Source organism: Scyliorhinus canicula, chromosome 13 (genome assembly GCF_902713615.1).
Source record: "Scyliorhinus canicula chromosome 13, sScyCan1.1, whole genome shotgun sequence".
Classification (NCBI taxonomy): Eukaryota; Metazoa; Chordata; class Chondrichthyes; order Carcharhiniformes; family Scyliorhinidae; genus Scyliorhinus; species Scyliorhinus canicula.
The window spans coordinates 70,497,956-70,570,044 of NC_052158.1; the positions used below are offsets into that span (position 1 = coordinate 70,497,956).

Genomic DNA, 72,089 nt, shown 5'->3' on the forward strand with positions numbered 1-72,089 from the left:
TGGCTTTCTAGGCAATTTCAGGGGGCATTTAAGAGTCAACCACATTGGGCAGGATAGAGAGGTATTGGAGTGGGAGTGTGCCAATTGGCACAGAGAGCCCAGGAAGTGGACACAACCCCTTTCACTGACCAGCCAGCTGGTAGGGTTATACCTGCCAGGCTGCACGTTGGTGCAGGCCTTTCCCATTGACATTGTTTTATCAGATCAGCGGCTGGTTGAGGCCCTTAATTGGGCATCTGATGCATCTCCCAGCCACCCATTGGGGGACAGATGTGGTTGGACCCTTGGCACAACACCCAGAAAATGGGTACTTTCAATGAAGGATCCCATGTTATAATAATCTCATGTTCAAAAATCTTCCTTCTTGCTGTTTCCAATGAGAACCCTTGGTTTTACTCCCTATTTCTTCACTCACTAATGAATAGAAATAACTCTTCGCTACTTTCCCAGAGTAGATTCTTCACGTTTCACTTTGCCCTTTAACTGGCTATTACTCTTTCAGTATTTCTCTCACTGACCACCTCGCTACTGCTCCTGGAGGTGCTGAAAATGTGGTTGTTAATTTGAAGTAATGTCCCATTGAGATGCATGGCAACCAAAGGCCTCAAGCTGGCTGATGCACTGAGTTTTAACCTGTGACATTAAATGTTGGGATTGTCTCCAGGAATGGCCTTTCTCATTCAACCTTCAAGAAAGTGGAGCAGAGGTAGAATATCAGCCTTAATGTTATGGAGTGACACAGCGGGCATGATGGGAATTAAGGCCAACTCCTGCTTCTATTTCTTGTGCACTTATGTATTTATGACCTCTTGCCTATCACATTAAGCATTGAGATTCCAAATGATGATGATCTTGTATATTTTATTTGGTGCATCACATTACATAAATAAAGATCTTAAAAATTAAGTAAATGAAATAGTTCCAAGGAATGTGCGGGAAGTAAGATAGGAACCACACTGTCAGTTTGAATTGCTTGAGATTATAATTCCAGTTGTACGTGGATCCTACCAGTTAATATGTGATTCCACTTGAATCTGATTATAACAACAGCCTGTACTTATATGAGGTCTTTATCATAGTAAAGCTTCCCAAGGTACATCTGATAATCTAGTTTCAGTCTGAAACCCTGAAATCTTGATCAGACCTGATTGACACTGATGTGCCACTAAATAATCGGCTCATTTTAATAGTGGACAAACTATGAAATTACGAGGTCAACCTCTCACACGCAAGTGTCAGTCGAAAGATTCCGAATCCGAACAGCCCCTCCTCCCCAACCCCCTCCCCATTCCAGTTGCCCGCACAAAGCTACACGAGGATGAAAGCAAAATGGATTCAAACACTATTTACAAATCTAAATTAGAATACCAGAAAAAAAAAGGAATGGAATGATCCACCCCCATCTGGCGGTCTACAGCTTGTGTGTGTCACAGTGTTGGCTACTGTACATGTACAGCACATACTAGCTAAAGAAAACATTTCATTTCTTTCTGATGGCGTACAGTTTTCAGGTGCCTTGATGACAGCTTTTATAAATGTACAGTGTATTTTCTTTTATCTATTCACGGAATTTAGGCATCGCTGGCTGGGCCAGCATTTATTGCCCATCCCTAACTGCCCTCCACCTCAGAGGGCATTTAAGAGTCACAATATCACAATTCCAGTGATATTAACACTACATCACCATCCACCCGCACAGCTTGTATCTGTCTGTCAGCCCCTATACATGTTCCGTATATAGCATGTTTCAAACAACAATTGGCTCCTAGGCGGTGCATGTCATGGATGTGCTAATAAGGAACGACTTGCCTTTAATACTTGGAAGTGTTTTGTGAAGTTAGCTGAATGTAGAGATATAAGCTGTTGCTATATAATGTTTTACAGTTGCAAACCAGGTATGATAAAATAAAACAAAACCTTATCAGAGAAAGTTAAAGTCTAAAATTATCTGAATAAATGACCTATACTGGTGTGGTCCTGTTCTTCCTGTCTGCTCATTTCTTGAAATTGACTTAGCCTATTTTTTAGTGATTGTGTGATCCAGTCTACAGTAGGTATGTCATGGAGTTGTGATACAGTCTACAGTAGGAATATCATAGAATTGTCATCCAGTCTATAGTAGCTGTATCATAGAGTTGTGATACAGTCTACAGTAGGGATATCATAGAGTTGTGATCCAGTCTATAGCAGGCATATCATAGAGTTGTGATACAGTCTACAGTAGGAATATCATAGAGTTGTGATTCAGTAAGTATATCATGAAGTTGTGATCCAGTCTATAGTAGCTGTATCATAGAGATGTTATCCCACACAGTAGGGATATCAGAGTTGTGATCCAGTTTAGAGTAGGTGCATCGTAGAGTTGTGATCCCATACAGTAGGCGTATCATAGAGTTGTGATCCAGTCTATAGTAGGTGTGGAGAAGGGCCTTTTGCCTGATCTGCATGTGGTCCACCCATAATGGCTTACGATGAGCATCCTTCATCGGTCACTAGTTTGGCAGTTTTGGACCAGGCGAGCTGCATGGCCCCAATTCTGTCAGCATCCTGGATGTGGTAAACCTGAAACTGGAGACAGTGGAAGAAAATGAACATTCGGGGTATGTTAAACTTTACCCTGTGGAAATTGCCACAAATGTAAGTGACATTTACAGTTGCAATTCAGGTGACATTAATCTATTAACTTACTGCATAAATGTCCTATTGCTACAATTTAGATTCTCACAGCACATGGAAAAATAAAAACTGAGACAAAGATGATTTTATGAGCGTGACTAAAAGTTAATCAAATCATTGAGGTTTAAGTTGGGCCTAAATAAAGGTGGCTGAAGGCAACAATGATTATTGGTGAGCTGAAGGGGGAGGCGACAGTGGACAAAATGCTGAATCAGAGCAGAGATTGGTCAGGGCTGCTGGAGGACTTTACAAAGAAAGTGTAAGAGTATGGACAAATGCAATACATAGATACACACATAGAAGATAGGAGCAGGAGGAGACCTTTTAGCCCATCGAGCCTGCTCTGCCATTCATCACAATCATGGCTGATCATCCAACTCAATAGCCTAATTCTGCTTGCTCCCATTCTCCCCAAGTGCTACATCCAGCCGCCCCTTGAATATATTCAAAGTTTTAGCATCAACTACTTCCTGTGGCAATGAATTCCACAGGCTCACAACTCTTTTGTGTTAAGAAATGCCTCCTTATCTCTGTCCGAAATGGTTTACCCTGAATCCTCAGACTGTGACCCCTGGTTCTGGACATACCCATCACTGGTAATATCTTCCCTGCATCTACCCTGTCTAGTCCTGTTAGAATTTTATAAGTCTCTATGAGATCCCCCCCTCATTCTTCTGAGCTCCAGTGAGAACAATCCCAACCTAGTCAATCTCTCCTCATATGACATTCCCGCCATCCATGGAATCAGTCTGGTAAACCTCTGCACTCCCTTGAGAGCAAGGACATCCTTCCTCAGAGAAGGAGACCAAAATTGTACACAATACTCCAAGTGCGGCCTCACCAAGGCCCAGTACAATTGCAGCAACACATCCCTGTTTCTATACTCGAAACCTCTTGCAATGAAGGCCACCATACCATTAGCCTTCTTTACCACCTGCTGCACCTGCATGCTTACCTTCGGTGAATGGTGCACAAGGACTCCCAGGTCCCGCTGCACATTCCCCTCTCCCAATTTACTACCATTCAGGTAGTAATCTGCCTTCCTGTTTTTGCTTCCAAAGTGAATAACCTCACACTTATCCAAATTATACTGCATCTGCCATTGATTTGCCCACACGCCCAACCTGTCCAGATCATGCTGTAGGATCCATGCAAGCATGAGAACTTTAATCCTGAGACGCTTACATACTGAAAACAAATGTATGTCAGAAGGATATGTGATGGGTGAGCAGAACACATTGCAACATACGGTGCAGGTAGCCAGAGATATTGATGAACTAAAATTTATGCAGATTGGAGGATGGGAGACCAGTCAGGAGAGAATTGTAATTATTATCTCCAGGGGTGGCAAAGGTATATATAAGGGGGGGTCAGCAGAAAATGTGAGGAAGCAGGTTGTTGCTGCAAAGGTGAAGTACAGTGGGCGGTCTTTGTGATTGGGGACTATATGGTCAGAAGTTAGAAGGTTCTCAGTTCAAGTCCCACTCTAGAAACTTGAGCACAAAATCTAGGGCTGACACTTCAGCGCTGCACTGTCAGGGCCGATGTCTTTCAGATAAACCAAAGCCCCTCTCAGCTGGAAGTAAAAGACCCTGAGGAACGATTCTGAAAACGATCGTGGCACTCCCCGTTCAATATTTATCCCTCAACCAACATCATAAAAGGGGAGGCAGTGCCTAGTGGTATTGTCACTGGAATGGTAATCCAGGGGAAACCCAGGGTTATGCTCCAGGGATATGGGTTTCAATCCCACTATGGCAGACGGTGAAGTTTGAACTCAATAAAAATTCAATTTGAATTCAATAAAATAAATCTACATTTAAGAGTCTAATGATGGCCATGAAACCATTGTCTACTGTTGTAACAACCCACCTGATTCACTAATGCCCTTTAGGGAAGGAAATCTGCATCATGTGACTTCAGATCCACAGCAATGTGGTTGACTCTTAAATGGCCTCTGAAATGGCCTAGCCGCTCAGTTCGAGGACAAATAGGGATGGGCAATAAATGTTGGCTGAACCAGTGACACCCGCATCCCATGGATGAATAAATAAATAAAAAAACGGATTGCTTAGTCATTTTCAATTCCTGTTGCCAGGTGCAAATTGGCTGCTGTGCTTCCAAGGTTATAACAGTGACACTACACTTCAAAAGCACTTTGTTGGTTATGAAGCACATTGGGGATCTCCGATGGTGACACATAGAAGAAGGTTACATGTAAGGTAGCTCTCACTAGAGTCTTTGATTCGTCCCATTTGAGAGCCATTTACAAGAGGATTTCAAAAACACAAGAAAGAATACTGGGATGAAAGGTGTGAGCGGTAGTCCTCCTGAGGAGCTGAGCAAGGTGCAGAGTCCGGTGGGATGTAAGATGGCAGAGGCAAGTTCGTCGGGTGGAGCTACACCTATTCCAGCGGTGATAGCATGTTTTCACAGCTATTGGATGAAGGAGAGGGTCCTGAAATGGGCCAAGGAGAATTGGGAGGTGTGGTGGGAAGGCCGCAGTATTTGTATACTCCAGGATGTCATGGCAGAATTGGCCAGGAAGCGTGCAGCCTTTAACAGGGCAAAGTCAGCGCTTTATAAGTGTGGCGTGCGTTTTGGAGTGGTGTACCCAGTGAGGCTGAGAGTTACGCATAATTCCTAATACCATTCCTTCGAGGGGGCGGAGCAATTGGAGGCTTTTTATTAAAGCTCAAGGACTTGGACTGAACTGAAAGGGTCTGAATGGGGGTTGGGGTGGGTTTTTATGGGAACATTGTCAAGTTGTATTTTTTCTTATTTCTCTTTCTTCCCCTTCCCTTTTTTTTATAGAGTTGCTGTCAATTGAAATTTATGTGATTTTTTTTTCTTTTTGGTTGTTCTTTTTAGTTGGAAGGGAACAAGTGACTTGGGGGAAGGGGACGGATGTTTGGTAGTTTTAAGGTTGAAGGAGGGGATAGGGGAGTTACGTCTCTGGGGAATGGTGATTTGGGTTTTAGTTTCTTTCTTTTGTTGTTTACTTATGTGAAATGGGCCCTGGCCGGGGGTCAGGGGGGGGGGGGGGGGGGTGGGGCTACCTCACTCACAGGTTAAAGTTGGCTAGTGAGCGGGAGTGAGGTGGGGAGGAGGGGTTGTGGCTTACTGGACCTTTTTAAGCAGGTTTTGATTAACCTAGGTGTGAATGGTTGGGGGAAAGGAATGGAGGAGAGATGTGTTGGTTCAAGAGGAGGTTGCTAGGGGATTTTTGGAATAGGGGAGGGGGGGATAGATTTCTGATAGCGATTGGGGGTTATTCTTTGAGGGACGGGGGGGTGAGAGACCCACTGATTCGATTGGTTCCTTGGAATGTGAAGAGTTTGAGGGGCCCAGTGAAGTGTGTGAGTTTTTTCTCATTTGAAGAGTTTGAAGGCTGATAGGTTGGTGGTTTTAGCATTCATGAAGAGGATGTTGGCTGACATACCAGACTTGGACACGCATCAGTTGAATTTGGGGGGAGATTTGAATTGTGTTCCGAATCCTAAATTGGTCGAAGCCAAAGTCGTTAGCCCCTTCAGCGATAGCAAAGGAACTGGCTGCGTTAATTAGGGAGATGGGTGAAGCGGGATCCATGGCGGCTTTTGCACCCTGGGTGGGGAGGGAATTCTCCCTATTTTCTCCAGTGCATAACGAGTTTTCACCTATCAAGTTTTTTGAGGTGGGGAGGTCCCCGCCAGAGGTGAGGAATGCAGAATATTCTGCACCTGGTAGATGGTCTTGGAGAAGGGGCTAGTTCAGCGGCCGGCATGGAGTTTGGATGTAGGGTTGTTGACGGATTTGGGATTCTGTAAGAAGATGGCAAGGGTGATTGATAAGCATCTGGGGGGTTTAACAAAAATCGGGAGGTTTTGCCCTTATTTCTGTGGGAGGACCTGAAAGACGGTGAGTGGGAAGATAATTTCGAATAAGGTGTAGGTGGATAGGGAGGCAAGCAAGGAACGCCAAAGGTTGGTGGTAGGGATTTTGGAGGTAGATGGTAGGTTTTCGAGTGATCCTACTCCAGAACTTCTGACTAATAGAAAGAAGTCACAGATGCAGTTTGACCTGTTATCTACTGATAAGGCAGGGCGCCAGTTGCGGTGCTCAAAGGGGGTAAGGTACAAATATGGGGAGAAGGGCAGTCATCGTTTGGTTGGTCAGCTGAGGTGGAAGGCTCCCAAGTGATTGTTCAGGTTTGGGATTCAGGTAGTGGACTAGTGTCTGCACCGGATAAAGTTAATGCAGCGTTGGAGGCATACTATAAGGGTCTTTATAGATCAGAGCCGTCTGGGGAGGAGTCGCATATTTCTGAGTTTCTGGAGGGGTTGGAATATCCTAATGTGGAGGAGGAGGATCGGGAAGAGTTGGAGGAGCCACTGGGGGTGGAAGAGGTCCGGGCAGCTACTGGAAGAAAGTGCTGATGGGTCAGGTGTCGGGGCCGGATGGGGTTCCGGGTGGAATTTCTTAAAAGTTTTCAGATTGCCTGGTACCATTATTGGTGGAGGTGTTGAGAATTCAGTAGCGTGGTAGTTTCTTCCGAAGACAATGATGTAAGCGTCCATCTCACTTCTGTTAAAAAAGGATAAGAACTCAGTGGAGGGTGGGTTGTATTATCCGATTTCCTTATTAAATATGGATGCTAAGATTTTGATCAAGGTGCGAGTGCTGAGGTTGGAGGAGTGTCTCCCTTAGGTTATTGGGGAGGATCAGACAGGGTTTGTGAAGGGTAGGCTTTGTCGTCTAATGTGTGACGGATTTTAATTGTGGTGTTGTCCTCGTCAGAAGGGAGGGAGGTTATTGTGGTGTTAATGCCGAGAAAGCTTTTGATAGGATAGAATGGGGATATTTGTTTGCAATGCCAGAGCGGTTTGGGCAAGGGCCTAAATTCATGTTGTGGGTTCAGTTGTTATACAAGGCACCTAAGGCTAGTCTCCCAGCAAATAATATGTATTTGGGATATTTTCAGCTGCACAGGGGAATGAGACAGGGGTGCCCTATATCCTCCCTCTTGTTGCGTTGGCAATAGAGCCTTCGGCCATTGTCTCTGATAAGTGGAGAGGGATAATGGGAAGGGGGGAAGAAACACAGGGGTCCTTATATGCTGATGATCTTCTTTTGTATTTGATGAACCCAGTCCCCACAATGGGTGATATTATGGCGCTGTTGAAGCGTGTTGGGGATTTTTATTGGTATAAATTGAATTGGGAGAAAAGTGAGTGTTTACTGGTCACTCTGCCGGGGAGTCATACATTTCATAGAATTTACAGTGTAGAAGGAGGCCATTCGGCCCATCGAGTCTACACCCTAGAAAGACCACCCTACCTAATCCGACACTTCCTCCCTATCCCCGTTACCCAGCAACCACATCTAACTTTTGGACACTACGGGACAATTTAGTGTAACCAATCCACCTAACCTGCACATCTTTGGACTGTGGGAGGAAACCGGAGCACCCGGAGGAAACCCACGCAGACAGGAAGAGAAAGTGCAGACTCCGCACAGACAGTGACCCAAGCCGGGAATCAAACCCGGGTCCCTGACGCTGTGCAGCAACATTGCTAACCACTGTGCTACCGTGCCGTCCGAGTCAATTTGGGGTGTTGTCGTTTTGTTTAAGGGGTTCTCGTTTTAGATATTTGGGGGTGCAGGCAGCTTGGGTTGGGCACGGCTTTGTAAATTGAACTTTACGAGCAAGGTGAATATGGTCAAGGCTGACTTGCAGAGGTGGGATAGTCTCCCTCTCTTTGGCGGGCAGAATTTAGTTGACGAATAATTCCTGGTTTTGTTCCAGTGTTTGCCAGTTTTTCTGCCAAAATCATTCTTTGGGGAGTTGAGAGATTGATTTCATTTATCTGGGCGGGTAAAGTGGTCATGATTAGGAATACGGTCCTTCAGAGGGACCAGCAGTCAGCATTGCCGAGCTTGATATATTATTACTGGGCGGCCAATGCGGAGAAGGTGATGGGATTGTGTGGGGATCCTGAGGCTGTGTGGGTGCGGATGGGATCATGTTTGTGTAGGGAGTCGGGGTTGAGGGCATTAGTGACAGCCTTGCTTCTATTTTCTCCTGGGGAAATATTCAGCGAGTCTGGTTCACTGAACTCAATTACTCACACGGAAGATATGGAGACAACTTTGGCAGCATTTAAAATTGGGCACGGGATCGAAGTTCCCGCCAATTTGTGTAAACCAATGTTTGAGCCAGCGATGTTAGAAACTAGGTTTAATGGATAGGAGCAGAAAGGGGTGGGAGGGATGCGGAATTTTTTTTTTGGAGGGCGTTTTGTAAGCAGGGAGGAGTTGTCGGAGAAATTTGGGCTTTCGCAGTTAGATGCATTTAGGTATCTATCTACAGATTTGCAATTTTGCAAAAAAGGTCTTTCCGACATTCCCAGTGGTGCCGCCATCCTCGATGCTGGAGAAGGTTTCATCACTTTCAGGGATAGTGGAGGGAAGCACTTCGGGGGTTTATGGAAGGATTATGGCAGAGGACGTAGTATCGATGGAGGGGATCAAGGTCAAGTGGGAGGAAGGTTGGAATTGGAGGATGGGATTTGGTGCGAGACGCTGCGGAGGGTGAATGCTGCACCTTAATGTACGAGACTAAGGTTGATACAGTTGAAGATAGTATATGGGGCTCACTTGATTAGGTCTAAGATGAGTAGGTTGTTTGTGCGAGTGGAGGATAAGTGTGAGCGTTGTGGGTGGGGTCCAGTTAACCACGTGCACATGTTCTGATTATGTCCTAAGCTCCTGAGGCTCTGGGTCTCCTTCTTTAGCGCCAAGTCGGTGATTCTGCAAATGGAACTGAAGCCCTGTCCTTTAGGGGCCATATTTGGGGTGTCATCTGCCGGGCTGATGAGGTTGATGTTCTGGCCTTTGCCTCGTTGATTATTCAAAGTGGGTTCTATTGGGGTGGAGATCAGCTTCTCCACCCAGAGCCTCAGTATAGCCGGGGGATCTTATGGAGCTTTTATATCTTGAGAAGCTCAAGTGCACCATGATGGGGACAATTGAGGGGGGTCAACCGAAAATGGCAGCTGTTTATATTGTACTTTAAAGAGCTGGTTGCCGTTAGTTGCTAGGGAGGTGGGAGGCAGGCAGAAGGAGGAGGGAGTTGGGAGGGGGGTGGTTTCATTGATGGGGGGCTGGGGGGGGGGGGGGGGCGTGGTTCCATTGCTTGTTATGGTTTTATTGCTATGTATAAAATTGAAAATGTTGAATAATTTCTTTTAAATGAAGCACTTTGGGGAACCCTGAGATTGCGTAAGTAGCTCAGTAAATGCAAATGTCTTTATTTCTTCTCTGATGGAATTAAAAGCAAGTGACTGAATAGAACACTGTAGATCCAAAAGGTCTGGTCCATGACTGGGGAGGGGGATGGAGTTAGCGAAAACATTTCTGCTCGTGCTGTGAGAGTGGGATGGGGGGAACATAGAACATAGAACAGTACAGCACAGAACAGGCCCTTTGGCCCTCAATGTTGTGCCGAGCAATGATCACCCTACTCAACCCCACGTATCCACCCTATACCCGTAACCCAACAACTCCCCCCCTCCCCCTTAACCTTTAGGACACTACGGGCAATTTAGCATGGCCAATCCACCTAACCCGCACATCTTTGGACTGTGGGAGGAAACCCACACACACACGGGGAGGACGTGCAGACTCCACACAGACAGTGACCCAGCCGGGAATCGAACCTGGGACCCTGGAGCTGTGAAGCATTTATGCTAACCACCATGCTACCGTGCCTTAGGGAAGGTGCTGTCTAAGTTTCGAGAGGGTGAAGATGGAGAGTACATACTGCGCAGAATTAACGGCCAGAATTACGGGGCGAGGGGGGGGCGCTTCGGAATGCATGCAACCTGGAAAAGGGCACAGTGAGCTCAATTACAGGGCCAGTCATATAAAATAAGGGAAGGTTGGTCACACTGGTGAACTTTAATCAGCTTGAATTTGTTGAAGTGCTCTGTGACTCTCTCCTTGACTATAAATTTGAATCTCCTCACAGATATTGTATGAGCAGGTTTATAATTTACTTTCACTTTTCTTAAATAATAAAGTTATGTTTCAATTGTTCCTATCTAAAGAGACAATTTCTGAATTGACAGAACTTTGGACGATTACAGCTGGAACACCTGCAATTTTCTCTCCTACTTTGTGGAGTGCATCAGATCCTGGAAGTTTAACAGGGTTCAGCAAGCTAAAGAATCCACAGAGAACCAGCATTTTAAGGAAGGTTTCAATGTCTGTGCTCTCATCTGGCTATTCAGTGAATAATCCTGCAGCACCTATTGCAAGATGAAGCTAGTTACTTGCCACCCATTTACTCTGGTAGGGGTGATTTCAATCATTTTTCGAAAGTGGCTGACCCTGGGCTAACCAGCGGCTTATGGAAGACAGAGATACTCCACCAACCACCACCAACCTCTGACTCTAGCCCACCCACCATAGTTTTCAATGACACAAAATGAAGGCTGGAGGTAACTTCAGCTGTCTCGGAAGTGCAATTAGCACAAATGTCTGCACTGACAGTGAGGTGACAACTTGTTTAATTTATTTATGGGGTGTGCGGATCGCAGGCTGGACATTTATTACCTATCCCTAATTGCCTTCAACTGAGTGGCCTGCTGGGCCACTTCAGAGGGCATTTTAAGAGTAAGCCACATGGCTGTGGATCTGGAGTCACATGTAGGCCAGACTAGGTAAGGACGGCAGATTTCCTTCCCTACAGGAAATTAGTGAACCAGATGGGTTTTTACAACAATCGACAATAGTTTCATCACTAGACTTTTAATTTCAGATTTTTATTGAATTCAGATTTCACCATCAGCTGTGTTGAGTTTCGAACCTGGGTCCCCAGAGCACTGCTCAGGGTCTCTGGATCACTAGTCCAGTGGCAATCACCATTATGCCACCGTTTCCCCTAAATAAGAAAAACGTTGTCCATCCCTAATTGCTATTTAACTGAGTGGCTTCTGAAGGCCATTTCAAAGGACATTTAAGAATCAGCCACATTGGTGTGGGTCTGGAGTCACATGTAGGCCAGACCAGGTAAGGATGGCAGATTTCCTTCCCTAAAGGACATGAGTGAACCAGATGGGTTTTTATGACAATCGACATGGTCATCATTTGACTTTTAATTCTAGGTTTTCATTGAATTCGATATTCAAATAGAACTGCCAGAGCAAATTTGGCATTCCCTCATTTAAGCAAGAGCTGTGGTACGATCTACCCTCCCCCCCCCCCCCTTAAGCCTCTCAGACATGGATTAGCTACTATTAGGCGGTTGGACATGTTCCACATGAGATTCATTCAGAAGATCATGAGTTTCAAATGGAAGTAATCAACACTGAGATACTTCAAAGAGCAGAAATGTCTGGAAATGAAGCATGCACCATCAGAGGCCTGCTCAGATGAAGTGGCAACGTGTTTCATATGACTGACCTTAAAATTCCTTAGGCAGTCATGTATTTGCAAGTTAAACTTGGACCCCGCCTAATTATCACCATCCCTTCAGGGAATGCATTCCGGATTGGAAAAAAATTGTTCTTTAAATGTTTTCCTTCATGTTGCCTCTGACTCTATTTGCCTAACTTACATCTACATCCTCTCATTGTACGTTCTAGAATCTCACTGTGTAACTGAACTCTTTTACCACTGGTACGATTCCCTTTTGCACCTTCTCCAAAGCTCGACCATAGTTTCTAAGGTGTGCTTCCCAGAATTGGCCTCTATACTCTGGCTAGGGTATAATCAGGGTTTTATTAAATGATTAGCATTACTTTCTTATTTTTGTACTCTCATGCTTCAAGTTATCAAAAGGTAGCCTTCACTTCTTACACTTTAACAGACTTCTCAATATGTCCTATCACATTTAAAGACTTCTCCATGTACACTTCCATGTCTTTTGTTTCACAGTCTTTACATGGGAACATAGGGCACAATCTTGCTCCCACACTCGCCGTCTGCCGGAACAGCAGTGCGGGTGGAAAATCTCACGAGAATCGGGAAACGCGATTCTCGTTGGAGCGATCTCAAATCCCGATTTTCCCTACAAAGGGCATGAACCGCATTTTAATAAATTTGAATGGATTTCAATATTATTAGTGCACCCCCCTTGCCAAATGATCCCCCCCCCCCTCACTTAATAATCATACGTCACGTCAGTGATGTTTGCAACAGGTTTGGCCAGGTGTGAAGCAGTCGAGGGGATCGCTCCAGGGGCGCAGATATAGGTGTAGCCCTGGGGGAGGGGGGGGGGATAATAAGGACACGCAATGCACTGCCACCTGGAACTGGCAACATGGAAGCACCAACATAGCAGTGCCAATGTGGAAATGCCAACCTCTGCTGGGGGCAGTGCTGGGGAAAACCTGATGGCAAGCTCTTCATTCCAGGTATCTTTCCTGTGAACCTCCTCTGAACCATTTCCAAGGCCAGCACATCCTTCCTTAGATACGGGCCCTAAACTGCTCACAATACTCCAGATAAAAACCTCAGTCAAACTACCCCTCAATTTTCTTTGCTCAAGGCACATGCGCTAAGCCTATCTTTCCTGTCCAAAATGAATTCAGTGGTCCAGATGAGTGGGAGTTCTTGTGACACAGTGGGTTAGTGTTCCTACCTCTGGGCCAGATTCAAGCCCCACTTCCCGACTTGAAGACAACAGAAGGGTGCGTACATAATTTGGCCAAACAGGTTCATTATCAGCCCATAAATCCTTCCAAAATACCTAATGGCAGGTAGAAAGAGTAGGGGAGCCTTCTGGTCAGCCATATTGCAGAAGGCAACTGCAAACCAATACTTTACCAAGCATAAATATGGATTAATCCAATAGAAGTCCATGGTTGCTACTCTCAGGGAGAAGGAGAATTCTAGATGGGGGCCTAACCTTAATTCTATACAACTGAATCATAGCACTGTGATCCGTTCCACTTTGACATAAAGAACATTTTATTAGTTTTATCACTCACTTTTTGTGCCCGTTGACTAGATTTCAATGATTTAGGTACTTGGTTTCCCAAATCTATTTGCTCATCTATAGTTCCCAGCTCTCAACATTTGGAAAAATACTCTGACCTATCTTTCTTGGATCCAAAATGAATGACTTCACACTTGCCACATTAAACTCAGTGCACCATAGTTTTGTCCACTCTCTTAAACGTTGTCCTTTTGCAACTTCTCGATCTTATTTATCCTGTCTAAATTAGTGTCATCTGCAAACTTGGATCTACAGCGCTCAATTCCTTAATCCCATCATTGATGAGGATGGTGCAGTGCTGAGACCCCAGAACGGGACCCTGGAAAACAAGGCTTTTCACGGTGCTATGTCTTTTCGTCCGACGTCATTTCGTCCAACGACACTTCGTCCACGTCTTTTTGTCCAACGTCTTTTTGTCCGCTCGTCTTTTGGTCCAACGTCACTTCGTCCAATTATCCAATTACAAATAGTTTAATTTAGTTTTTCAATGTTACTGCTCAAGGATCCTCTCCACCTATTTCGCCTCTTGAAGTTGAGTTCTGCATTTGTGCTGCTTGATCTCCAGACATTATTAAGATAAGCTGCAGGATATTCACCCATGTATGCTCCAGCGTGATGAGAGCCATTGTATCTGATGGAATATTTGATCATTTCAGACCTGTAATGTCAGAAGCCACTGCCAACCCTAATCACTCGACGAAAATCGAGTTTAAATCTGCTTCTTTCAGAACTGCACTCATTGTCTAAATCCAAATAGACTCCCACTTATATCTGTGTCTGTCGGAATTGTAGAATATCAAATCATCTTGTCCTCTCCCCATGATTCTCTCTCGGGTACAGTTCTGGAAATGTAACTTTTAGGGTATTTCGGGAATTTACCATTTACATTAATTTTAAGTAATTTCGGGAATTTTAAGTAATTAGTAAACTTTTAGATTTTTTAACTGCATTTTTAGATTTTTTAACTTTTTAACTGCATTTTTCAACTTGCATTTTACTTGCATTTTATCAATTACTTGCATTTTAGCAAGTAAATTAACGGAGTTAATTTGTAATTGGATAATTGGACGAAGTGACGTTGGACCAAAAGACGGGCGGACAAAAAGACGTTGGACCAAAAGACGTGGACGAAGTGTCGTTGGACGAAGTGACGTCGGACGAAAAGACGCGACACGGCTTTTCACATCCTGCCATTTTCCAAATCATTGAACGTTATTTTTATGCATTATGGAGCAGATGAAGCACAATGGCCCCAAGTATAGGGTGACATAAAGTATAAGGTCCTTAAAAGAACCACTGCACGCCACTCCTCAAACAGATAAATTTCTGTTTTTGAGCATTTCCTTTTCACAGCGCCAGGGACCCGGGTTCAATTCCGGCCTTGGGTGGCTGTCTGTATGGAGTTTGTACATTCTTCCCGTCCCTGTGAGAATTTGCTCCGGGTGTTCTGGTTTCCTCCCATAGTCCAAAGATGTGCAGGCTAGATGGATTGGCCATGCTAAATTGCCCATTAGTGTCTCGGGATGTGCAGGTTAGGTTGGGTTACAGGGTGGGATGGGCAAGGGAGTGGACATGGGTAGAGTTCTTTTTCGATGGGTCAATGCAGTCTCAATGGGCTGAATGGCTTCCTTCTGCACTGTGGAAATTCTTGTTAACTGCTATTTTCATCTGAATTGAAACGCCATTCAAATAGGGCCCAGGGATGTATGGTGAGAAAAATGGTAAGTGCTACAAGAGGGATCACTGTCCTCTGTACCAAACCTGCGCTGTACCTGCCATGAAAGTTTTTGATGAGACAGTGTAGACTAAGGGAGCTTTTTTCTTTTTTTCTACTTTCATGGGCATCACCGGCAAGGCGAATATTTGTTGCCCATCCCTAATTGCCCGTGAATTGAGTGGTTTGCTCAGCCATTTCAGGGGGCATTTAAAAGTTAATCACAATGCTGTTGGTCTGGAGTCACATGTCAGCCAGACCTGAAAAGGATGGCAGATTTCCTTCCCTGAAGGGGATTAGTGAGCAAGATGGGTTGTTATTACAGGTTTATTAATTTAACTTAAATTCCACCAGCTGCTATAGTGGGCTTTGATCCCACGCCCAAAGCACATGATCCTGGGCCTCGAATTTATTAATCTAGTGACCTTACCAGGACGCCACTGTTTCCCTTAAATCTGGGTTATAGCCAGGAACATTAATATTGGGAGGGTTTCTAACCCCATGCTATACCGCCCCTGGGCATGTTTGATCGGAACTTTCCTCTGTAGCCAGCCCATAAAGTCTCTGACCTGGGGCGAGATTCTTCGACCCCCCCACCAGGTCGGAAAATCGGCGGGGGGCGGCGTGAAACCTGCCCCCGCCGGCTGCCGAATTCTCCAGCGCCGGGTATTTGTCGGGGGCAGGAATCGCGCTGCGCCGGTCGGGGGCCCCCCGGCGATTCTCCGGCCCTTGATCGGCCAAGTGGCCGCCTGTTTACGGCCGGTCTCGCCGACGTAAATTACAACAGGTACTTACCGGCAGGACCTGGCTCCGCAGGCGGCCTCCGGGAGGTGCCCCCACGGTTGCTTGGCCCGCGATCGGAGCCCACCAGTCCGCGGGCAGGCCTGTGCCGTGGGGGGGCACTCTCTTCCTCTGTGTCGGCCGCTGTAACAGTCCGCGATGGCCGACGCGGAGATGAACCCCCCTGCGCATGCGCTGGGATGACGCCAGCACACGCTGGCGCTCCCGCGCATGCGGCAACTCGCGCCGGCCGGCGGAGGCTCTTCAGCGTGGCGCCAAGCCCCTTCCACCCCAGCCGGCATGGTGTAAACCTTTCCGGCGCCGGCCTAGCCCCTGAAGGCGCGGGGGATTCCGCACCTTTGGGGCGGCCCGACGCCGGAGTGGTTCACGGCACTCCTTCGCGCCGGAGTTGCCCGCCCTGCCGGTTCGCGGAGAATCCCGCCCCTGGAGATTTTGATTAAACAGGAAATTGTTATATTCTCCCCTCCATTCCCTCCAGAGCAAGACCCAGACATTTACCTTATTTAAGAAGATGTCAAAATAGGCTGTGTTCCAGTAAAGGCCCTCATCATCCTGGATCTGCAGAAGCATCTTCACATAACTGTCAATGCGTTGGCGATGGGTGGGGAGGAGGTGGGTCATGTGTATCTGTAGGTATTTCTCAGGGCTATCAGTGAAATCTTCCACTTTCTTGTAAATGGTTTGGAAGTCAAACTGGGGCGGAAAACCCTCGTGAAAAGCGTTGATCTCGTGCATGAAGTAGTTGGGGAGGTTCTGGAGGGTGAGGCAGCGGAGCAGCACCACTAGTATCCGATAAACAGACGATTCCAAGTCAACCCAGTCCTCTTGAGCTGGGAAAAACTTCATGGCCCAGAGTAAGACCATCTGGTAAAATCAAAAATAATGCTGGTAACTGTCAAGCATTACACTTAGTGCATGATAATAATCTGAAGTATAATACAGGGCAATGTCAGGCATTGGACTTAAAGAAACTGTATGAAAATTGTTTGAGATCAGCGATTAAATTATTTTGCTCGATACTCATTCTGCTGGCAATCCCAACATTTGTTGTCCATCCCTAGTTGCCTCTCAGAAAGTGGTGGTTCCTGAAACTCTGCAGTCTGTGTGATTCTTGTTAACTGGCTGGTACACCCACGGTGCTGTTAGGGAGAGAATTCCAGAATTCTGACCCTATGGCAATGAAGGGACAGCCGATATATTTCCAATAAAAAGAAGGAGATTATCATAGATTATCATAGAATTTACAGTGCAGAAGGAGGACATTCGGCCCATCGAGTCTGCACCGGCTCCTGGAAAGAGCATCCTCCCAAGGTCAACACCTCCACCGTGTCCCCATAACCCAGTAACCCCACCCAACACTAAGGGCAATTTATCATGGCCAATCCACCTAACCTGCACATCTCTGGTCTGTGGGAGGAAACCGGAGCACCCGGAGGAAAACCGCGCACACACAGGGAGGATGTGCAGACTCCGCACAGACAGTGACCCAAGCCGGAATCGAACCTGGGACCCTAGAGCCGTGAAGCAATTGTGCTATCCACAATGCTACCGTGCTGCTCCTTCATCAGGAGAATGAAGAGGCATGTTCCAGAAACATATATATAGACAAATTCAAAGATGCCAGACAATGCTTAGAATGTGGGCATTAGCAGGTAATTAAGTCTTTACAGATCCAGAGATCGGGGTAACCCCAGGTTAAAGGGGTGACCACAACACCAAACAACCCTGCCATGGCAATCTCTGCTAGACGGCCAGATCATCGACATGGATACCACCATTACATGTGAGAACACCACCCACCAGGTACGTGGTACATACTCGTGCGACTCGTCCAACGTTGTCTACCTCATACGCTGCAGGAAAGGATGTCCTGAAGCGTGGTACATTGGCGAGACCATGCAGACGCTGCGACAACGAATGAACGGGCATCGCGCGACAATCACCAGGCAGGAATGTTCCCTTCCAGTCGGGAAACACTTCAGCAGTCAAGGGCATTCAGCCTCTGATTCAGCCTTCAGCCTTCAGATTTTCGGCGGGAGCAGTGGCCAGGGGTCTGCCGGGAAGGTAAGTTTCCCTATTTAAAAACTTACCTTGCAGGAGAAGCGGCCTTGTTAGTACCTGTATATAAGTTGGGCGGTTGCTAAACCCGGGACACTACACTTGTAGTGTCCCGCACCCTTCCACCTCCTCTAACCTAAGGGGTTGAGTGAATATCAGGTAAGCTCTTCCTTTCTTTTCTTTTCTTTTTTTTTGTTTTATCTAGAGGGGATAGCAGGGAAGGCAGTGCAATGTTCCTCCTGCACAATGTTTGAGGTGAGGGACGCCATCAGTGTCCCTGCTGATTTCCCCTGTGGGAAGTGCACCCATCTCCAGCTCCTCAGAAACCGTGCTAGGGAACTGGAGCTGGAGTTGGATGAACTTCGGATCATTCGGGAGGCAGAGGTGGGTGACGGTGAGAGGGGCTGGGGGTAAGCAGTCAGTACAGGGATCCCCTGTGGTCGTTCCCCTTAGTAACAAGTATACCGCTTTGGATACTGGTGGGGGGGACGAATTACCAGGGGTAAACCATGGGGTACAGGTCTCTGGCACAGAGTCTATCCCTGTTGCTCAGAAGGGAAGGGGGAGAGGAGTAGAGCATTAGTCATTGGAGACTCCATAGTTAGGGGGATAGATAGGAGATTCTGTGGGAACGAGAGAGACTCGTGGTTAGTGTGTTGCCTCCCAGGTGCCAGGGTCTGTGATGTCTCGGATCGTGTTTTCAGGATCCTTAAGGGGAAGGGGGATCAGCCCCAAGTCGTGGTCCACATAGGCACCAACGACATAGTTAGGAAAAGGGATAGGGATGTAAGGCAGGAATTCAGGGAGCTAGGGTGGAAACGTAGATCTAGAGTTATTATCTCTGGGTTGTTACCCTAGCCACGGGCTAGCGAGATGAGGAATAGGGAGAGAGAGTAGTTGAACACGTGGCTACAGGGATGGTGCAGGAGGCAGGGTTTCAGATACCTGGATCATTGGGGCTCATTCTGGGGTAGGTGGGACCTCTACAAACGGGATGGTCTACACCTGGACCAGAGGGGTATCGATATCCTGGGGGGGGAAATTTGCTAATGCTCTTCGGGAGGGTTTAAACTAATTCAGCAGGGGGTTGGGAATCTGAATTGTAGCTCCAGTATACAGGAGGTTAAGAGTAGTGAGGTCATGAGTAAGGTTTCAAAGTTGCAGGAGTGTACTGGCAGGCAGGAACGTACAACGTACAGGTGTACAACGCCAGGAGCATCCGGAATAAGGTGGGTGAACTTGCGGCATTGGTTGGTACCTGGGACTTCGATGTTGTGGCCATTCGGAGACATGGCTAGAGCAGGGACAGGAATCGTTGTTGCAGGTTCCGGGGTTTAGATATTTCAGTAAGCTCAGTGAAGATGGTAAAAGAGGGGGAGGGGTGGCATTGTTAGTCAAGGACAGTATTACGGTGGCAGAAAGGACGTTTGCTGAGGACTCGTCTACTGCGGTAGTATGGGCTGAGGTTAGAAACAGGAAAAGAGAGGTCACCCTGTTGGGAGTTTTCTATCGGCCTCTGAAAAGTTCTAGAGATGTAGAGGAAAGGATTGCAAAGATGATTCTGGACAGGAGCGAAAGTAACAGGGTAGTTGCTATGGGGGACTTTAACTTTCCAAATATTGACTGGAAACGCTATAGTTCGAGTACTTTAGATGGGTCTGCTTTTGTCCAATATGTGCAGAAGGGTTTCCTGACACAGTATGTAGATAGGCCAACAAGAGGCGAGGCCACATTGGATTTGGTACTGGGTAATGAACCAGGACAGGTGTTAGATTTGGAGGTAGGTGAGCACTTTGATGATAGTGACCACAATTCGGTTACGTTTACTTTAGCGATGGAAAGGGATAGGTATATACCGCAGGGCAAGAGTTACAACTGGGGGAAAGGCAATTATGATGCGATGAGGCAAGACTTAGGATGCATAGGATGGGGAGGAAAACTGCAGGGGATGGGCACAATTGAAATGTGGAGCTTGTTCAAGGAACAGGTACTGAGTGTCCTTGATAAGTATGTACCTGTCAGGCAGGGAGGAAGTGGTCGAGCGAGGGAACCGTGGTTTACCAAAGTAGTTGAATCACTTGTCAAGAGGATGAAGGAGGCTGAAGTAAAGATGAGACGTGAAGGTTCAGTTAGGGCGCTTTAGAGTTACAAGTTAGCTAAGAAGGATCTAAAAGAGAGAGCTAAGAAGAGCCAGGGGGGTACACGAGAAGTCCTTGGCAGGTAGGATCAAGGAAAATCCTAAAGCTTTCTATAGGTATGTCAGGAATAAAAGAATGACTAGGGTAAGAGTAGGGCCAGTCAAGGACAGCAATGGGAAGTTGTGCGTGGAGTCCGAGGAGATAGGAGAGGTGCTAAATGAATATTTTTCGTCAGTATTCACACAGGAAAAAGACAATGTTTTTGAGGAGAATACTGAGATACAGGCTACTAGATTAGAAAGGCTTGAGGTTCATAAGGAGGAGGTGTTAGCAATTCTGGAAAGTGTGAAAATAGATAAGTTCCCTGGGCCGGATGGGATTTATCCTAGGATTCTCTGGGAAGCTAGGGAGGAGATTGTTGAGCCTTTGGCTTTGATCTTTATGTCATCATTGTCTACAGGAATAGTGCCAGAAGACTGGAGGATAGCAAATGTTGTCCCCTTGTTCAAGAAGGGGAGTAGAGACAACCCCGGTAACTATAGACCAGTGAGCCTTCTGTTGTGGGCAAAGTCTTGGAAAGGTTTAAAAGAGATAGGATTTATAATCATCTGGAAAGGAATAATTTGATTAGCGATAGTCAACACGGTTTTGTGAAGGGTATGTCGTGCCTCACAAACCGTATTGAGTTCTTTGAGAAGGTGACCAAACAGGTGGACGAGGGTAAAGCAGTTGATGTGGTGTATATGGATTTCAGTAAAGCATTTGATAAGGTTCCCCATGGTAGACTATTGCAGAAAATACGGAGGCATGGGATTCAGGGTGATTTAGCATTTTGGATCAAAAATTGGCTAGCTGGAAGAAGACAAAGGGTGGTGGTTGATGGGAAATGTTCAGCCTGGAGTTCAGTTACTAGTGGTGTACCACAAGGGTCTGTTTTGGGGCCACTGCTGTTTGTCATTTTTATAAATGACCTGGAGGAGGACATAGAAGGATGTGTGAGTAAATTTGCAGATGACACTAAAGTCGGTGGAGTTGTGGACAGTGCGGAAGGATGTTGCAAGTTACAGAGGGGCAAAGATAAGCTGCAGAGCTGGGCTGAGAGGTGGCAAATGGAGTTTAATGCAGAAAAGTGTGAGGTGATTCATTTTGGAAGGAATAACAGGAAGACAGAGTACTGGGCTAATGGTAAGATTCTTGGTAGTGTGGATGAGCAGAGAGATCTCGGTGTCCATGTCCCTAGATCCCTGAAAGTTGCCACCCAGGTTGATAGGGTTGTTAAGAAGGCGTATGGTGTGATAGCTTTTATTGGTAGAGGGATTGAGTTTTGGAGCCATGAGGTCATGTTGCAGCTGTACAAAACTCTGGTGCGGCCACATTTGGAGTATTGCGTGCAGTTCTGGTCGCCGCATTATAGGAAGGATGTGGAAGCATTGAAAAGGGTGCAGAGGCGATTCACCAGGATGTTGCCTGGTATGGAGGGAAGATCTTATGAGGGAAGGCTGAGGGACTTGAGGCAGTTTTCGTTAGAGAGAAGAAGGTTAAGAGCTGACCTAATTGAGGCATACAAGATGATCAGAGGATTAGATAGGGTGGACAGTGAGAGCCTTTTTCCTCAGATGGTGATGTCTAGCACAAGGGGACATAGCTTTAAATTGAGGGGAGATAGATATAGGATAGATGTCAGAGGTAGGTTCTTTACTCAGAGAGTAGTAAGGGCGTGGAATGCCGTGCCAGCAACAGTAGTGGACTCGCCAACATTAAGGGCATTTTAATGGTCATTGGATAAACATATGGATGATCAGATCAGGGAATAGTGCAGATGGGCTTTAGAGTGGTTTCACAGGTCGGCGCAACATCGAGGGCCGAAAGGCCTGTACTGCGCTGTAATGTTCTATGTTCTATGTTCTGATCTCTGGGTAAGCGTTCGCCAAGGCAGCCTTCAGGACGCGCGACAACGCAGAATCGCCGAGCAGAAACTTATAGCCAAGTTCCACACCCATGAGTGCGGCCTCAACTGGGACCTGGGATTCATGTTGCATGACATTCATCCTCCACCATCTGGCCTGGGCTTGCGAAATCATACCAACTGTCATGGCCTGAAACAATTCACACCTCTTTAACCTGGGGCTACCCCTATCTCTGGATCTGTAAAAACTTAATTACCTGCTAATGCAAGCATTTTCTGGCATCTTTGAATTTGTCTCTATATATGTTTCTGGAACATACCTCTTCATTCACCTGAGGAAGGAGCAGTGCTCCGAAAGCTAGTGTTTGAAACAAACGTGTTGGACTTTAACCTGGTGTGGTAAGACTTCTTACTGTGCTCACCCCAATCCAACGCCGGCATCTCCACATCATGTTTATATATAAAGTAGTTCACTCACCTTAAGGTGGTTAAGTGAGAGTCCTTGCTTATGTTCCCCTGGAAGCCAGTGGTCAGTTTTAATCCTGTCCAGTATGCACAGGCTTTCCAGACGATGGCCCCCATCAGTATCCGCTTTCTCTAACAACTTCCACATCGGCCGCTCAAAACAAAATCTGGATTTGGAACAGATAACATGGATCTGACCTTCAGTGCAAACATTTATGTTCTTCTTAAATAGACATTAGATAGGAAGTGTCCTCAGAAGCAATGTTTGATATTAATGGTTGTTGGTATTCACCAAGACCCTGATAGTGCACCTTGTGGTGAGGCTGGTGAATGTAATGGAGGTGTTGTTAGGAGATGTATCATGAAGTGGTCACTGAGTTGACTAGAATATTTAGTAGAATGTTGTCTATCGTAAATAAGAATGTGATCCGGATCAGATTCTTTACGTCATTTGAGAGTAGCTCAATACAGACTCTCAGAGTGGCATTTTCACTTCCCACCTGTCGCAGGAACATTTGGCAGTCCTTTACCTTCAGGCAGGAATTTCCAGTCTCGCATCGGGAGGGACCAGAAAATCCCGCCTAATTGTCAGAGTGGCCCTTTTTATTCGTCTGGCTGGGGGAGCAGTTGTAGATTGATGTCAAAGTTAACAATTCGTTCAACAGCTTCGGCTGATGCAGTGGGAATGGTTAGATGCCACCAGGAATGGATCTCTCTGGGAAGGGGTTTGGTATATGGGTGAGTGTCTGAGAACGTCACAATTTGAGCTGTTCCTCATGTTCCATTTGTGGAGCAAGTGGCCAGATCTTACCTGGTCCATTTTCAAGTGGTTGAGGGATGTCCAGAATTTTTTTGAAAGGTTGAAACCTGGGACTTCATCACTCAGTCAGTTACCAGATTACGGTTAGTGACATTTATAGTTAACCAGGAGGTGCGCATTGGGAGATGGGACTGCCGTGAGCTTGTAGTGTGTGGAGTGCATTTCAGTAGGGGCTACGAGATTTCAGATGAGTGCTTGGTTTTTCTTATCACAGAATCATAGAATTTACAGTGAAGAAGGAGGCCATTCAGCCCATTGTTTCTGCACGGCCCTTGGAAAGAACACCTTACTTAAGCCCACACCTCCACCCTATCCCCGTAACCCCACCTGACCTTTTTGGACATTAAGGACAATTTAGCATCGCTCAACCCTCTAACCTGCACATCTTTGGACTGTGGGAGGAAACCGGAGCCCCCGGAGGAAACCCACGCAGACATGGGGAGAACGTGCAGACTCCGCACACAGTGACCCAAGCCGAGAATCGAACCTGGGACCCTGGAGCTGTGAAGCAACAGTGCTAACCACTGTGCTACCATGCTTCCCACGGTAGCTTTGAGGTCTGTGTCAATGAGAGAGCGTCATTAGCTCTCAGCCAATGGTGTCCTTTGTGGGAGATGTCTCTTTGGATATCGGGAAGTTCAATACGTGCCAGCACAGGAAGCCATTTGAGCTCTGTTGGTCTCAAGGTCCCATAAATTATCCCCATGACTTCCTGGAGGTGGATCCCAGGTTCGATTTCTGGCTTGGGTCACTGTCTGTGAGGAGTCTGCACGTTCCTCCCGTGTCTGCGTGGGTTTCCTCCGGGCGCACTGGTTTCCTGGAGGTGGATATTCACTCACTCCTCAGCCAGGTTGAGCAGCAGTACTCTGTTGATGTGTGGACCAGAGTGAGCGAAAGACTGCATTGTGTTGGCTCTGCTGCCCAGGTGGTACCGGCCAGTTCACTCTCATCTTGACCTTGGCTTCAGTGTTCTGGTAGGTCAATGTACAGTTAAGAGTGATGTCAAACTATTTGGGTTTTCGGTCATGGGTGAGTGAGCAGCTGCAGAACTGGACATGAAATTCTTCCCCAGCCTTTGAGTTGTTCAGATGGAAGGCTGAAATAATGGTCCTACTCTAGGCAGTGTTGGTTGAAGTAGCCATTTTCTGAAATAGGCTTCCAGAGATCATAGATCTTCAGTGAGTGTTTTCACAATGTCCTGAAGTTCTTTAGCCAGGAATGCCATGTCCAAATGATCTGCATATACAAAGCCCCATCACTTTGTGGGAGGGGAGGTTGCTTATGTTGTAAAGAGCGGTGAGAGGTTTGATCCCTGTTGGGAGCCTGTTCTTGGCAATCTGTGCATGGCTGCTTAAACCTGCCAGGGGCACAGTGAGCTGATCATCGGAGTTGATTTGTTGTAGGGTTTCACATAATAGGTGAATCTTGTGAGTTTCAGCAGTATTCTTGTCCACCACGTTATGTCATAGACGCGCACAGGTAGGTCAACAGAGGCAGTTCCTCTTCAGGCCTTTCTGGAAATCAGCCTCAATAGTCGCCGTAATGCCTGATCTAGCTTTCTGGTGCTTCAGCCTGTAAGGTGCTTTAGTAATATGCTACAACATGAACTATGAGTGGACATTGCTACTCACTATGTCACTGGAGACCAAAACAACTGCTCATTTTGATGGTAGATCCCCAAATGGGTTCCATGGCAATGTATTATCATTGATTCAGTTAGCTACTCAGTCACTTCTGAGATAACCTTAAATTTAGCATTTTGTCTGCTCCTAGGTTAGGGTAACCATGCCAAGAAGTTTAACCTGGACACTGGTCAGTAAAGATTCTTAACAATCTGAATTAGTATCATCAAATCATAGAAATGTACAACACAGAAGGAGGCCATTCAGCCTGCTGTGTGTGTTCTGGCTCTTTGGAAGGGTATCGTGCTTAGTCCCACATGCCACCCTTGCGTCTATAAATCTGTAACCTTCTCAATATTACAGACCTGTCCAACTCCATTTCAACATTATTTATGGAACCAGTTTGTACCATCATTTTCAGGTATAAAGACCTAGATCCTGATAATCCTCTGAGTGAAAAATTCTCCTCTTCTACCCTCAAGCTTTTTCCCCAATGGTTCTGGACATCTCGCAAGGTACCATTTTAATCCTATTTTGATATTTAATGAAGACTTCAAACAGTGTGTTCTTTATATAGATCCAACTAACCAAGAAGTATGAACTTCAAAACTGATCTTCCTGTCTGTGAAATCCAATGCAAGGTCGCCTTTGAGAGAGATGACTGCAGCGCAGGACAAAATAAATGATCTGATCATTATTGTAGAAGTTGATTTACACATTGGTGGCACATTGGCAAAGTGGTTAGCACTGCTGTCTCACAGCGCCAGGGTCCCGGGTTCGATTCCGACCTCGGGTGACTGTCTGTGTGGAGTTTGTACTTTCTCCCAGTGTCTGCGTGGGTTTTCTGTCTGTGCTCCGGTTTCCTCCCACAGTCCAAAGATGTGCAGACTAGGTGGATTGGCCATGTTAAATTGCCCCGAGGTGAGATAACAGGAATAGGATGGGAGATTGGATTGGGCCTATGGAGTATGCTCCTTCAGAGAGTTGGTGCAGACTCAATAGGCCGAATGGTCTCCTTCTGCACTGTGGTGATTCTATGGATTCTATGTATCTCTATGACTTGATGGAATTGAACAATAAGCAACAAGCTTTTATCAGAGATTTATTTGTATCCAAAATGTCAAAGAATTAATTTGTATTTTATGGGGAACAAGGAAAGAACCGGAGAATTTGATACCGAAAACACTGACACAAATTCCACATTTCTCAATAATTTTCATGACATAACATTCACTCCTGCCCAATGTAGTACATAGATACATAGAAGATAGGATCAGGAGGAGGCATTTTGGCCCTTCGAGCCTGCTCCACCATTCATTACAATCATGGCTGATCATCCAACTTAATAGCCTAATCCTGCTTTCTCCCCATAGCCTTTGATCCCATTCTCCCTAAGTGCTATATCCAGCTATATCTATATTCAATATAATAAGGAAATAATGTAACAAGGAAAGAAGACACTTTACCTCCATCGGTAGTAAGTTCCATTGCTGATGTCAATGTTCTCGGGACTTACTTGCTTGTTTGTCTCTGGAATGCTCTTCTCCTTCTGATTACCATCCTCAAGAAACGTCTTCATGGCTCTCCTCACCACCGGAATGATGTTAACTCGTATGGGCTTCATCACATTTCTTAGAACCAGTGTTATTCGAGGACCATCAAAATTCAACAAAGAAGCATTCACATCTCCTGTGAGGACGAGAGATATACTGTGGTAAGAGATTGTATACACCCGAGCAAGTAATAATAATCCTAATAATGGGTCTTCCGGTTGCGGCTATGCGGAGCTAAGTCACACGTTCGGCAGCTCCCGCTAGCAAAGGACTTTTGGGCTCTTTTTAGGGCCCGCAACGGCGCTTGTTGGACGTTTCCCGGTGTGGGAAGGGGACAGCAACATTCCCCTGCTGGTGTATGGATTGGACCAGGAGCGGGACGATTAAAAAAGCAGCATTGCAGCAAAGAAAGGTGCGAGGGAGGAGGACCAAGATGGCGGCAGGCGGAGACCAGGCAGTGTGGACGCAATGGGTGCAGGAGCAGCAGGAGCTGCTCCAGCGCTGTTTTAAGGAGCTAAAAGCAGAGCTGCTGGAGCCGATGAAGGCCTCACTCGACAAGCTGCTGGAGACCCAGACGGCCCAAGGGGCGGTGATCCGAGAGGTCCGGCAAAAGGTCTCAGAGAACAAGGACGAGATCCTAGGCCTGGTGGTGAAGGTGGAGGTGCACGAGGCGCTCCATAAGAAATGGCAAGTGAGGTTCAAGGAGATGGAGAACCAGTCGAGGCGGAAGAACCTGCGGATCCTGGGCCTCCCGGAGGGGCTGGAGGGATCGGTCATGGGGGCCTATGTGGTCACCATATTGAATTCGTTGATGTGAGCGGGGGCCTTCCAGGGGCCCTTGGAGTTGGAGGGGGCCCACCGAGTGCTGGCGAGGAAGCCCAGGCCCAGCGAGCCGCCGCGGGGGTGCTGGTCCGGTTCCATCGGTTTGCTGATCGAGAGTGTGTATTAAGGTGGGCCAAGAAGGAGCAGAGCAGCAGGTGGGAGAACGCAGAGGTCCAGATCTATCAGGATTGGAGTGCGGAGGTGGCGAAGAAGAACGCCGGTTACAATCGGGCGAAGGCAGTGCTGCACAGGAGATGGGTGAAGTTCGGCATGCTACGGCCAGCGCATCTGTGGGTTATCTACAAGGACCGACATCATTATTTTGAGTCCCCAGAGGAGGCCTGGGCCTTTGTTCAGGTCGAAAACCTGGACTCAGACTGAGGGTCGGGGGATGATTGGGGATTGTTGTGTTGTGTTCCGGTTGTGTTGTGTTCTGAGGGGGGGTTCTTTGATTAGGCCCGCCGGATGGGCTCGTGAGGGGGGGTAGGCAAACAGCTTGGGGGGCTGATGGTCGGTAGGGGTTGATGGGGCCTCACCTGGGGGAGAGGGTGGCCTGAGATGGGGCTAGTGGGACTGGGCCTGAAAAGGGAGATGCGCCAGAGGAGGCGGGGCCGGCCGAGTGGAAAGCACGGGATTTTTCCCGTGCAAAGGGTTGAAGGGGGCGGGGCCGAAGCTGGGAAGCGCGTGCTTTTTCCCACGCTGGGAGTGGAATGGGAAGGACGTGAGTCTGCTCGTGGGCCAGGGAGGGTAGGGGAAGCTTTCCACTGGAGGGGGGGGGGGGGGGCTGTGTGTCGATTGTGCAGCGGGAGTGGCCGGGGTCAGCAGGAGTCAGCTGACTCACGGGAGTACAATGGGAGGAGCAATGCAGCTAGGGAGGGACCTAGCTGGGGGGGAAGGTGGGGGGAGAAGCGGGGGGGACCGGGTTGCTGCTGGAATGGCCAAGGGGGAGCTGGAGGTGGTAGAGGAGGTCGGGGCGGGGGTCTGCCGCTGTGGGGAACGGGCCGTGCGGGGAACGCGGGCACATGGCTGGCCGAGGAAGGGCTATGTCTAATCGGCGGGGGAGGGGGCGCGAGTAGCCCCCTGATCCAGCTGATAACCTGGAATGTGAGGGGGCTGAATGGGCCGGTCAAGCGGGCCCGGGTGTTTGCACACCTGAAGGGGCTAAAGATGGATGTGGCCATGCTCCAGGAGACGCACCTGAGGGTGGCGGATCAGGTAAGGTTAAGAAAGGGGTGGGTAGGGCAGGTGTTTCATTCGGGTCGAGATGAAAAGAACGGTGGGGGGTGGCGATTTTGGTGGGGAAGAGAGTGTTGTTCGAGCATTGTGGCGGACAATGGCGGTCGGTATGTGATGGTAAGTAGCAAGCTCCAGGGGGAGCGGGTGGTGCTGGTCAATGTGTACGCCCCGGATTGGGACGATGCGAGGTTCATGCGGCATATGTTGGGCCGGATTCTGGATCTTGAGACAGGAGGCCTAATAATGGGGGGGGATTTCAACACGGTGCTGGACCCGGCACTTGATCACTCCAGGTCCAGGACGGGCAGGAGGTTTATGGACCAGATGGGAGGGATGGACCCATGGAGGTTTACGAGGCCGGGTGCCAGGGAATTTTGATTCTTCTCCCATGTCCACAAGGCCTACTCCCGGATTGACTTTTTTGTCATGAGCTGGGCGCTGATTCCGAGGGTGGAGGACATGGAATATTCGGCGATAGCCATTTCTGATCACGCTCCGCATTGGGTGGACCTCGAGTTGGGGGAGGAGAGGGACCAACGTCCACTGTGTCATCTGGAGGTGGGGTTGTTAGCGGATGAGGAGGTGAGCTGGTGGGTCCGGAGGTGTATAGAGAGGTACCTGGAGACTAATGATAATGGGGAGGTGCAAGTAGGGCTGGTCTGGGAGGCCCTGAAGGCGGTGGTCAGAGGAGAGCTAATCTCCATTAGGGCACACAAGGAGAGGGGGGAGAGCAGAGAGAGGGAGAGAGGTTGGTGGGGGAGATGGTGAGGGTGGACAGGAGGTAGCGGAGGCCCCGGAGGAGGGATTGCTGGGGAAGCGACGTAGCTTCCAGGCTGAGCTTGATTTACTGACCATCAGGAAGGCGGAGGTGCGGTGGAGGAGGGCGCAGGGTGTGGTATATGAATACGGAGAGAAGGCGAGCTGGATGCTGGTGCACCAGCTTCGGAAGCGGGATGCAGCTAGGGAGATCGGTGGAGTTAAGGATGGAAGAGGGAGCACGGTACAAAGTGTGGTGGGCATCAACAGGGTCTTTAGGAGCTTTTACGAGGAACTGTAACGGTCAGAGCCCCCAATGGAGGAGGGAGAGATGGATCGCTTCCTAGACCGGCTGAGGTTTTCGAGAGTGGGGGAGGAGCAGTGGCGTGGTTGGGGGCGCCGGTTGGACTGGAGGAGCTGGTCAAAGCGATTGGGAACATGCAGATGGGGAAGGCACTGGGGCCAGATGGGTTCCCGGTTGAATTTTACAAGAAGTATTTGGACCTGCTGGGCCCGCTGTTGGTAAGGACCTTCAACGAGACAAGTGAAGGGGGGGCTCTGCCCCCGACGATGTCTAGGGCGCTGATCTCCTTGTTCATGAAGTGGGACAAGGATCCCCTACAGGCTGATCTCACTCCTAAACGTAGATGCAAAGTTGCTGGCAAAGATACTGGCCATGAGGATAGAGGACTGTGTGCCACAGGTCATACATGAAGATCAGATGGGGTTTGTGAAAGGGAGGCAGTTGAATGCTAATGTACAGAGGCTTTTGAATGCTATAATGATGCCGGCAGTGGAAGGGGAGGCGGCGATAGTGGCGGCGATGGATGCGGAGAATTCCTTTGATAGGGTGGAATGGGGATACCTGTGGGAGGTGTTGAAAAGGTTCGGGTTTGGGGAGGGGTTCGTCAGGTGGGTGAGGTTGCTATATGAGGCCCCGGTGGCGAGTGTGGCTACGGACAGAAGGAGGTCAGAGTATTTCTGATTGCACCGGGGGACGAGGCAGGGGTGTCCCCTGTCCCCCCTGCTCTTTGAGCTGACGATTGAACCCCTGGCCATGGCGCTGAGGCAGTCGCGGAACTGGAGGGGGATAGTGCGAGGGGGTGGGGAGGAGCATCGGCTGTCGCTATATGCGGATGACCTGCTGTTGTATGTGACAGACCCGGTGGGGGGAATGCCGGAGGTGATGAGGATCCTTAGGGAGTTTGGGGATTTCTCCGGGTACAAGCTCAATATGGGGAAGAGCGAGCTGTTCGTAGTGCACTCAGGGGACCAGGAGAGGGGGATTGGTAAGCTCCCGTTGAAAAAGGCGGAGAGGAGTTTTAGGTACCTGGAGGTACAGGTAGCTAGGAGCTGGGGGGGCCTTACTTAAGCTTAACTTTGCAAGGCTGGTGGAGCAGATACAGGAGGAGTTTAAGAGGTGGGACGTGCTGCCACTATCCCTGGGGGGCAGGGTGCAGTCAGTCAAAATGACGGTGCTCCTGAGGTTTTTGTTCTTGCTTCAATGCCTCCCTATCCTGATCCCTAAGGCCCTTTTCAGGCGGGTCAACAGGAGCGTTATGGGGTTCGTGTGGGCGCAGAAGGCCCCGAGGGTGAGAAGGGTGTTCCTGGAGCGGAGCAGGGATGGGGGGGGGGGGGGGGGGGGGGAAGGGGTTGGCGCTGCCTAACCTCTGTGCGTATTATTGGGCCGCCAACGTGGCGATGATACGCAAGTGGGTAATGAAGGGTGAGTGGGCGGCATGGAAGAGGTTGTAGATGGCGTCCTGTGTGGGCACAAGCCTGGAGGCGCTGGTAACGGCGCTGCTGCTGCTTCCTCCAATGAGGTATACCACGAGTCCAGTGGTGGCGGCTACCCTCAAAATTTGGGGTCAATAGAGACGGCACAGGGGGGAGGTGGGTGCCTCAGTGTGGTCCCCGATACAGGGGAACCACCGGTTTATCCCGGGGAGAATGGATGGAGGGTTCCTGAGTTGGCACAGGGCAGGCATTAAAAGGATGGGGGATGTTTTTGTGGACGGGAAATTCGCGAGTCTGGGTGAGCTGGAGGGGAGTTTCGGCCTCCCCCTGGGGAACACCTTCAGATATATGCAGGTAAGGGCATTTATTAGGCGGCAGGTGGTGGAGTTCCCACTGCTGCTGCCGCGAGGGGTCCAGGACAGGGTGTTTTCGGGGTCATGGGTTGGAGAGGGGAGGATCTCAGCAACGTATCAGGTGATGAAGGAGGAGGAGGAGGCCTCGGTGGAGGAGCTGAAGGGTAAGTGGGAGGAGGAGTTGGGTGAGGAGATTGACGATGGGACGTGGGCGGATGCCCTGGGGAGGGTGAATTCCTCCTCTTGCGGGAGGCTCAGCTTAATACAATTCAAGGTGCTGCATAGGGCGCATATGACCGGGGCAAGGTTGAGCCGAATCTTTGGGAGAGAGGACATTGTGTTAGATGTTCAGGGAGCCCAGCAAACCATACCCACATGTTCTGGGCGTGCCCAGCGCTGGAGGTCTTTTGGAGGGGCGTAGCAGAGACAATGTCAAGGGTGGTTGGATCCAGGGTTGAGCCGAGCTGGCGGCTCGCAATATTTGGGGTGGCAGAGGAGCCGGGAGTGCAGGAGGCGAAAGAGGCTGGTATCCTGGCCTTTGTGTCCCTGGTAGCCCGGCGCAGGATTCTTCTTCAGTGGAAGGATGCAAGGCCCCTAGACGTGGAATCCTGAATTAATGACATGGCAGGATTATTTAAATTGGAGAGGGTCAAGTTTGCCTTAAGGGGATCGGTACAAGGGTTCTTCAGGCGGTGGCAACCGTTTCTAGACTTTCTGGCGGAGCGGTAGGCGATGGTCAGCAACAGCAGCAACCGGGGGGGGGAGTTCGGGGTGGGAGGGGGGATTCATGAGGGTTTGTCTGTTTTTCTTGATTGGGTGTGTATATTTGTTTTCATACCGTTTATCTTTGTTAATTTATTCTTTGTGTATATGGGGGGGGGGGGGGGGGAGGTTTGTTCTTATTTCTTTGTGTTATTTTTTATTGTTGACAATTTGTGAAAACTTGAATAAAATTATTAAAAAGAAAATAATCCTAATAATCTTTATCAGTGTCACAAGCAGGCTTACATTAACACTGCAATGAAGTTACTGTGAAAATCCCCCAGTCCCCACACTCCGGCGCCTGTTCGGCTACACTGAGGGAGAATTCAGAATGTCCAATTCACCTAACAAGCACGTCTTTCGGGACCTGTGGGAGGAAACTGGAGCACCTCCCTGAAACTGAAACCCACGCGGACACGGGGAGAATGCGCAGACTCCGCACAGAGTGACCCAAGTCGGGTGTCGAACCCAGGTCCCTGGTGCGGTGAAGCAACAGTGCTAACCACTATGCTACAGTGTCGCCCCTGCCGAAAAAAACTTGTTAATACATTCTTGAAGTATAATTATTGTAATAAAGACCCCGCCATCAACAAACCTCATCACTAGGATCTCCTGTTACCCAGATACAAATGCAGAAGGTTAATCACAGAAGCACATGCGTCTACATTCACAGGCTAAATCAGGAGGGTTTTATTTTCTTTCATTTTCTTACTCGTTCATCGGTCTGACGGGATGGAGAATCCCACCTATTGTGTTTAGTTTTAGTAAGATGATGTAGTTAATGGGAGGAACCTGGGGCTGAAGCAGTCAGGTGTTGAGCTTTCAGTTTTGACATCAGTTTTAGATTGGGATGTGGACAGACAGCGTCTTCTTTAAAAACAGTGAGTTTTGATCTGTCTGTGAACAAGACTGGAGCAACTTCTCAAAGGCTGGCAGATTAAACAGTAGCCTGAGACAGACAAGAACCTGCAAGCTGTTTCCTGACTGCATTTCTCTCTCCCCAATCGGTCTGTCAAAAGGATCTCCATAAAGCAAGTATTCCTAACTGTATTTAAAAATGGATTTTGACCTGAGATGGGGTTTGCTTGAGTGGAGATAAGAAGATAACTGTTAGGAGTGTTCATTTCATTGTTAAGCATTGTTTATCTGGTAATTGTAAGCTATTTTCTTTATTATGTTAAAGTTAATAATACTGTGTTGGTAATAAAGTCTGTTTTAATACACTCTATCTCTATTTGGGCATAGGATACTCCTTTCCTCACAGTCTTACAAATTAAATAAAATATTGGGGTTTCTGTCTGGTATCCTAGCAACTGTTGGGGTTTCGCCAGGGATTGAAATAGCAATGTGACCAAAAGCTTGGTCAAAGAGATAGCAGGAGCATCTTAATGGAGGAGTGAGATGTAGAGTGGTGAATAACCCAGGAATGCGAGTTGATCTGTGACCCCTTCCCACTCTTACTTTCCTGACCTCTGAGAGTGATTTGATCTGTAAAACTTTTCCATAAATCTTTACCAGACCAGAAAACCGAAATAAAGGATCCAAGGTAACCCTGGACTCCTGATGGAAGCCAAATTGGTAAGCAATTGAAATATCCACAGTGATTGAGCGTACAACCTGCTCACTCCCCCCCACCCCCCCTCCCCGCACCCCCCCCCCCCCCCCCCCCCCCCCCCCCCCCCCCCCCCCCCCCCACCTCCCGAAACCCCTGCCTAATTTTACTATCTTCCTTAGGCTGCAATTTCAACCTGTCGCTTCAAGCAGGGAAGAAGGATAGTCAGCAAGAGGCAGCACAGTCCTTAAGGGGTGATTTAATTGAGGTATTTAAAAGGATTTGAAAAGGTAGATACAGATATCCTTTGGATAGGGAATCAAGAATGAGGGCTGGACACAACCGAATTGCCATTAGATCTGAGGCAGAGTTACATCGATTCACAGATGATTGCTGGGATTGGGGGGGGAAGGTGCGTATCCTACAAGGAAAGGTTGGGCCTGAATCCACTGGAGATTGATAATGAGAGGCAATCTTATTGAAACATATTAGATTCTAAGGGGACTTGACAGGGTAGATACTAAGAGGATATTTCCCCTCGTGGGAGAGACTAGAACTGGGGGACGCAGTTTAAAAATTAGGAGCCTCTCATCACGGCGATTAAGATAATTTGTTTTTCTCTCAGAGGATTGTGAGTCTGTGGAACTCTCTTCCCCAGAAAGTGATTGGGGCCATTTTAAGGCTGAGTTAGATTCTTGACTAACTAGGGAGCGAAAGGATATCAAGGGTAGTCAGGAAAGTGAAGTTGAGGCTGCAGTCGGTTCAGCCGTGATGTTATCGAATGGAGGAACAGGCTCGAGGAGTTAAATGGTCTACTCCTGCTCTTAATTTGTATGTTCCTATGTATGTAAGTTGGGTGATGATACAGAGGTGACAAGAGGCAGTCAGGAACAGTGCGAGTATATGGCCTGAAGCTCATCTTGGGGTCAAATACAAGGTTGTGAACAGTGTGGTCTAATCTTAGGCAGCTACCAGGGAATACACCTAATACAGATTGGAAAATATGCTTGATTGTTCCCCCACGGCCCCATTCAGCAACAATACAGGACTCTTCCATGTCCCAAAATAAATTTAGATCATGCACAACAATAACATTCACAATCTTCCACTCCCATTGTGCTGTTAGTGTAATACACCAGGACCCAACGTTCAGGCATGGGAACAGTGGATGCTGGAAAAATGCAGCATGTCTGGCAGCATGTGTAAGGAGAGAAAGCAGAGATAATATTTCAAGTCCTTTGGCTCTTCATCAGAGCCGAAGGGAGGGAGAATGTGTTATATACTGAAGTGTAGCTCTGAGATCGCAACAAAACTTTTAAAAAACTTTTTTGATGTTCTTAAAGTTGGTTCTTTTTGTTGCAATCTCTCACAGTTACACCTTAATAGTTCGGATGAAGAGCCAAAAGGACTTGAAGCGTTAATTCTGTTTCTCTCTCCTTACAGATGCTGCCAGACCTGCTGGGTTTTTTCAGGATTCACTGTTCTTGTTTCAGATTCCAGCATCTGCAGTAATTTGTTTATTTCAGAAATGGGACTGGATTTATGGGCCCCTGCATGATTTTGGCGGGAGAGTGGGGGGGGGGAAGGGAACATCTTCCCATCGAACCTCCCCCCAGGGATGGATAAGGTGCCAAATGGACTGCATCACTTCGGCATATTGAGGCCCTTAAGACCAATTATTGCCCACATAAGACCCTCAATCTGCGTCTGTTGCCAGGTTACGCTGGCCAATGGAAGACAGTCGAGAGTATTTAAATATTATCTTTAAAGAAAGGCTGAGAAGAAAGGTGGTTACCTCCTTCTGGTGTCCCCTATTAACAATGGGGGCATTCCTCCCAGTCTGTTACAGAGTATTATTATTCTACATCTTATTTAAATCCATTGCTGATGTCCTCAGTAATTGCTGGCAGGTCATTAATTGTTGTTGTCACCTGTGTATATTTGTATTTATATATTTATATATTGTATTTGTATATTTGTATTTAACAGCCGTCAGTTTTAATATTATGTTACTGTTATTTCAAGTAAAGCTAGTTGCTTCCGTTTTTTCAGTCCATACTGTATTTTAAAATTTGTTATTTCTTTATATTAAATAAGATTAACTTCCAGCATCTCTTTGACTATTTTTTTGTGGTCAAGTACATCATTTGGTTGACGAGAATAAAAGGAATTTGAGTTTCCGCACATTCAATACAAAGGTTTGCTGAGTTTACTGACAGAAGGCATGTTAGCAACACTGTGGCTATGTTTCAGTACGTTTGTGGAAGATAACGAGCACTGAACTGAATATATTGAAAGGTTGGAACACTTTCTCCTGGCAAATGTGATTGCAGAGGAGGCTTGAAAGCGCTCAATTCTCCTGAGTATGTGTGGGACAAAAGCCTATAAGATAGTGAGAAATTTAGCTACACCACAGAAACCAAGGGATGTTTCATTTGTAGATTTAGTTACACTCATTCAGAATAGCCACGATCCAAAGCCCTCAGTAATTGTACAATGTTTAACATTCCATAGTCATTTTCAGAAACAGGACAGTCTGTAGCTAACTTTATTGCTGAGTTGAGCCAGCTGTCTGAACATTGTGAGTTTGGAACAGTTTTGGAAGACATGCTTCAAGACAGACTAGTTTGTGGCGTTAACGAGGACAGCATTCAGCTGTGTTTTCTGGGAGAAACCACACTTTTAAGAAGGCTGTAGAAATTTCTCAGGACATGGAAATAGCTGCCAATAATGTAAAAGGTATTCAGAAGGCCAATGGCGGCACACAGGCAAGTGCACTGCATCAAGTAAAGAAAGAAACTGTAAGGGAAAAGCTGAAGGCAGTGGAGTGTTTTTGGTGTGGAGGGTTACACTATGTGAATCATTGTAAGTTTATCGATGTTATTTACCACCAGTGCAACTAGAAGTGGCATTGAGCAAAGAAGTATTGGGGTGCTAAAAGAAAGTCGAAGACTGAGCAGGGAATTTCAAATGCAAGTTTATGGCAGTGGGAGGGGAGAAGGGGGTGCTGGTTTGATGGGTGAGAAGCATGCCTCCCTGTAAAATTCAGCCCGTAGTATAATTAATTATATTCCATTTGGGAGGAGAGGTAGGGATGGGTTGTTGATATTTGTGAATGAATTATTACCACGCTGACGCACTACCAAGTCAACACCCCAAGCACTGGGAGTGAGCGCAGTGCTTCACCCACTTTGAAGTGCGGTTCTCCTGGCTGGAAGTGGAATACTTACATTATCTGCATTTAGTCATAATGCAAAGAAGGCAGAGTACCTTGTAATTAAAGCAACATTCGGATGCCCATCCTTCAGCACCTTTAGTTATATGGCGAAACTGGGATGGTTGTCAGGAACTGGATTAGCCAGGGGCTGAATTAATCAGTGACTGTATTAATCAGTGCTGGAATGAACTCTGAAATAGAAAACAGAAAACACCGGAAACACACAGAAGTTCAGGTGGCATTTGCTCAAGAGTGGAAGGGAGGGACAGAATTAAGAAGACGCTAGAGATGAACAACTTTTGAGCCATTACAGAACCAGTGGAAAGCGAAAGGTCTGTGACAGGGAGGAATAAAAGGAAATGACACAAAAAAAATAGATGGTGGCATAAGGCAAAGGAAGATGATAATAGAACAAACATGGAAACAAAGCAAGGGTCCAGAGGTCGAGTTGTGAATGCCTACAGGAATGTGGGAGTGGTGATTAGGACTTAAAGCTGCTGAGGCTGGAAGGTTGCCAATTGACCCGCACAGATGTGAAGTGCTGTCCCTCAAGCCTCTTCGTTACTTAAATTGAATTATTAAGCATTGAATGATGTTTGACAGGCAGACGTAAAAGAGCAGTTCTCCAATTTGTTGAAGGTTTTGACGCTATTTAGGTGTGATGAACACTATAGTCAGGTGAGAGTTCAGGTATCAGAGTGCTGAACGAAACAACTCCCAACTCTCTATGCTGTGACGTCAGCGCCCAGCAGTTAAACCAGTTTTACAAAGTTTCACACCAACCAGTTCATCTGCGGATCAAGTTTTGGGGGCAGGGGAAGGAACCCTCAGGCAGAGGACTAGAGCACAGAGAATTTTGCTTCAGCCGATTTTTCACAAATTAATTCAAAACTATTAGACTAAATTGAAACACAACAACCTGGGTGAACGGATTTGGAGATTACTGTATTCATAAATTATTCAATCACAGAATGTATAACACAAAAGGAGGCCATTCAGCACCTCATGCATATTGATGCCACCTCTTCAACGGCAGTTATCAGTTTTAATCATATTTCCCCACTTTTTGCCCCAACACTTCTTACATTCTCTATTTTCACATTTTGACCCAATTGCGACATTATAACCTCTTCCTCAGATGGCCACATGTGACAAAGCATTCTACATTCTAATAACCCACTGTGTGAAACATTTATTTTAATTTTCTTATTCATTCTTCTGATAATCCTAGAACATGCCAGCTTATTACCCCATTGCCAATTAATGGAAGAACTCTTCGGTGGCATGGTGGCACAGTGGTTAGCATTGCTGCCTCACAGCGTGAGGGTCCTGGGTTTGATTCCAGCCTGGGGTGACTGTCTGTGTGGAGTTTGCACATTCTCCCCATATCTGCGTGGGTTTCCTCCGGATGCACCGGTTTCCTCCCAGTCTAAAGAAGTGCAGGTTAGGTGGATTGGTCATGATCAATATGTAGGGTACGGGGATAAGGCAGGGAGTGGGCCTAGGTAGAGTACTCTTTCAGAGAGTTGGTGCAGACTCGATGGGTCAAATGGCCTCATTCTGCACTGTCGGGATACTATTTAGCCTCTCAAAACCTTTCATAATTTTGTAAACCTCTATTCTAGAGAAAAAGCCAAATTGTTTTAGTTTTATTTGATAACTATAATTTCTCTGTTCTCACTATATTGCAACTTCTCATATGGTCACGGTAACTGTCCAAATATTATTGCATTGATTGAGCAGTGACTAAACTCTCTAAACAACAGTTGCATGTTGCTTTTGTTTTCAGATACAATTTGAAACACAATCTTACATAAAACTTAGCCTACATTCATTCCCAGTCAGCAGTGGCTTGGCTTCAAAAGTCACATTCTTTTTTTTAAATCCCTCCATGGCCTTGACCCTCCCTACCTTTGTGGTCTTTGTGCCAACCTTACAACTCTCCAAGATCCCTGCACTCCTCCAGCAGATCCCTGATTTTAATATCTCTTCCATTGGCAGCTGTGTCTTCAGCTGCCCAGGCGCTAAACTCAGGAATTCCCTCCCTATCCCTTACCAGCTCTCTGCCTCTCTCTCTCTCTCCTCCCTTAAGTAACATGGCTAAAATCTGCCTCACTGCTTCAGTTATTGCTCACTTGTCTAATATCTGCTTATGTGGCTTGGGAATGATTTTTGTTTGATAACGCTCCAGTGAATGCTTGACTCTGCTTAAGGCACAATATAAATGCAATTTGTTATCGACACTGTTGTTTGGCAAGAGGTGAAATGCAGAAGCATGAGTAGTAACTGGATTGATGGACAGCGGTCAAAATGGGAGTTGCTCCAATTAAGAAGAATTGGAAGTAATATAACTTAGAGGTTACCACGGTCAAAAAAAAATCTGCACACATATTTGGACTTAAACATAGAGAGCACATTATCAAAATGCATAACAGGACAGAAGTAGGATGCTTAGCAAACAATGGGCAAGACATTACTGTGAGTCACAGGCAGGTGAGCACATGCATTTTCTGTGGAATTACAAGCAATGGGAGTAAACAGAGAACAAAGTCATTTTGGGGTTTCAAATTATAGTATTCTTAAAGTGTGAATGCAGGTGAATAAGACATTTAAAAGTACATATTTGGGGTTTTATAAATAGTGGAATAGAGAACAGGCAGAAATAAAGTCATATAAAGGGCAATGATAATTAACCATAATTAACGTAGTTACAATAAATATATCAATACCATAGAAATTGTACAGTGTAGGTTCACCAGAATAACCAATGATGTTAAATTATAGTTGTGAGTGGCGACTTAGGTTTTTGGCAATTATGTACAAATGTCTAAAAGGAAATTTAGTCGATGATGTTTCAGTTGTGAATGGTTTTTGTTGGGTGGATTTGGAGTAGGTGATACGGAATAAAATTGTCACTGAAATTGAGAAGCGGGCAGGGAAATTTCTTATTGGGTTCCTCAAGCATGGGACGATCTACCACACCGAGGTTTTGAGGCAGGTACAATTACATCTTGCGTATTGCAACAGGGAGAGAACAGTGGAACTGATCTGAATTGCTGTAGCAAAGAGATAGCACTGACAGAGTGGGCTAAATTTTTCTCAATCCAGCATGAATCAATTTAAATGACAATCCTTTCTCAGTTCTCTACTAACAGTGTCCATGAAATGTGGGTGTCGCTGACAAAACCAGCAGCATTTACTGCCATCACTAATTACCCATGAGAAGTGGCTGTTAGCCTCTTTATGTACCGCTGCAGTCCACGTGGTGCAGACACAACCAGTGCTGTTCGGCAAGGAGTTCTAGCGTTGAATATTGGCCGGGATTCTCCGATCCCGCGCCGGGTCGGAGAATCAGCGGGGGACGCGAGAATCGTGCCAAGCCACTCCGACGGCGGGCCACCCAGCGGCAATCTTGCCCGCGGGGTTGCCGCTGCGCCGGTTGGGAGCCGTTGAAAACGCCCTCCACCCCCCGGCGATTCTTCGCCCTCAACGAGCTGAGTTCCACCGAGTCCCGCCGGCGTAGGTTACGTATGGTCCTACCCGGTGGGACTTCAGAGTTCTGGCTGCGGGGGCTGTCCTGGTGGGGGGTGGGGGAGGGGGGGGCAAGGGGATCCGACTCCAGTTGGGGCCTCCACGGTGGCCAGGCCGGCGATCGGGGCCAACCGGTCATCGGGCGGGCTAATTCCAGGAGGGGGCCCTATGTTTGTCCGCGCCTGGCGGGGGCCGCCGCTGGTCCACATGCGTGGGTTGTAGTCTCAGCGCCGCCTTTCGAGCGCACAGCACTCCGGCGCCGTACTCGCCCCCTAGGAAGGGGTGAATGCCTGGGCCTGGAAGCCCATTGACGCCAGCATCGCTCGCGCCTGTTTTGACGCTGGCGTCAACACTTGGCCGGGATTTCGGAGAATCCCAGCCATTATCTTTCTGTTGGTATTATCTGATCACTGAAGGAGAAGGACAATTGCCTGAGGCATTCCTCGTGTAGTTAGGATCAGGTACCCTAAGAGGACACCACAAGCAGTACTTAGTTCCTGCCCAGCCTTCTAACAGCTGGCAGCCTTGTCTTGTGGTATGATGGCCAGAGCAAATAAGAGATAAGGGACAACACAGACAGGACTTCAAAGTACATTTAGTGCAGGTGAGTTAATGGAATGTCCAGTTATGTAGCTTAATTGCATCAAAGCAGAGATGCTACATTTGATTGTGTTGGTCAGCATGAATAATGACAAGTGGAGCTGAAGGTGGAAGAAATATTACAGGCCACTCAATTCTACAAGCAGGTGGTGGCGAAGGATAACACAATGAAATAAAGGATTGACAGAGGGCAATAAATAGTTCTTTATTGTACAAGGTTTGGGACCCGCCATCAATAAATCAATATTTGATAATTCAGTGGCAGGCATCCTTACCTTCATACAAGACCTGACCCTGAATGGATCAGGGCTCAATGTTACATGGACAGTATTCATTAGACACGGTGCAACAGTCGTTACCATTGCTGCCTCACAGCGCCAGGGACCCGGGTTTAATTCCAGCCTTCTCTGTGTGGACTTTCTCCTTGTGACTTTGTAGGTTCCTCCGGGTGCTCCGGTTTCCTCCCACAGTTCAAAGATGTGCAGTTTAGGCGGATTGGCCACGCTAAAAGTACCCCTTAGTGTTCAGGGATGTGCAGGTTAGGTGGGGTTATGGGCTAGAGCGGGGAGTGAGCCTAGGTAGAGTGCTCTTTTAGAGAGTTGGTGCAGACTCGGTAGCATTGTGGATAGCACAATCGCTTCACAGCTCCACGGTCCCAGGTTCGATTCCGGCTTGGGTCACTGTCTGTGCGGAGTCTGCACATCCTCCCCGTGTGTGCGTGGGTTTCCTCCGGGTGCTCCGGTTTCCTCCCACAGTCCAAAGATGTGCAGGTTAGGTGGATTGGCCATGATAAATTCCGCTTAGTGTCCAAAATTGCCCTTAGTGTTGGGTGGGGTTACTGGGTTATGGGGATAGGGTGGGGGTGTTAACCTTGGGTAGGGTGCTCTTTCCAAGAGCCGGTGCAGACTCGATGGGCCGAATGCACTGTAAATTCTATGACTATCTATGACTCGATATGCTGAATGACCATCTTCTGCACTGTAGGGACTCTATGGATTCTATGGACACCATAGACATTACCTGACCCCTGGGTCGAGTGATCTTACGTTAAAGTGCCAATTATCTGCTATCTGAACTTGGGTAGTTGAAAGCTCTGTATTACTGTGATGGTGTTCATACCCCTTATACATAGACTATCTGACTCTTGGTGGATCACTGGTCTGTATTATGCTGAACTCTCATTGCTATGGTTCAGTGCTTCTCTGGGCCATATGTTTGCCCATACAGTTGGTCATTTTATTGTCAGGAATTTATTTAAAGAGTGAGAGAGAGGCTCTAACATCAGTTTCTTACCTGGATTAATAAGGAAGTTCTGCTCGCAGTAAACAATGGCCCCTTTGAGAAGCTCCTTCAGAATATTTATGACTCTGCCAGGGATGAGGTGCCCACTGCACTGGGATGATTCTGGAAGTGGGTGGAATATCTCATTCCCAGACCACCTCCGTTCACTTTCCTTGGGAACAGCCAGGTAAGCCAACCCCTTTCTCAGAAGGGTTTGATGATTGATTCCATCCAACGTATAGGGGTGGTCACAGCTCTCTTCAACCCTTAAGGACAAATCATTGAACCACAGAGACACCTCCATATCCAACTCTTCAAACTCTGTCCTGAGAATGTAGTCAAAGCAGGCGTGCTCCCTGGAATAGTCCACCTGGAATCTGTAGTCCTGCTGCTGGACCCTGTCAAGAATCGTGAAGAGAATGTCTTCGCATTTCTGTACTTCAATGATCTTCATGTTCTGATGGGCTTTAATTCCCGACAAATATCTCTGGTACCAGCCAAGTCTGTCCATGTTAGACGACCACATACCGGCAGTTTCTTAAGATTGCCTGTATTCTTGTGGCACTTGCTGAGTGTCTCTGTTCACTGTTCGAACAGCCTGGCTCTGTGAATGTGTAAAGTTAAATAAACTTGAGGAATTTCTGGCAGCTCTGGGAGGGGTTTGGGAGTGTTGCAGCTCGGCCAGAATACCGTAATACCTGTAAGAGAGGTCCCGTCAATTTATCAGGGCAGAAGAGTCAACTGCTGGTCAAAGAAATCTTTAAATTACCGAATGAAGGGCAGTACAGTGGCACGGTGGTTAGCACTACTGTCTCACAGCGCTGAGATCCCAGGTTCGATCGCGGCTCTGGGTCACTGTGCGTGTGGAGTTTGCACATTCTCCCCGTGTTTGCGTGGGTTTCGCCCCCACAGTCCAAAGATGTGTAGGCTAGGTGGACTGGCCACGCTAAAATTGCCCCTTAATCGGAAAAAAATAATTGGGTACTCCAAATTTATAAAAATTAAAAAATAAATAAATAAATTACTAAATGAAAGGCGAGGGCTGATTTTTCACCTCAGAAAGTTCGGCCAATTCAGTCCAGACGGACAGGATTCAAGTCTGTTTTTGTGTGTCCTCTGTAATGGCGGAAGGGCCTAGAGATTGAGCACATAAAAAAAGATTTATCTCTTTTCTCAGTAGGTTCAATCAGAGTCGGATTTACAATGAAACACACCAGGTCTAAGCACAGGGTCACGACCAATGGGGAGGCCCCGCGCTGGGCTTATACACTGAGCATCCAATCGGAGGCTGATTGCTTTGCATTTGCTGATAAACTATAAAACTAACCTATCCGCAGCAAATGCAGTGTGAAATCAGACTCTGATTGGTGAGTCTGAGAGAGCAGGAAACTGGTGATGAACGGTTAATTTGAGGCACACGCACATGAGACCATGACGAGAGGCAAGAGAGAGGCAGACATTTTGACATTTGCGGATCAAGCTGTTATATTAATCTTTGATAATATATCTCGTTACAATTTGCTTCGTAATCCAGAATGGTCTGATGGTGTGATTCTGAAGAAACAACCAATCTTTAACTTAAAGCAAAACTGATTTATTGAGTAACGATCGATTAATATGGGCAGCACGGTAGCACAGTGGTTAGCATAGTTGCTTTACAGCTCCAGAATCCCAGGTTCGATTCCCGGCTTGCGTCACTGCCTGTGTGGAGTCTGCACATTCTCCCCGCGTCAGCGTGGGTTTCCTCCGGGTGCTCTGGTATCCTCCTACAGTCCAAAGATGTGCAGGTTAGGTGGATTGGCCATGCTAAAATTGCCCCTAGTGCCCAAAGAATTATTATCTGGGGTTACTGGGTTACGGGGATAGGGTGGAGTTGTGGGCTTAAGTAGGGTGCTCTTACCAAGAGCCGGTGCAGACTTGATGGGCTGAATGGCCTCCATCTGCACTGTAAATTCTATGATAAAATTGAATTTGCACACTCCAGAGAACTATAACTAGTAATCATGTAATCTATAATAACGTATTACCTAATTTAAAGTACACATGCTAAACTATGCTGTGATCGATCTCTCTTACACTCTACTGTCTAGTCACTCCTGGTTGGAAGAGACCAAGATCCTCTGAGTTCTCATATTTATAGTGGGATCCAGTGGTGCCCTCTAGTGGTTGTGATACACTGAGATGTAATAATTAACCCTTTACTCATCTACATATATACATATGATTACACAAGCCACGAGGAGGCGAGCAGGATTGTGCTGGACGCAGACACGAGCGGACCCATGCCAGCAACAGGCTTGCGAGGCACAAGGCCCCGATTCAAGCCACATGGAGGTGAAAAGCGGAGGAGCAGCCCCAGGTCAGCAAAAGGCATGCGACGACGCCCCGAGGTGAGGGAGAGGGGAGTCAGCCACGACGTGTGAGGCAGGCTGCCTTGAAGAGCCCGGGCGAGCCAGGCAAGCGGAATTGTGCAGATGAGTGTGAGGGTGGGGGAAAATAGTGAGGGGATGGAAGGTGGGAGGGGAAGGCTGTGGGGAGGAGGAGAATGTGTATGGGGGGGGGGGGGGGGGGTGAGCTGCAGACTTGCAGGGGGGAAGAGTGTGTGGGGGCCATTTTGCATTATGGAGGGAGGGAGAGTTTGTGAGGGATATGGGCAGGAGGAGAGTGGATTGGGTGTTGTTTGAAATCCATGATCAGAATCACAGTTTCATAGTTAAAAATGAATCCAATTTTCGCAGAGCTTGAACCTAATAAAAATGTGAAGTTGACTGTGCAAATTAACTCTAGCTCTTTCAGACACTTTATTGCCTGACTACAATCAAGATCAGTTTCTTTAGCAATATGAAGCAACACGATCAATCTGCCAGTCAAAAACACAAAAACTGAAGCTGAGGCAAGACGGCGAAGTCAGGCTGAAAGCCAGTTTGTCATTTTAATTTTTAAAATTCTAAGCATTAAAAATTGCACACATTGCACATTCACCCCCATCCAAAAGTAGGGGTGAATTATCTGACGACTTAGACTTGCTGATTTCTGGAAATGCCACATTACCTGAAAAGGTTGAACATGAAGTGGACTCTGAAATGACAACAGAACTACAAGATATTGATGATTGTTTTGTTGAAGTGAAGGAAGAACCTACCTTGAAGACATTACGGCCCAAAATCTGTTCCACGTGGTATGATAGAATATTTTGTAATAAATAAACCAGAAAACAGAGGCATTGTGGAACCTTTGAGAAAAGAGTTTCAAGTCAGCATTTCGGACTTAAAAAGCAGTGATCGATTTATGTTTTCTTGTGGCTTTCGCCTTTGCATTCTGTGGTTGGGTGGGATCGGGAGGGGCTTGAAGTTGTGGTGGGGGTGGGGGTGGGGGTGAGGGGGAAGGCGCAGATACGAAGGTGAGCATGGGGGCCTCACCAACTATTAATCCGTCTCTGGGTTCAAGATTTCAACAGCACTAATTGACACTGTTTGACACTGGCTGAATGGATGGTGGAAGCAGATTCAATTCAAATCTTTTCAAGTCAAAAGAGACACATAGATGAAAAATAAAAATTGGAGAGATATAGGGAGTGAATAGGGCAACAGGATGATTGGATAGCCCTGTCAAAACACGGGTATGATGGATCAAATAGCCTCCATCTGTGTCATAGCATTCTCTGGTTGTCAGTGCAACAGAGAGACACTGGAGGAAGGTTAGAGAGGGAAAGGGTTAATGTTCACATAGTGACATGCTTTGCTGAATTTCAGTATAAGGTGCATCGGGAAAGAATAAAGAGGAGCTTTATCACAGAGCCAAGGCCTGATATCTCTCACACTCCCATCCCCCCAGAAAAATTAGATTCACGGAGCGTACAGGTGCAGAGCTGGTCTGGTTTGGCTGTGCACTGTGTTGCTATTTGAACAGGCAAATCAGGTAGTTCCTGGTTCAAAGCCAACTGCAGCTGGCGCCAATGAAACATTTCCGAAATGTAAAGAATGCCATATTGTGTGTAGCAAATTCCACCTGGTCGTAATAATGTGTCAAACAATCATGTGATGAATCGCTATGACAACAGTTGGAACTATTGAAATTCTGATCCTGTGATTTAGTCCAGTTAAATGTTTATCTTTCTTCCTTCAAAATGGGTGCCGAGAACTTAGAAACAGGCACCAGCCCAAGCTGCGGTTACACAGAGGGCTGTAACAGGGTGTCACAGTGGTGTGCAGAGGTCTGGTGATGCCCGGGGCAAATCTTGATTGTATGCCCCAAAGCCCCACGTAAATATTTCATTAAATATCACCAAAAAACCTATAAAAAAAGTAGTTGCACCCGTTCTAGAGCTATTCACTGACCTCTTTATCTTTGTCATCTCTAAGGTATAGGACGGCTGCCTGAGGTTAAATTGCGCTGTAAGAGTTAGTCAATTTCCCCTTAGCGCTGGGATTCTAGGGATATTGTTCTCTTCTTCAGTCATTTTGCTTTGCAGCAATGGGTGAGATGTTATGTCTCGAAAGTTGTGCCTCCCTCCTCTGCAACCCCCATGGAGAAGGATAAGAGCAGCAACGTCATGGAAATACTGTTATGACCCTTGTGGAAACAAACTACAAACAACCCAACTAAGACCAATATACAAGACTTCACTTTTATATTAGCAATCACACCAAAATCAACGTAAATTAAACATGAATTAACAGGAAAATTGCAATAATATGACCGATAAATTACACATAGCAGATACAAAGCCATATCTCACACATTTCTCAGTCAGCCCATTCAGCATGTATCGCATTCATTTCAGCCACAATATCCTTCAAAACGTTGAACTTCTTCAAATCAAATTCCATCTTCATTTCTCTAAAGCTTTAGCACCAAGTCTCATCAAACACCGGCATTACTTCACCCAATTTCCACAAATATAATTTTCACAGTCGACACATTTCCAGATCCCTTCTTCTTCACAAAACCCTGGTCATGTGGGGCCTGTTTTTGCACTATGCCAGTGCATAAAGGGTCCCCAAATCCAGATATAAAAGCTCTTCAAGATCCGAGCTCCAGCAGCTTGCAGTCAAGTAGAACATAGAACATAGAACAGTACAGCACAGAACAGGCCCTTCAGCCCTCGATGTTGTGCCGAGCAATGATCACCCTACTCAAACCCACGTATCCACCCTATACCCGTAACCTAACAATCCCCCCATTAACCTTACACTACGGGCAATTTAGCATGGCCAATCCACCTAACCCGCACATCTTTGGACTGTGGGAGGAAACCGGAGCACCCGGAGGAAACCCACGCACACACGGGGAGGACGTGCAGACTCCGCACAGACAGTGACCCAGCCGGGAACCGAACCTGGGACCCTGGAGCTGTGAAGTATTTATGCTAACCACCATGCTACCGTGCTGCCCCTGTCTCTCAGAATCTCCCATTTATAGGACCCTGGGCTTTAAGTATAAAGGGTAAGAGGGCAAAAGTTAAGAGGCCATGATGAATCTTTATAAAATACTGGTTCTGTCCCAAATGGGTGCCCCTGGCCCAAATGTCAAATTCTGGGCACGACAGTTTAGTAAGTTGACTATAGAGAGGGTGCAGATAAGAGTTTAAAAATAGATCAAAAGATAAAGATAAAGAATAAATAAAACTCACCCATGGTGGCATTGATTGCCGTCGATTCGGGAGAATTCGCGCCCTTTTTGTTCACGTTCCAGCCGCCGAGTGCAAAGCCGCCTCTTCACCAGCGGCGACCGCGGTGCGCAGGCGCGCTCCGGCCGACCGCGGTGCGCAGGCACGCTCCGTTCTCTTCACGCTGCTGCCCCCAACCAATGGATGCCCGGGGCCAGCGCACCGTCAACCCCCCCTCTGCACACCACTGCTGTGTCAGCACCAGCCCAAGCTGCGGTTACACAGGGGGCTGTAACTGTATCAGCCCCAGCGCAAGCTGCGGTTACACAGAGGGCTGTAACTGTGTCAGCACCAGCGCAAGCTGCAGTTACACAGAGGGCTGTAACTGTGTCAGCATCAGCCCGAGCTACGATTACACAGAGGGCTGTAACTGTGTCAGCATCAGCCCGAGCTGCGGTTACACAGAGGGCTGTAATGGTGTCAGCATCAGCCCGAGCTGCGGTTACACAGAGGGCTGTAACTGTGTCAGCACCAGCCCAAGCTGCATTTACACAGAGGGCTGTAACTGTGTCAGCACCAGCCCAAGCTGCAGTTACACAGAGGGCTGTAACTGTGTCAGCACCAGCCCAGGCTGCGGTTACACAGACGGCTGTAACTGTGTCAGCACCAGCCCAGGCTGCGGTTACACACAGAGCTGTAACTGTGTCAGCACCAGCGCAAGCTGCAGTTACACAGAGGGCTGTAACTGTGTCAGCATCAGCCCGAGCTACGATTACACAGAGGGCTGTAACTGTGTCAGCATCAGCCCGAGCTGCGGTTACACAGAGGGCTGTAACTGTGTCAGCACCAGCCCAAGCTGCATTTACACAGAGGGCTGTAACTGTGTCAGCACCAGCCCAAGCTGCATTTACACAGAGGGCTGTAACTGTGTCAGCACCAGCCCGAGCTGCGGTTACACAGAGGGCTGTAATGGTGTCAGCACCAGCACAAGCTGCATTTACACAGAGGGCTGTAACTGTGTCAGCACCAGCACGAGCTGCGGTTACACAGAGGGCTGTAATGGTGTCAGCACCAGCCCAGGCTGCGGTTACACAGAGGGCTGTAACTGTGTCAGCACCAGCCCAGGCTGCGGTTACACAGAGGGCTGTAATGGTGTCAGCATCAGCCCAAGCTGCGGTTACACAGAGGGCTGTAATGGTGTCAGCACCAGCACAAGCTGCGGTTACACAGAGGGCTGTAATGGTGTCAGCACCAGCACAAGCTGCGGTTACACAGATGGCTGTAACTGTGTCAGCACCAGCACAAGCTGCAGTTACACAGAGGGCTGTAACTGTGTCAGCACCAGCACAAGCTGCGGTTACACAGATGGCTGTAACTGTGTCAGCACCAGCACAAGCTGCAGTTACACAGAGGGCTGTAACTGGCCAGCACCAATGCATGCTGCGGTTACACAGAGGGCTGTAACTGGCCAGCACCAATGCATGCTGCGGTTACACAGAGGGCTGTAACTGGCCAGCACCAATGCACGCTGCGGTTACACAGAGGGCTGTAACTAGCCAGCACCAATGCACGCTGCGGTTACACAGAGGGCTGTAACTGGCCAGCACCAATGCACGCTGCGATTACACAGAGGACTGTAACTGTGTCAGCACCAATGCATGCTCCGATTACACAGAGGGCTGTAATGGTGTCAGCACCAGTGCATGCTGCAATTACACAGAGGTCTGTAACTGGTCAGCACCAATGCATGCTGCAGTTACACAAAGGGCTGTAACTGGCCAGCACCAGTGCAAGCTGCGGTTACACAGAGGGCTGTAATGGTGTCAGCATCAGCCCAAGCTGCGGTTACACAGAGGGCTGTAATGGTGTCAGCACCAGTGCAAGCTGCGGTTACACAGATGGCTGTAACTGTGTCAGCACCAGCCCGAGCTGCGGTTACACAGAGGGCTGTAACTGTGTCAGCACCAGCCCGAGCTGCGGTTACACAGAGGGCTGTAACTGTGTCAGCACCAGCCCAAGCTGCGGTTACACAGAGGGCTGTAACTGTGTCAGCACCAGCCCAAGCTGCAGTTACACAGAGGGCTGTAACTGTGTCAGCACCAGCCCAAGCTGCGATTACACAGAGGGCTGTAACTGTGTCAGTACCAGCCCAAGCTGCGATTACACAGAGGGCTGTAATGGTGTCAGCACCAGCACAAGCTGCAGTTACACAGAGGGCTGTAACTGGCCAGCACCAATGCATGCTGCGGTTACACAGAGGGCTGTAACTGGCCAGCACCAATGCATGCTGCGGTTACACAGAGGGCTGTAACTGGCCAGCACCAATGCATGCTGCGGTTACACAGAGGGCTGTAACTGGCCAGCACCAATGCACGCTGCGGTTACACAGAGGGCTGTAACTGGCCAGCACCAATGCACGCTGCGGTTACACAGAGGGCTGTAACTGGCCAGCACCAATGCACGCTGCGATTACACAGAGGACTGTAACTGTGTCAGCACCAATGCATGCTCCGATTACACAGAGGGCTGTAATGGTGTCAGCACCAGTGCATGCTGCAATTACACAGAGGTCTGTAACTGGTCAGCACCAATGCATGCTGCGGTTACACAAAGGGCTGTAACTGGCCAGCACCAGTGCACGCTGCGATTACACAGAGGGCTGTAATGGGTCAGCACCAGTGGAAGCTGCAGTTACACAGTGAGCTGTCATGGGTCAGCACCAGTGCAAGCTGCAGTTTCACAGAGGCTGCAACAGGGTCAGCACCAGTGCATGCTGCGATTACACAAAGGGCTGTAATGGGTCAGCACAGTGCAAGCTGTGGTTACACAGAGGGCTGTAGTTCGGTTCACCAGCGTTACTCAGAATTACAACTGGCTTAGCACAACTGAATCTGCAGTTCTACTGATTAATGATGCATTGTGAAATGTTCTGTCTGATGTAATTCTATAAACTCATTCAAGCATCAAAGGAATTTGAAAAATGCCTTTAAACAAATGAACAGCTTTCAGGTATAAGCAGGTGAGGCAAGGCATGGTTCTTAACTTTATGGATAGGAAAACACAACAACATATCGCTGAATTTCTTTCACCCTATCCCTACGTACCATTTTGGGCTGCATTTTGCCTATTGGATTGTGATTCTGATATTGGCTTTAATTCCGAATTGAGATTCCGGAAATGGCTGTGGCAGGATGTCAGTTGTGAATCTATCTTTTGTAAGGAACTTATTAAATCCTTGTCTGTTTTGTGTTTCCCTCCCCCACTTCCCCCTGCTGCAAGCTGCTATGTGGACTGATCTGACAGACCCCTTCAATTCAGTATGCTCTGTGGCATAGTCGTGATGTCATTTTGATGGACTCGGCTACCAGCAAATCACCTCTTCTGGAATTTTGGACCTTTTCATATTTTCATTGGTGATTCTGGCTGCTCAAGCACTTCAGAATGTTCTGGAGAACAGGCAAGCTCCATTTTGAAAAGTAGTTTTACTTTTGGTGCTCAGACCTGGAAGGCAGCACACAGCAGACCTCTCTCAGCTCAGCAATTTAAACCGGTTTCAGTCAGGTCTGTGGAAATCCCTCCTGTTTAAAGCATGCAGGCAGTAGTCAGGTCTGTGAGAATTTTAAATCTCTGTTTGGGGGCGCAGAAAATACAGAGGCATGGGATTCAGGGTGATTTAGCAGTTTGGATCAGAAATTGGCTAGCTGATAGAAGACAAAGGGTGGTGGTTGATGGGAAATGTTCAGCCTGGTGTCCAGTTACTAGTGGTGTTCCACAAAGATCTGTTTTGGGGCCGCTGCTGTTTGTCATTTTTATAAATGACCTGGAGGAGGGCGTAGAAGGATGGGTGAGTAAATTTGCAGATGACACTAAAGTTGGTGGAGTTGGGACAGTGCAGAAGGATGTCACAAGTTACAGAGGGACATAGATAAGCTGTAGAGCTGGGCTGACAGGTGGCAAATGGAGTTTACTGCAGAAAGGTGTGAGGTGATTCATTTTGGAAGGAATAACAGGAAGACAGAGTACTGGGCCAATAGTAAAATTCTTGGTAGTGTGGATGAGCAGAGAGATCTCGGTGTCCATGTCCCCAGACCCCTGAAAGTTGCCACCCAGGTTGAGAGGGTTGTTAAGAAGGCGTACGGTGTGTTAGCCTTTATTGATAGAGGAATTGAGTTTCGGAGCCATGAGGTCATGTTGCAATTGTACAAAACTCTGTGCGGCCGCATTTGGAATATTGCGTGCAGTTCTCGTCGCCGCATTATAGGAAGGACGTGGAAGCATTGGAAAGGGTACAGAGGAGATTTACCAGGATGTTGCCTGGTATGGAGGGAAGATCTTATGAGGAAAGGCTGAAGGACTTGAGGCTGTTTTCGTTAGAGAGAAGAAGGTTAAGAGGTGACTTAATTGAGTCATACAAGATGATCAGAGGATTAGATAGCGTGGACAGTGAGAGCCTTTTTCCTCAGATGGTGATGTCCAGCACGCGGGGACATAGCTTTAAATTGAGGGGAGATAGATACAGGACAGATGTCAGAGGTAGGTTCTTTACCCAGGGAGTAGTGGGGGCATGGAATGCCCTGCCTGCAACAGTAGTGGACTCGCCAACACTAAACGCATTCAAATAGCCATTGGATAGGCATATGGACAATAAGGGAATAGTGTAGAGGGACTTTAGAGGGGTTCCACAGGACGGCGCAACATTGAGGGCCGAAGGGCCTGTACTGCACTATAATGTTCTAAGTTCTATGTTCTATGATGATGTAAAACACTCTTTCTAATTGTCAGCTAAGGCTGGCAATTAAAGTACCTTCCAGCCGACCTGCGAATGCTCCACTTCTGAATAAAATTCTGGGGAACCGAAACGGACTTTTCTCAACTGATGACTTGTGGTTAAAGACCTTTCTCTCTGTAGTCAGTTTAACCTGCGGGAGGACCCAGTCCAGCGCCACCTGCAGGAAGAAGGGGTTGTTTAAAAACCTAGTTAATTCCTCAGGTGAAGAGTTCAAATATTACCTCCATGAGTCTGAGGGTTAGACTGGCAGATGTCCTACAAATACAAATGAATCTCTGGAGGAAATTCTACCGCCTCCGTGTTCCAGGTGAAGACAACCATTATGAAAGGCAAACCAACCGATGAGTTTGACATTTTGCATCCTTGGATGATCGAAGACCACAAAAACACAACCTCAGCAGTGAAGATCCTCAAATCTCTCATGTCTTTTAGTCCCTGTTATTTTTGATCCTTTCCTATCCCTTTCACCATGTGTTTTTGTCTTGTGTGTGTCTGGCTGGAGGGTGGGACGGGGTTTTGGGAATAGTTAGACTAGTAGACCATTGTTCCATTATTTCCATTATATGTTCATCTTTCACTCTTGTTAAAAAATAAAGTTTTTTTTACTGTTTTACTTATAAATTTGCTGCCTGTAACTCTTGGAGCAGTCTAATTTGGCAGGGGAATAGGAACCGGATCTGTAGTCCAGCAACTAAGGTAGACGATAGTCAGGACGCCAAAGCACGTAGTGATGCAGTGGGGAAGGTAACAATGACAAAGGAGAGTACTTGCAGGCAAGGAGATGGGTTGAAGTGTGTATACTTTAATGCAAGAAGCATCAGGAATAAGGTGGGTGAACTTAAGGCATGGATCTGTACTTGGGACTACGATGTGGTGGCCATCACGGAAACTTGGATAGAAGAGGGGCAGAAATGGTTGTTGGAGGTCCCTGGTTATAGATGTTTCAACAAGATTAGGGAGGATGGTAAAAGAGGTGGGGGGGGGTGGCATTGTTAATTAGAGATAGTATAACAGCTGCAGAAAGGCAGTTCGAGGGGGATCTGCCTACTGAGGTAATATGGGTTGAAGTTAGAAATAGGAAAGGAGCAGTCACCTTGTTGGGAGTTTTCTATAGGCCCCCCAATAGCAGCAGAGATGTGGAGGAACAGATTGGGAAAACAGATTTTGGAAAGGTGCAGAAGTCACAGGGTAGTAGTCATGGGCGACTTCAACTTCCCAAACATTGAGTGGAAACTCTTTAGATCAAATAGTTTGGATGGGGTAGTGTTTGTGCAGTGTGTCCAGGAAGCTTTTCTAACACAGTATGTAGATTGTCCGACCAGAGGGGAGGCCATATTGGATTTAGTACTTGGTAATGAACCAGGGCAGGTGATAGATTTGTTAGTGGGGGAGCATTTTGGAGGTAGTGACCACAATTCTGTGACTTTCACTTTAGTAATGGAGAGGGATAGGTGCGAGCAACAGGGCAAGGTTTATAATTGGGGGAAGGGTAAATACAATGCTGTCAGACAAGAATTGAAGTGCAGAAGTTGGGAACATAGGCTGTCAGGGAAGGACACAAGTGAAATGTGGAACTTGTTCAAGGAACAGGTACTGCGTGTCTTTGATATGTATGTCCCTGTCAGGCAGGGAAGAGATGGTCGAGTGAGGTTGAATGTCTTGTTAAGAGGAAGAAGGAGACTTATGTAAGGCTGAAGAAACAAAGTTCAGACAGGGCGCTGGAGGGATACAAGATAGCCAGGAGGGAACTGAAGAAAGGGATTAGGAGAGCTAAGAGAGGGCATGAAAAATCTTTGGCGGGTAGGATCAAGGAAAACCCCAAGGCCTTTTACACATATGTGAGAAATATGAGAATGACTAGAGCGAGGGTAGGTCCGATTAAGGACAGTAGCGGGAGATTGTGTATTGAGTCTGAAGAGATAGGAGAGGTCTTGAACAAGTATTTTTCTTCAGTATTTACAAACGAGAGGGGCCATATTGTTGGAGAGGACAGCGTGAAGCAGACTGATAAGCTTGAGGAGATACTTGTCAGGAAGGAAGATGTGTTGCGCGTTTTGAAAAACTTGAGGATAGACAAGTCCCCCGGGCCTGACGGGATATATCCAAGGATTCTATGGGAAGCAAGAAATGAAATTGCAGAGCCGTTGGCAATGATCTTTTCATCCTCGCTGTCAACAGGGGTGGTACCAGAGGATTGGAGAGTGGCGAATGTCGTGCCCCTGTTCAAAAAAGGGAATAGGGATAACCCTGGGAATTACAGGCCAGTTAGTCTTACTTCGGTGGTAGGCAAAGTAATTGAAAGGGTACTGAGGGATAGGATTTCTGAGCATCTGGAAAGGCATTGCTTGATTAGGGATAGTCAGCACGGATTTGTGAGGGGTAGGTCTTGCCTTACAAGTCTTATTGAATTCTTTGAGGAGGTGACCAAGCATGTGCATGAAGGTAAAGCAGTGGATGTAGTGTACATGGATTTTAGTAAGGCATTTGATAAGGTTCCCCATGGTAGGCTTCTGCAGAAAGTAAGGAGGCATGGGATAGTGGGAAATTTGGCCAGTTGGATAACAAACTGGTTAACCGATAGAAGACAGAGAGTGGTGGTGGATGGCAAATATTCAGCCTGGAGCCCAGTTATCAGTGGCGTACCGCAGGGATCAGTTCTGGGTCCTCTGCTGTTTGTGATTTTCATTAACGACTTGGATGAGGGAGTTGAAAGGTGGGCCAGTAAATTTGCAGATGATACGAAGATTGGTGGAGTTGTGGATAGTGAGGAGGGCTGTTGTCGGCTTCAAAGAGACATAGATAGAATGCAGAACTGGGCTGAGAAGTGGCAGATGGAGTTTAACCCTGACAAGTGTGAGGTTGTCCATTTTGGAAGGACAAATCTGAATGCGGAATACAGGGCTAATGGTAGGGTTCTTGGCAATGTGGAGGAGCAGAGAGATCTTGGAGTCTATGTTCATAGTTCTTTGAAAGTTGCCACTCAAGTGGATAGAGCTGTGAAGAAGGCCTATGGTGTGCTAGCGTTCATTAGCAGAGGGATTGAATTTAAGAGCCGTGAGGTGATGATGCAGCTGTACAAAACCTTGGTCAGGCCACATTTGGAGTACTGTGTGCAGTTCTGGTCACCTCATTTTAGGAAGGATGTGGAAGCTTTGGAAAAGGTGCAAAGGAGATTTACCAGGATGTTGCCTGGAATGGAGAGTAGGTCATACGAGGAAAGGTTGAGGGTGCTAGGCCTTTTCTCATTAGAACGGAGAAGGATGAGGGGCGACTTGATAGAGGTTTATAAGATGATCAGGGGAATAGATAGAGTAGACAGTCAGAGACTTTTTCCCCGGGTGGAACACACCATTACAAGGGGACATAAATTTAAGATAAATGGTGGAAGATATAGAGGGGATGTCAGAGGTAGGTTCTTTCACTGCCTGTGGTAGTAGTTGAGTCGGAAAAGTTAGGGACCTTCAAGCGGCTATTGGATAGGTACTTGGATAGGTACTTGGATTAGGGTAGAATAATGGAGTGTAGGTTAACTTCTTAAGGGCAGCATGGTAGCATTGTGGATAGCACAATTGCTTCACAGCTCCAGGGTCCCAAGTTCGATTTCGACTTGGGTCACTGTCTGTGTGGAGTCTGCACATCCTCCCCGTGACTGCATGGGTTTCCTTCGGGTACTCCGGTTTCCTCCCACAGTCCAAAGATGTGCAGGTTGGGTGGATTGGCCATGAAAAATTGTCCAAAATTCTATGATTAACCTAGGACAAAGGTTCAGCGCAACATCGTGGGCCGAAGGGCCTGTTCTGTGCTGTATTTCTCTATCTCTATCTCTATCTCAGTCAAGGGTTAAAGATCTCAGGAAAAGGTATGAATTATTGATTAATTCACTTGTGTTGGGACTCCGGGTCGGTGGGGCTGGAATTGACCACGCACTCACCCAGGGTGTCAGAACACTTTAAATCCAGGCCTAATGGAATGAAAGCCTTTGCTGACAATTAAGGTCTAGTCTCCAAAGAGTCTAGAAAATTAACTATTTATTAGTGGTGGCAAGGTGGCACAGTGGTGAGCACTGCTGCCTCACAGCACCAGGGATCCGGGATCAATTCCGGTCTTGTGTGACTGCCTGTGTGGAGTTTGTGCGTTCTCCCTGTATGTGTGGGTTTCCTCCAGGTGCTCTGGTTTCCTCGCACAGTCCAAGATATCCAGGGTTAGACAGATTGGCCATGCTAAATTGCCCCTTAGTGTCCAAGGATTAGGTGAGGTTAGGGTAATGGCGATAGGGCGGGGGGCCCAATCCCATGATTCTCACATAGGTGATAAAAGTAATGGGCATTATTTCTGAGATAATTTTCTTGTTCCTGCATTACCTCCCTTACTCACTTGATTTTAAAACACAGAATCTCCTCTGTTCTTGTTAGAGTAAAGCAGGCCGAAATAAAATGAGTAAGTATGTTTTTGATTCGATTTCCAGTTGGTGTTTACTGAGCAGGTATCAGTTTGGCTATTATTTGGAGCACCAAAAATGTGTTTGTTTCTCTGAAGGAGAATATCAACTTGCATTTTTTGTTGCTGATCATAATCTCCTCTCTCCTGTTGGGAACTGCGTGTGTGTGAGTATTGTCTGAGACAGAATCCCGCTCGCTCGCTGTGACACCATCTTTGGTTAAATACGCTCCCAGTACTTAATGTGCCTTGCCCTGTCCTGTCCTGAATCTGACCTTCGTTCCATCTGCCCCTTCGCCTGTTCCAACTTCTCTAGCAATGCCTCAGTCCTATTCTCTGGAACTCGCTCCCTTTCTCTGCTACCCATCCCTCAGCATTGCACACTTGCTCAAAATGTGTGTTTTACATTTTTGTTTCCATTCTTAACTCTCCCAATTTGTCCCTCCGCATCTGTTCCTATTGTTTTTATTTGTTCTTGGGAGATGGGTGCTCTGATTGTCAAACGCACATTGTCCTGAGGTGGCGATGGTGAGCCGACTCCTTGAATCGCTGGAGTCCTTGTGGAGCCGTTGGTAGGGATTATGAGAATATTCACCCATTGACGATGAAGGAAAAGTGGGAAAGGTGATATATTTCCTTCACGGGGTGAGGGGGGGAGGAGGGGGGGTGGTATTGGTGTGGGGGAGGGACGGTAGGTGAAAATTGGAAAAGAAAAAAGTAAAAACTGATGCAGACACCAAAAACTTTCAAATGATAGTTTGCACTGAATTGCTGAATTGTAGTATTTGGTGATGTTTGCAGTACTCAGTGCCACTTGGCCAAGGTGTGTGTGTGTAAGTCTGTGAGCTTGTCTTGCACTCCTGCTGTTTGTGATCCTGGTCCCATCACACTTAACCATATTTGCCTATTCATAAATTGAACAATGAAAATTGGAAAGCGTTGAATGTTGCCGCCACTTTGTTCAAATTAGCGTGGTAGTATCTGAATTGAGCCCATTTGCTCTTCTTTTAGACAGGTATAAGGAATTTACAGGGCACAGGGTGTCTCATGCGTTTGCCCATTTACCATATCATAACTTTACCAGACGTCCAGGTGATGAGACTGTGCCCATTTTCAGTGCTGCACTGTTAGGCCATCCCTCCCATGTTGGTTTGTGGTTGTGTCATTATGCTGTGTGGTATCAGGTGCGGTAATACAGGTCGGAGACCAGCAAGACTAGAAATGAATTACTTTGCTGTAGTTCTGTGCAGGCGTGCAACTAAATACCATCAAATCCAAGTTGATGTGATGTTGGTTAAATTCCTGAGAAAGAGCTGAATAAATCCAGTTCGGAGCTGCTGGAAGGCTATAGCTATAGACAAGCATGGTCCAATACACCTCACAATGCTGAAAGATTTTCTCTGTGGTATGTGGGCCAGCGGGTTGAAGAACCAGCACTAACATCACTGTTACCATCAAGGTAGGGGGATAAAGAACAGCAATTATCTTCAGTCCCCTGTCCCCTAGCTGCTGACTGCGTCCCTCTCCCTGGCAATTGTCTGTGCCTGGATCAAACTGTTCACAATGTTGGTCTCATCTCTGACCCCGAGACGAGCTTTGAATCAGATATCTGTGCCACAACTAAGACTGCCTATTTCTAACTCTGCAACACCACCCTACTCCAACCCTGCCGCAGCTCATAAATTCTCATCCATGCATTTGTTACCTCCAGACATATCTGACTTATGCAGGCTTCCACGCCCTACCCTCCATAAACTTGAGGTGACCCAAAACTCTGTTGTGTGGGCCTTAATTGACACCAAGTTCCATTCATCATAACTTCTGCCCTGCCTGATCTACGCTGGCTCCCAGTTAAGCAAAGCGTTTAATTCTTGCAGTTTAAAAATGGGGAAAGTGAAAAGTCTGAAGGTGGATACATCACCTGGACCGGATGGACTACACCCCAGGGTTCTAAAAGAGATAGCTGAGGAGATTGTGGAGGCATTGGTGGTGATCTTTCAGGAATCACTGGAGGCAGGGAGGGTCCAAGAGGACTGGAAAGTGGCTAATATAACACCCCTGTTTAAGAAGGGACGGAGGCAGAAGATAGGAAATTATAGGCCGGTTAACCTGACTTCGGTCACTGGTAAGATTTTAGAGTCCATTATTAAAGATGTAATCGTGGATTACTTGGAAGTGCATGTTACAATAGGACTGAGTCAGCACGGCTTCATCAAGGGGATGTCATGTCTGACAAATCTGTTAGAGTTCTTTGAGGAAGTAACAAGGAAGTTAGACAAAGATGAACCAGTGGACGTGATTTATTTAGATTTACAGAAGGCCTTTGACAAGGTGCCGCACAGTAGACTGTTAAATAAGTTAAGAGCTCATGGTGTTATGTGATTAATCAGCCGGTGATTAGTGGTGTGCCTCGGTGCTGGGACCACAACTTTTCACAATATACATTAATGATCTGGAAGAAGGAACTGAAGGCACTGTTGCTAATCTTGCAGATGGTACAAAGATCTGTAGAGGGGCAGGTAGTATTGAGGAAGCAGGCGGGCTGCAGAAGTCTTGGACAGGCTAGGAGAGTGGGCAAAGAAGTGGCAGATGGAATACAATGTGGAGAAGTCTGAGGTTATGTACTTTGGAAGGAGAAATGGAAGAACAGACTATTTTCTAAATGGCGAAATGCTTAGGAAATCAGAAGCGCAAAGGGACTTGGGAGTCCTTGCTCATGATTCTCTTAAGGATAATGTGCAGGTTCAGTCGGTAGTTAGGAAGGCAAATGCAATGTTAGCATTTACGTTGAGAGGGCTAGAATACAACACCAGGGATGTACTTCTGAGGCTACATAAGGCTCTGGTGAGACCCCATTTGAGTATTGTGAGCAGTTTTTGGTTCCGTATCCAAGGAAGGATGTGCTGGCCTTGGAAAGGGTCCAGAGGAGGTTCACAAGAAAAATCCTGGGAATTAAGAGCTTGTCCTATGAGGAACGGTTGAGGACTCTGGGTCTGTACTCATTGGAGTTCAGAAAGATATGGAGGGATCTTATTGAAACTTACAGGATACTGCAAGGCCTAGATAGAGTGGATGTGAAAAGGATGTTTCTACGTACAGGAAAGACTAGAAGCAGAGGACACAATCTCAGACTAAAGGGACGACCCTTTAAAACTGAGATGAGGAGGAATTTCTTCAGCCAGTGGGTGGTGAATTGGGGCCACAGAAGGCTGCGGAGGTCAAATCGCTGAGTGTCTTTAAGATAGAGATAGATAGGTTCTTGATCGATAAGGGGATCAGGAGTTATGGGGAGAAGGCAGGAGAATGGGGATGAGAAAATTATCAGACATGAATGAATGGCGGAGACTCGATGAGCCAAGTGGCCTAATTCTGCTCCTATGTCATACGGTTTTGTGGTCTAAAACTCCATTTGCCAAATTTTGGCCCACTCACCTACCCTATCAATATCCATTTGTAAATTTCTTATTTCCTCATTGCAACTTACTTTCCCACCTATGGCTTACATAGCCAAACAGATTGTGTATTAACCTGAGAATCCTTCCAATACATTCCAGTAGCAGTTGTAGGAGTGGGGGAGATTCCTAGTCAGCGATGAGATGAAAATAATTTTGTCGCGTCTACCATCACTATCTATAGCTCCAGACCACAGCATCATGTAATTGGTGCATTTGTCACAGCAACTCAGATTCCCTGAGTAAACTGTGACCTATCTAACCTAACACAGGAAAAATAAATCATGTGTAACAATTACAAGGTCTCCTGCTGTCTAATCTAGTGATCTTTTTTAAGTGATATCCTATTAGAGAAGGGAATGAGATGGCTGACAGCTGAGGAATCCTTGAGGAATTTCTGGAATGAGGTTGGGCTCATTCACACTTTCAGTTGGGCCATTGGCAATGTGAGCCCCATGAAATTATGTCACCACCTTCCGACTTGGGCTAGAATCTTCAGTTTTAGTTATTCCCTGTAGGAGACCCCCTAAGATAGTAATGAGGGTGGAATTCCCCCATGATCCCATCGGCGGATTCTATAGCAGGCAGAAGAATTTGGCAGAAGTCCAGAAATGGTTTACACGGGCATGAGTTTACCGCGGGATCTGCCGCCGGTACCCGGCATGGTGGATCAGAAAACCACCAGCTGGAGGCCAATGTGAAACAGATTTGCATCCCGCTAATGGGCAGCAGATGAAGGCCTGACCGGAATGTTCCACCCATGCCCAATTCTCCACAGCTGGAAAGCGCGCCGGTTCAGACATGTCTGGAACAGCTTGGTGTGCAGGAGGCAGGACACATCTGAACAATGCCTGGACATGCCTCCGGAGTTTGGGAGGGTGGCCACCAGTGGCCCTGGAACACCATAGCAGTGGGTGAGGGAAGCATCTGCAGGTAGATCTTCCCGGTTCAGTATCTTTGAGGAGGTACATCTTCCAGCCTCAGAGTATTCCCAGAGATCCATCTTCTTTTTCGGGATGTCCATCTTTTATCTTCAACAAAGTGGGTCAGTGACATTGGCGATCTCTTCAATATGGCACTCAGATATGCACCATGATTCCCCCCCCATCGCGGAATATGGCACTAAACCCCTGGCTGCATAATTCATTAGGTCTGGGCCGGAAGAAATGATATGATTTCCTGTTGGCCTCCACAGCAGGAAACAGTCTCCATTGCTGCACCCCCCGCATCCCCCTCCCCTTTGGAATTTACATCCAGATTGGAGCGTTCTGCCTAGGGAGACCGTCTCTATCAGAAATAGGCAGCTGCCGCGCTATGCTCAACATGAATCTCTGAACAAACAGCACGTAGAATTGCGAGTGAGTCTTTATCAGCTTTCTCAGTCATCAATGAAAGGCTACAGGCGAGGCCTCGTGAAGTTAGCAGGTGATGGAGGTGAAAGTGTGTGTGTTATTAAACATATCACTACAAACAGGTGAGTTGTGAGGGTTCACGCACTGGCAAACATCTTGTGGGTTTATAGAGCCCCAGGAAGAGGCCATTCTGCCCATCAAGTGCACTGACCCTCCAAAAGAGCACTCGACCCAGAACCCCAACCCCTCCAACCCAGCCTATCCCTGTAACCTAACCAACGCATCCCTGGGAAAAACTTTTCTTCCTCACCTGGTAGGATTCCCATTTAGCTTCCCACACTGCATTAAATTTCCCCCGCAGTTTTTGCCTTGCAGCCATCAGCCCATAGAACATAGAACATAGAGCATTACAGCGCAGTACGGGCCCTTCGGCCCTCGATGTTGCGCCGACCTGTGAAACCATCTGAAGCCTATCCGACCTACACTATTCCATTTTCATCCATATGTCTATCCAGTGACCACTTAAATGCACTTAAAGTTGGCGAGTCTACTACTGCAGCAGGCAGGGCGTTCCACACCCCTACTACTCTCTGAGTAAAGAAACTGCCTCTGATATCTGTCCTATATCTACCACCCCTCAATTTAAAGCTATGTCCCCTTGTGTTGGTCATCACCATCCGAGGAAAGAGACTCTCGCTGTCCACCCTATCTAACCCTCTGACTATCTTATAGGTCTCTATTAAGTCACCTCTCAGCCTTCTCCTCTCTAACGAAAACAACCTCAAGTCCCTGAGCCTTTCCTCGTAAGACCTTCCCTCCATACCAGGCAACATCCTAGTAAATCTCCTCTGAACCCTTTCCAAAGCTTCCACGTCCTTCCTATAATGTGGTGACCAGAACTGCACGCAGTACTCCAGGAGCGGCCGCACCAGAGTTATGTACAGCTGCAGCATGACCTTGTGGCTCCGAAACTCAATCCCCCTACTGATAAAGGCTAGCACACCATATGCCATCTTAACAGCCCTATTAACCTGGATGGCAACTTTCAGGGATTTATGTACCTGGATGCCGAGATCTCTCTGTTCATCTACACTACCAAGAATCTTGCCATTAGCCCAGTACTCTGCATTCCTGTTACTCCTTCCAAAGTGAACCACCTCACACTTTTCCGCATTAAACTCCATCTGCCACCTCTCAGCCCAGCTCTGCAGCTTATCTATGTCCCTCTGTATCCTATAACATCCTTCAGCACTATCCATAACTCCACCGACCTTCGTGTCATCTGCAAATTTACTAACCCATCCTTCTGCTGAGGAGGTTGTCACTTGCACCCTGAACCTCCTTTCCTGCACCGTTTCCAACATGGCTTCCAGGACTCTCTCAGCAAAGGGAACAGCCATCCCTGTCAGACTTTGCACTCATCTTTCAACACTGTCAACAAAACTTCCCTCTGAACCACACACAGACAGTGGATGTACAGCTTTAAGCTACCATCCCAGTGTTAGCTGTGGCTCAGATGTAGCCCTCTTGCCTCTGAATCACAAGGTTCTGGGTTCAAATTTCACTCCAGGACCTAAGTACTCCTGTGAGCTACTGAGGGAAGGCTGCACTGTTGGCATGCTGCCTTTTTGAATAAGCATTAAACTGAGGTCACATCTGCCTATTCTGAGGGATGAAAATGATCACCAGTGTCTTGGCCAATACTTATCCCACAATTAGTATCATAAATACTGGTCATTATCACATGGCTTTTTATGGGAGTTTACTGTGTGCAAAGTTGACTGTTGTTCTTCCTGTATTATATCAATAATTACATTTCAATAGTACTTTATTGGCTGTAAACTGCTTCAAGCTGTCCAGTAGTTGTGGTAAGTGTTAAATAGCTGCAGGTGTTTTCTATTCTTTAGGGCCATTGCTCTCCTCTTTGTAAATGATCAGTACTTGGGTATAGGAAGCACAGAGAGGGCCTCGTACTGTGAAGGTAATGCTATAGAAACCTCACATCAAACCCATAGTAGTGGGAGAATGGAGTGTTTTTCTACAGGGAGTGGCTGAGGTACAGATTAGTACATCTTGCATGGAAAAAGTGAATAAATATTTGAATATTTTGATGACTCAGGGTTATGGGGAAAGCTTTTGTTTAGTTGTTGGGATTGCCGAAGAAAATGCCTGGCCAAAAATAATTGGTTAAATGTTCTCACTCCTAGGGTTCTTTGGCTTCAAAGTGCCGTGAGGAGGTAACAAACCTCTAACAGAAATTAGATGGAAGAAAAAAGCTAGCACATAATTAGGAAGGAGCATATAAACAGCAAAAGAATAGTAAAGGGAGGATCTGAGAAGGTGAAATAAAGGATGGCGGGGGAGTTTAATCGGGAGGTGTGTGAAGTGATGCACTTCGGGTGGAGTAAAGCGAAAAGCCAGCGTATTGTTAACAACACCATTTTGAGAAGTGTAAGTGAGCAAAAGGATGTTGGTAAGAACCTTGCCCGTTCTGTGTTTCTTCTTAAATCCCTATCATGCTGGCTGCCTAGAGTCTTCTTGCTAGCTGCTGCAAATTGAGACTTTTGCTTAAGCTACAGACTTTAGGCAAACTGAAACACCCCGGGTCTAGTGAACCAGCCCAGGACTTCCCGTTTACGCTCTGTGGCAGAGTCCGTGATGTCAGCTTGATAGACTTGGCAAGCGGTCAATCAGTGAGTCTGGAATTATGAGACATTACCTGTTCTCGCTTTTGATTGGGGAGCCATTAAGAACATTCCAGAAGAAAGGTGGGCCATGTGAAGAGCTCCATTTTGAGCAATTCTGTGAAAAGGTTCAGACAGGAAGAGGCTTGAAGGCACTCTCTTTACTCTCTCTGCCAGGTGATTGAAGGGGCTCCCAACCAGACCAGTGGAAAGCATTCCTATTTGAAGGACTGCAGGCAGTAGCCACACCTGTGATGAAAACTATTGGTTTGAAAGGCTGCGAGCAGGTTCCCCCACCAGGTCTGTTACAGTTTAATCCTCTGTCTGAATGGCTGCGAAAAGCTTAATCTGAGGACTCTTTTTAAAATACAGGCAGAATCTCTGCACCGAGATCAGACCAGCAGAAAAGTCTGTAAATTCTCAGATATAGAGCTCCAGTAATATCTTGGAGAGATCGAGGCTCCATCTGGTGGTCAAAAGATAGAATAGCATCGAACTGAATCTCTTGTTTAAATCAATTCCCCAGAGGGTCGGATTCGGAGATGACTGGCGCCTATAGAGACCTCAACCTCATTTATCTCAAACCTTTTCCTTCAATTCCCATTATTCTAATCCTTTTCTTACTGCAAATGGTATGTTTGCCGTGTCTGGCTGGGTGGAAGATGGGATGGGGTTTTGGGAATAGTAAGACCAGTAAACCATTGATCCATTATTTCCATATGTTCATCTTTTACTCTTGTTATAAATAAACAGTTTGTTAGTGTTTTACTTAAAAATCCAGTGCTTGTAACTCAATGGAACAGTCAAGGGTTAAAGATCTCAGGAAAATGCACAAATTAATGGTTAATTCTCTTATGTTGGGACTCTGTGGTCTGTGGGGCTGGAACTGCCCGTTCAGTCACCCAGGGTATCTTAACAGTGTTAACACACCCTTTAATGTAACTAGGAAAGTTGAAAGGGTGGCATAAAAATGCATCTGGGTTATTTGAGTTTATACGTAGAAGAATAGGTTAGCAAATCAAGAAATTCCTACATACATCACTGGTTAGGCCTTAACTGGAATATTATGGATTATTCTTGGCATCAGACCTCAGGAAAGATGTGCATTGTAGTGCTGGGTATGATTTCATTTAATTACTTCATGGGATGTAAGCATCACTGGCAAAGTCAGCATTTGTTGCCCATTTCTAATGGCTCCTAAAAGTAATTACGGTCCATATTGCTATGGGTCTGGAGTCACATGAAGACCAGATTTCCTTCCCTGAGGCACATGGTCACTGATGGAACCATCAATTCACGAGACACGTGCTTTAAGATATGAACAGTGGTTTTAATCTACTTACTACAGAGCCAGCCTGTTACCCGTTGAACTCTCGATGAACTGCAGGCTGGCTCTGGACACGGTTATTTATACAGCAGTCTAGGGGGAGGAGTCATGGGCGGAGCCAAGGGTGGAGCCCTGTACAAACTCCTGAGTATTCCCAGAGCTACTCCCCCTAGTGGTCAGATAACGCTACTGCGCTTACAACGGTATTGGTAAATACAGTGTGAATTACTAAGTTACATTCACCACAGTCACCAATCCTGAGAGTAGCTTTCAATTCAAGATTTTTTTTCCTAAATTAATTGATTTTTAAATTCCATGAGCTGCTATAATGGAATTGAATCAAAGAACCCAGAGCATTAGGCTGGGTCACTGGATGACAGGTTAAGCAACATTACCACAACACAATTGTTTCCCCATAAAGATGGCTGTGTAAATTATGGATGTGGTGATTATGGATCATAGATGTCATGGGTATATATTTATTTTCCCAATTGTAGACTTTGTGACCAATTGAATCTGAAACTGAAAATGAATCTCAAACTTCCAAAAATGAATTGGAGTCATGTCAGATGAGAAAATTCAAAATATCTGACAAGGAACCCAATCTGCCTCAAGCCTAGTCTCTTCCAATGTTCGTAGGGCTGGGATGAGGGCTAAGGCTCTCAGGCAGTTTCTTGGTCATTTAAATAATATAATATATATAATATAATGATTGCACAGTGTTCAGTGCCATTCATGACTCTTCATGTATTGAAGCATTCTGTACACACAAACAACAAGACCTGACCAACATTCAGACTGATGCTGATAAGTGGAAAGTGATATTTGTGCTACACAACTGTCAGGCAATGATCATCTTGACATTCAGTGGCATTACCCTTACTGAATACCGAATCATCAATATCCTGGTGGTTACCATTGACCAGAAATAATTGGACCAGCCATTTAAATGCAGTGGCTATAAGGGAATGGTTGGCGAGTTTCCTGGCTCCCCAAAGCTTGTCCATGAAATAAGTCACAAGTCAGGTGTATGGTGAAATACTCACCATTTTCCTGGATGATTGTGGCTCCAACGAGACTTGAGAAGCTCAACACCATGCAGAACAAAGCACCTGCTTGATAGGCAACCCATCTACCAGGGTATGTTCTCACTACCTCCATTACTGATGCACAGTAGCAGCAGTGTGTACCATTTACAAGATGGGCTGCAGCAACTCACCCAGCCTCCTTCAACAGCATCTTCCAAACCCATGCTTCCCATCACCTAGAAGAGCGAGGGCTCTTCATCTCTAGAGTGGATTTACCTCCTACTTCATGTGACTTCTTAAATCACCATGTGGGCAGTACAGAATTCATTCTCGTTTAACCCTTTAGGTACCAGATCCTTCGAGAACAAACACCACCTTCTCAAGGGCTATTGAGAATGAGCAGCAAACACTGTCCTTGACAGCAGAGCTTACATCCCATGAAAGATTGTACATATTGTGAGTCTGCATCAACCCTCTGAAAGAAACCGGAGCATCTGGAGGAAATCCACGCAGACACAGGGAGTAAGTGCAAGCTTTACACCGTGGCCCAAGACTGGAATTGAACCTAGGTCCCTGGGGCTGTGAGGCAGCAGTGCTAACCATTGTGCCACAAAGCCTCCCCTTAGAGGGTTAGAGTATGTTTGATTGCTGAAGTCATGTTTTGAAAGAATCTTGGAAGACAACAAAGATTTTTGGAGCCAGAGGTGCAATTGACCATTGTGAAAAACTTGAGCTAATGCAAATTTGTTTTGATTAAGGAGATTTCCTGGGAAATTAATTAGTTTTCAGCTTGGTGATTATGTCATTGCTGGAGGAGCTAAAAAATCAGGTTTTTTGAGAAAGCATTTTCAGTTCAGTTCTAAGTTGAATGAAGCTGTGTCCAGAAGTGAGGCAGTTCTTCTCTCACTGCAGGTTAGTTAAAAGAGAGTAACACTAGAGGACCTCCGATGGCGGCCATTGAGTGAGTGATTGCACATTTGGTGGCTCCCGCTCGAGGTGGATTTTTTCATCCTTCCCCACCTGAATTGTGTGGTGTTGGATGTCAGAAGGTGCATGAGCACTGAGGGAATGTAAAACTCCACTGGTGGGACTGGTTTATGGCTCATCGGGCAAGAGTTACAATGAGAAAGAGACAGCAGCTTCAGCTGCTGGAGGCAAAGATGCGGATGGTGGTGGGCAGCCAGAAAAGACTGAGGGAGAAGATGAAGGGTCTCGAGATTCACTCCAGGAGGAAAAACCTTCAGATCATGGGGATGCCTGAGGGCATTCAGGGTGTGGAGGCCGCCAAGTATTTGGTGAGCATGCTGGAGAAGCTGATGGGGGAGGGGATTTTTGACCATCTTCACAACGTGGATCAAACGCACAGGGTGCTGAGGAGGATGCCGTAGGTGGGGGAGCGGCTGTGGGCGATGGTGGTGAGGCTGCATCGTTTCCTTGACAAGTAGAAGATCATGAGGTGGGCGAGGCAGACCAAGAAATGTACTTGGGAGGAGAGTGAGCTGCGGATATACCAGGACCTGGGAGTAGAGTTGGCCAAGCGGAGGGCCGGGTGCAACCAGATTAAGGCTGCCCTTCACAAGAAGGGGGTGAAGTTTGGGTTTCTGTACCCACTCGCTTGTGGATTATGCACCAGAAGCAAGAGTTTTATTTTGACTCTCCAGAGGAGGCAAAGGACTTTGAGTGACTATGGACTGGAGGAGTGTGAGGACATTGAACTTTTGAGTTGCGTTTTGTGTAAAATGTGGACATGCAGAGTGGGTGGATTGGCGAGGGTCACAACGAGGGAGTGGAGAGGGTCAGTGTGCCTTTTGTTTCTCCTTGTATGTTTGTGGTTTGAAGGGATGGGGTGAGGGGTGGATTGGGGGGGCGGGATGAGAGGTAGTCGGGGTGGGGGCCACCATGCTAGCTGGCTCGGCAAGTTAATGGGGAGGGAGAGTGGGACGTGCTTGGCTTGTTATTTTGTTTGGTTATGGGGAAGGGGAGTGAAGGGGGGGAAGGAATGCTGATATATATGTGGTTGGTGTTGTGTAGTTGGGTAAGCAGAGTTGGCGGCAGACATCCTGTGGCAGGCCTGGACAGGTGCGAGAGGCAGACTGGGGGTTCAGGCTAAAGAAGGGGTATGATTGATTGGCAGAGGAAAGGAGCGGGTGACCCCGACCAGGTTGGTTACTTAGAACGTGCGGGGGCTGAATGGGCCGGTTAAACGGCCACATGTTTTCACACACTTGAGGAATTTGAAGGACGGACGTTGTGTTCATTCAGGAGACACACCTTAACCTGAGAGATCAGACGAGGCTGAGGAAGGGGTGGGTGGGGCAGATATTCCACTTGGGGTTGGACATGAAGACAAGCTTGGGGTGGCGATGCTTGTCAACAAGAAAGTGGCCTTTGAGGTGGGCAGTAATGGACCCCGGGAGCAGTTATATGATGGTTAGTGGAAAGTTGGAGGGGACGCCTGTGGTCCTGATGAACCTTATGCCCCAAATCGGGATGACATGGACTTTGAGGCAGGTGTCAGGGAAGATCCCGGATCTGAACATGAACTGGCTGAAAATGGGGGGCATTTTAACATGGTTTGGGTTCCGAGGATAGACCGATTGTGTCCTAGGCCATTGAAGGTATCGGCGGTGGCGAGGGTGCTGAGGGGGTTCACGGACTGTATGAGGTGCAGTCCAGTGGAGATTTGGGAGGCCAATGGCTAAGGGGTTCTCGTGCTTCTCGCATGTGCACCGGGTGTACTCCCAGGTTGATTTTTTTAGTGATGGACAAGGTGTAGTTGGCGGGTGTAGCCGATTCGGAGTATTCGGCGATCATGGTCTCTGCCACACGCCGCATTGGGTGGACATGCGGGTGGTTCAGGGGGACTCCCAACAGCCGCAGTAAAGGCTGAATGTGGGATTGTTGGCGGATGAGGGGGTGGCACTTAAGGCGGGCGTCATGGTCTAATTTATCTCGATTCGGGTGCATAGTGAGAGGGTGGAACGAGAGGAAGAGAGCGAGACTGGTGGATGAAATTCTGAGGGTGGATCAGAGGTATTCGTTGCGCCAGAGGAGGGGCTACTAAAGGAGAGGCAGAGGCTCCAGATGGAGTTTGGGTTGGTGTCCATGGGGAAAGCAATTGGGCAATTGTGGAGGGCCAGAGGGGCAGTGTACGAGTGTGGGGGAAAAGCGGGTAGGATGTTGCTGCACCAACTAATAAAGTAGGCAGCAATGAGGGAGATTGGTAGGGTGAAGGATGAGAGAGGCAAGTTGGTGATGGACCCAGAGGGGGTGTTTGAGGCCTTCTACAGAAGGTTGTATGAGTCAGAGCCCCGGTCTGGCAAGGAAGGCATTAGGTTTTTTTCTGGACGGAATTATAGAATTTACAGTGCAGAAGGAGGCCATTCAGCCCATCGAGTCTGCACCGGCTCTTGGAAAGAGCACCCTACCCAACGTCAACAACTCCACCCTATCCCCATAACGCAGTAACCCCACCCAACACTGAGGGCAATTTTGGACACTAAGGGCAATTTATCATGGCCAATCCACCTAACCTGCACACCTTTGGACTGTGGGAGGAAACCGGAGCACCCGGAGGAAACCCACCTACACACGGGGAGGATGTGCAGACTCCACACAGACAGTGACCCAAGCCGGAATTGAACCTGGGACCCTGGAGCTATGAAGCGATTGTGCTATCCACAATGCTACCGTGCTGCCCAAGGGTGGAGGAGAAGGTGCAGGGGGTGGGGGCCCTGATTGGGCTGAGGGATGTGGTGGATGGCATAGGCTCGATGCAGGCAGGGAAGGCTCTGAGGCCAGATGGGTTTCCAGCCAGATTTTACAAGAAGTTTGGTGAGGAGCTGGGGTCACTGCTAGTGGGGATGTATAATGAGTCAAGGGGGAGGGGGAGCTTCCCCCCACATTGTTTCCGGTATCCATTTCACCGATCATAGAATCTTTAGAATCACTACAATGCAGAAGGAAGCCATTCGGCCCATCAAGTCTCCACCTACCCTCTGAAAGTACTCCAGCGAAGCTCATTCCTCGCGTATCCAATAATCCCTTAACCTAACCTACAAATCTGTTTGGACATTGAAGAGCAACTTATCATGGCCAATTCACCTAACCTGTACATCTTTGGACTGTGGCAGGAAAGTCGGGTTTGTGAAGGGGCAGCAGCTGTCAGCAAATGTGCACAGGTTGCTCAATGTTATTATGATGCCTTCGGAGGGGCAGGAGGTAGAAATAGTGGTGGCAATGGATGCGGAGAAGGCGTTGGAGGTGCTGGGTTGGGTCGGGTTGGGTTAGGCCAGGGTTTTGTGGCTTGGGTTCAGCTGCTGTATAGGGCATTGATGGCTAGTCTTCAGACGAATAGAGTGGGTTTGGGGTACCTCAGGCTGCAATGGGGGGGGGGAGGGCAAGGCAGGGCGCCCGCGCTCTCCCTTGCTTTTTACTCTCAAAATAGAGCCGTTGGCAATGGCACTTAGGGCGTCGAGGAGTTGGAGACGGGTCGCGCGGGGTGTGATCGAGCACCGATTCTCGTTGTATGCGGATGATCTTCTGTTATACATTTCGGACCCAGAGGGCTGCTTTGATAGGATCATGGAGATCCTGAGGGAACTTGGCCATTTTTCAGGGTATAAGTTAAACATGGGAAAAGGGAGATGTTCCCGATTAATGCCGATTAACCCATATTACCACAGCAGACGATACATAAAAACCAACATAACAGGGCACTCCTGTCAAAGTCAAGGATGAGCCGGCTGTTTGAGGGGGTGGAGGATATTTGCAAGCGGTGTGGGAATCATGTGCATATATTCTGGTCCTGCCAGAAGCTGGAGAGGTT

General features: G+C 47.2%; 1 protein-coding gene across 1 annotated transcript; it reads right to left on the reverse strand.

The window, feature by feature from the left end:
* Positions 1–841: 841 nt before the first annotated feature.
* Positions 842–43,204, reverse strand: LOC119976155 (protein mab-21-like 4). Its single transcript, XM_038816373.1, has 5 exons — positions 42,597–43,204; positions 26,651–26,873; positions 22,756–22,909; positions 16,674–17,039; positions 842–2,568 (listed from the first exon to the last, which is right to left on the reverse strand). Exons 1-5 carry the CDS (start codon positions 43,108–43,110, stop codon positions 2,467–2,469), a joined length of 1,359 nt encoding a protein of 452 aa, XP_038672301.1. The 5' UTR covers positions 43,111–43,204; the 3' UTR covers positions 842–2,466.
* Between the last annotated feature and the right edge of the window lie 28,885 nt (positions 43,205–72,089).

What these genes read in the sequence shown, in the direction of transcription:
- LOC119976155 (XM_038816373.1), bottom strand. Translation starts at nt 43,110, where the DNA reads ATGTGGTCGTCTAACATGGACAGACTTGGCTGGTACCAGAGATATTTG. An exon ending in GGAACTTACTACCGATGGAG is followed by an intron (nt 22,910 to 26,650) that starts GTAAAGTGTCTT and finishes TTCCAAATCCAG; the next exon opens with ATTTTGTTTTGAGCGGCCGA. An exon ending in TTGACATCTTCTTAAATAAG is followed by an intron (nt 2,569 to 16,673) that starts GTAAATGTCTGG and finishes CACTGTCTCCAG; the next exon opens with TTTCAGGTTTACCACATCCA.